The 71899-nt window shown below is 41.0% G+C and overlaps 2 protein-coding genes across 4 annotated transcripts in view; one reads left to right on the top strand and one right to left on the bottom strand.

The window, feature by feature from the left end:
- Positions 1 to 38191, top strand: part of SPATA6 (spermatogenesis associated 6) — a 42545-nt gene extending 4354 nt beyond the window's left edge. The window contains exons 2-13 of one of the 3 annotated variants that reach the window (XM_082766518.1): positions 919 to 1056; positions 2597 to 2645; positions 3567 to 3608; positions 5004 to 5125; positions 10205 to 10285; positions 12448 to 12726; positions 14330 to 14417; positions 15369 to 15409; positions 16348 to 16526; positions 25666 to 25765; positions 28444 to 28532; positions 32211 to 38191. In XM_082766518.1, coding sequence (XP_082622644.1) covers positions 919 to 1056; positions 2597 to 2645; positions 3567 to 3608; positions 5004 to 5125; positions 10205 to 10285; positions 12448 to 12726; positions 14330 to 14417; positions 15369 to 15409; positions 16348 to 16526; positions 25666 to 25765; positions 28444 to 28532; positions 32211 to 32391 — 1389 coding nt within the window. In that variant the 3' untranslated portion in view covers positions 32392 to 38191. Of the gene's footprint in view, positions 1 to 918; positions 1057 to 2596; positions 2646 to 3566; positions 3609 to 5000; positions 5126 to 10204; positions 10286 to 12447; positions 12727 to 14329; positions 14418 to 15368; positions 15410 to 16347; positions 16527 to 25665; positions 25766 to 28443; positions 28533 to 32210 lie in introns of all 3 variants that reach the window. The other 2 variants (XM_082766517.1, XM_082766519.1) reach the window with 2 other exon arrangements.
- Positions 38192 to 44610: 6419 nt separating this feature from the next.
- On the bottom strand, positions 44611 to 65994 carry SLC5A9 (solute carrier family 5 member 9; the record flags this gene model as incomplete). Its single annotated transcript, XM_082766569.1, has 14 exons — positions 44611 to 45584; positions 47231 to 47378; positions 52572 to 52787; positions 53325 to 53493; positions 54697 to 54847; positions 55029 to 55136; positions 56050 to 56185; positions 56988 to 57193; positions 57952 to 58032; positions 58254 to 58359; positions 60674 to 60838; positions 62705 to 62809; positions 65192 to 65263; positions 65866 to 65994. 14 exons carry the CDS (start codon positions 65992 to 65994, stop codon positions 45376 to 45378), a joined length of 2001 nt encoding a protein of 666 aa, XP_082622695.1. The 3' UTR covers positions 44611 to 45375.
- Positions 65995 to 71899: the final 5905 nt, after the last annotated feature.

Genomic DNA, 71899 nt, shown 5'->3' with positions numbered 1-71899 from the left:
AAGAGACAACCTCATTTTTATTATACTGCTATAAAAAGTGAGCAGTAGAACTGAAGTGAAAGGTGACAATTCTTTGGCTGGGTAATAGAATAAAACCATGTGGCTTGGGAAAAATAGCAAATAGTTTTGCAGTGATTTGTGTACATCATTGCAGTAGAAACACAGGTAAGAATGTTTGATGTTCATCAGAGCTTTAAAGGCATACCAACTTCTTACTCAAGGAATAAGAATGGCCCAAAGAAAGTCAAGATATTAGTGGCAATATCTGGTAGCCTAATGACGAGTCTTCCCTGCCTTGAATACACTCCGGGTGGCCAGACTTCGTTTATAAAAATTTGTGTGACTTCCCACAGTAATAGAATAATGTTTGCTTTTTGTCACGTACATATGCAACTGCAAAGTTAATTATAATATTGTGAATAAACTTGTATTTTTTGATGGTTGGTCAGAGCATGGAAATCTAAGCATGTAAATTTACCAGCTTCATTCCCTCAATGGTTAGGCTAAAATTTGATTTTTTTTTTCTCTGCATCATGTAAACTTCATTCTAGATTTCTGTCACTCTTTGTTTAGAATCTGATTTAATCATCAAGGGTCACATCATCGATACTATCATTAAATGCACACACAGACTAACCTGGAATTGGGATACCAGTTTTAGGTTTGGCTGAAGACCAATGGAATGTGTTTACTTACAGTAAGAAGAATTTGGTGGTGGTTATTTTACGATGGTGACAATTTTTCCTTGTCACTCTGTACAAATAGAACTGCTTTAGAAATGTTTCCACTCTAATTCATTGTCACCTGACTCTCAGCAATCAACCATTTCAGCCTTGACCATTGCGTTTTTATCCTGAAAACAGCCATTACTCCTGTAACTAAAGTTCAGTTTTTTTAATGAATGTGTTACTATTACAGATAACTTGCCCTGGAGTGCAGCTGAAAGACAAAGAGGATCTCTATCTCAGCGTCTCTCTGCTTGGGCAGTACAAAAAAACTCAGTGCGTCCCTGCAGCATTTCCACTTTTCTTTCAAGAAAAACTAGTGTTTGAAAAGGTAAGATAGTGTCAACTTCTGATACAAGGCAAATAAAACTCATCCCACACTCACAGAAACTCATTGCAAAACCCCCAAGTGCAAGTAATCACACTGAGGATGGCATAGTATTATAGCTCCTGGTTCTCTTGAGCACAAAGGAGGCATATGCCTCCCTTATCCACACAGTGACTTGAGAAATATGCATACTGAAAATTTATAATATTTTATTTTTAGGTGTTTGCGCATTCTTACACGAACTGGCCTTTTTCAGTGTTTTATTTCCTAGCATGGAAAGAACTAAATTTTGTTTTAAAAACAATGGCAAGGTGTAAAACAAGGGCGGTAAGATATGGGAGAGTCGATTTAATTCAGCAGAAAATAGCATTACAACTCAAGTCTTTTTGGTGACATCTTTCTCCCTTTCAGTTACTTTTTTCATGGTTTGTCACCAGAATTCCCAGGTTAGTACTCTGACCTTATAATTTATAGTTGTTTATCACACATTCTGAGTCCCCACTTGCTTCATTATTAGTACCACAGGGATAATGAAACACAGAATCTTACAGATAGGATCTGGTTTCTTGACTACCTGTGCATAATAATACTTTGCCCTTTCTAGTTCTTTTCTTTTAAGCATCCCCTAGCACTGAAAACCAGACAGAGTAAACATCAGTGATACTCTTGTGATGTAGGTAATATAAAAACAATGATAATTTTGCCAACCACTGAAGAGTAAAAGATAAATAAATAAAAAATAAAAGAACACGATATTTCTTTAAAGGTAAACATCCCACAAACTACTTAAGAGAAATGTAGTGAACACGGTTTTGGCTGTAATTTAAGGGAACTGCGGGACACTAGAACTTAACTGCTTACAGAAGAGCTGAACAAGAAAGCTGAGAATAGTAAGTCTTCTTACAAATAGCTATTGCATAGTTCTAGGTGCTTGTGGGGTAGCAGTACTTCGGTATTTTTGAGTGTTTGGTATGTAGAACGGCAAAGTGATTTACACCACTCCTCACTTAGTGCAGAATTTCAGGGAAGCCTATTACCTGCTTAATATCCTCTGCAACTTTTTTTCAGAAATTCATCTTCTATTCTTTGCCATCTGTTCATATGTGGTTCAGGTTAAAAAAAAAAAAAATAAACTGAACGATACTCTGTACATGAATAGTCACTCCCATGAAAACTAAGCTTAAAGTCATCAGAATTCTAGTGCATCCAGCAATTTACCGTTCTCTCCTGCAATTTTTACAGACAATATTTATCTCTGTTCAACTCTTCATAATGCCTCCTAATTTAAATATGGAGAGGTAACCCTGGAATGGTTAGAAAGCATATGACAAGAACTGCTAGCTTTCAATGAATTTGATTGTGTGCCAAATGATAATTTCAGATTCCTTTCTTTTTCCAACGGGGATAGAACTCTTGGCAACCATCTGAAGCAGGGAAGAATATTGATTTTTATTTTTTTCTTCTTCCCCCAGAGGTCCATCTGGTGATTTTTGACTGTGCTGTTATTTTTATTCATGTATTTATTTATTTATTTATTTTCCAGACATTTGCTGATATAGTTGATCCTGCAGACCTTGTGAAGTTACTGGAATGTAGGTTCTGCTTTTTATGCATATTATGTTGTATGCATTTATGTCATGCTTGTACAGTTTTTAAACATGTTTTGGAGGTTTCAAGTATGTAATAGTTTTATCAAGGATCTGTTCTCTGAAAAGTTAGTGGGTAACCAATGTAGAATATCACATACTAAAAGTATTTAATTTAAAATTTTTTATTACTTTTTTTTTTAAAGCTAGGACACTAGCACTAGTGGTTTTTCAAATTAGATTTGTTGCTAGTGTAGGCATAAGTTCTTGCTGTTTTTTGGATACTACAACTTTACCCAAAATGCTGTTAACTAAGAAAATGCCTCTAGAACATAAAGTATATGCTTTAGAACAGGAGAAGGGGTAAAAGTCCTAATTAGCAGAATGACCAGCTGGTTATTCAGTCAGGTAATGGATTCCTCTGACAACTTACATGATTGTTTTTCAAATAATATAAGCATAAACTTTGATTTTCTTGGTAAAATGATTCTTTTCATATATTCTTTTCAAGAAAATGGTTTGTATCGACAGTAAGCAGTCTTGCCACATGTGGAGTATAATGAGACAGAACTGACCCTGAACTCCAGGAGTATGCTCCCTAATACATGAAGTTATCTGAAAAAGATGTAATAATTGCATCATCTTTAAAAGCTATTTTCAAAGGACAAACGTGGCAGCAGATGGAACTTATCAAGTTCTTAGTCAAATTTAGACTTGTCTTTTGTACTCTGCTAATGCCATTTTGTTCATCTGTAATACTTACACAAGCTGTTCTTAATTTTCTCTTATTGTTGGTGTTGCAGAAATAGCGTGACAGTGTACAGTGCTATTAAGGTTAAATCAGTGAGCATTTCTTTTTTGACAAAAATTATTTCTCATTTTAGTGTGTTTTTTTTAACTAATGAAAAAACTTTTCTTCCTTTCTAGTTGACACAGCAGTACTTGAACTAATACAGCTGGTTCCTCCAGGTATTGTTTCAGTCTCTTCATAAATTATGCAGTTTAATAGGTGAATTTCCATGAGGACATTGCCCATTATAGCACAATCACTTCTTTCAATACACAAACAACATAGAAAGCTCTTCAACAAATAGTCATCTGAATATAAAATGTTAATAGATCAAGAGGATCTCATTCTTGAAGGAGAGTAGTAACTGAATATTGAAATGTACCATATTCAAGCTTAGGAAAGTGATAATATTTTAAAAATGGAAAATAAACTGAAATCACCCAACACATCACGTATTAGCTGCATCACAATTCACTTGTGAAGTGGCTGTCTGTGAAATTTCAGAGTGCATAATCTTGTTCTCAGAATGACACTTTTTTTCCCTTCCATCCTAATGGTGACCACTGGGAAAAATCTTATCCTCACTATAAGTATTACAAGTCTCTTGGGATATGTGATGATAATAAATAGTGATTTGTCACACTTCTGTTATTGGTTTGTGTGATTATAAAAATCTAATTTAATGAAATTCAAGTATTCCCATGAATAATGTAAGTCTGCATTTTATTGGAAATAAAGTCAAGTTTGAAAGAGGACTCATTTGGAAACTGGTATTAAAAACACTCTGTTACTTGTCCTCAGTAGTTTCAAAGAAACAATTGCTTTTCTCAGGTGATGCATGAGTCTATTTATACAAGCAAATGTACTGAATGTGGATTTTTGTGGGAGGGTAAAAGATCTTGTGTAAGTAATTTAATTTCAGGGGTCAGAGGTAGATGTTATACACCCCAACGAAAGCTGGCAGAATGACTGTAATAGCACAACCTAAACTTCTTCATAATATGCAGTCATGGTTTTTCCTTAAATATATATATATTTCCTTAAATATATATATATTTAAGGAGGTTTTTAAAGAAGAAAGTAGCAAACCAGGATACTGAGAGAATCTTGAGGTACTGATTTTAATGTTGCTTGTATTTTCTTCTGACAACAATGCCAGTTTTCAATTTAAGAAGCATCAATATTCTGTAACATGGAAAAAGTTTTTCAGAAGGGATTGGCTACCATTAATAAAACTACTAGTTTCTTCTCTGGCATGGAAGGTAAAGAAGGAAGAAAAATCATTGAAGTAGTTATTGCCATGAGAAAACGTCTGTATCTTAAAGAAGATTGCCTTAACAGCTCTATATTTCTTTAAATAACAGCAAAACATACTTTCAGGCTAAGTTTCTGCACATTTCTGTGCCTGATTTAACTAGATGAGGTTATTTCCTGGAGTTATTTCCTAGCCTTGCTGCTAATTTGTAAAGAACAAAATTTATCTTAGTTTGAATATGTCTTGTGTGTGATGTCTGTACTACTATATTATAGCATTTTCTGTTTCCCAATTAAAGTATATATTTTCTTTTTAGTAGGAGAAATTCTAGCTACTTATGAAGAAAATACAAGAGATTTCCTGTTCCCTGACCCTAAGCTTACCCGTTGGCACCATGGTTTAGATCGTGAGATTTTAATGAAGAGGTCCTCTTCTTTTACAGTGAGTGAATATCTGTGGATTGTATTTATGGTACAGTGTGTTTCACTGGAGAAACCTGTTGAACTTCTTCAAATGAAAAGCGATTTCTTCTGACAGATTTTGCCAGTTCAGGTGTTGAATGTACAAATCCACAGTTGCACTTCAGCGAAGGTATATACATTTTTTTTGAAATGCTTCAAAAAGCGTTTATTGTGGAAAAGTTAGTTTCCAGTTGGCTTGCAGTGTGGTACCGTGACATGTCTCTCTTTCAATTTAATCCATGGTGCAGTTGGTAGATGAAGGGATGCAAGAGAAAAAGAGGGAGACCTTGTACCGACTCCATGGTTCTCGATGGATAAACCACGTAACCCTCGTTTCTTTTTAGCACTTTCAGACCATTTTTTGTACTGTTTAGGACAATGCCAGCCTCTACAAATTTATATAGTGCTATGCCATCTGATCTGTGGGCCTCCCCAACATCTAAAATCACCATTAAAATAGTGAATGAAATTTGGCTTAGTGTTGTATGATTGTTGTTAAGTTCCAGAGCCTGTTCCTCAAGGTCTATCCATAACTTAAATCTACAGTTTTACAAAAGCCTATGATAAATGACAACTAATTGGCAAAATGAGTGCAATGAATTAATGTTATTTTTTTGGAGATATGGGCTCAAGTACATATTAAATGAAATACCCTTTTATAGAGTTTGACTGTTGAACATTAGATATCAGTGGAGTACCTCAGGAAGTCATATCAAGGACGATGGAGGTGATGTAGGAGATGTTCTGGAATTTGTTTCGTGTGTCTTATTTTGGTTAAGTTGTACTAGTGTAGTGGCAGGATGTTTGTATTGGGACTCAGTTCCCTTGTCTGTTGTGATTGGATTAAAAACAAGTTGTGGGGGTGGGAGGAAGGCTGATTAAAGGTCATTGGTATCGTTTAACTGGTATAATCTTTCCCCTGCAACGGCAACCTGGAAATTGCCCTGTCACTTGCAATTAGAAGTGCTAATTTGGTGTGCAATGCTCTGCTGCATTTGAATGAATTCAGGCTATGATTTTATGATATAAAACGTGAGGTTTTACAGCAAGCTTAAGCTGTCCCTGTAAAAAAAAAAAAAAAAAAAAAAAAAAAGCCATTGTTTTTAAGTCATAGTGTCTTTTGTTATTGGTGGCTCAAGGGAGAGAGTGAGACCACAACAGCCTCCATTTAGATGGGTTTTAAGTTACCACAGCTCAGAACCTAGCCTTCAGTACTTCATCCTTGTATCCTGCTGTTTATTTGTTTCTTTTCCATTATTTCATCATTCTTCTCTGGGTGTAACCACACTATTCAACAGTTCAGGGAAGTAAGTGTTAAAAAATATTTATGTCAGTAAAACCACACAAAAAGGATGGCCTTAAATACAAGCTGTTTTCAGTACAGTTCTCTAGATGGCCACAAAAACAGTTGTTCTGGTATTGTGAGCGAGGAGAAATACCTTAAGAAGTTCTTGGTGTTGCAGCTTTATTCTCTTAAACTGAAAGCCTGTTCTGCAGAGCTGCTGCAACAATCATACAGTAAATTTGGATGAATTTTAAGTAAGTCTTCACTGAAGGCGTGCTGGAGTTGTCTGTTATTTTTTCACTGTTATTTTAAAATGGCCTTTTGCTATACGCAGGTCTTGGACAAGAATGTTGACATTTGCTATGTTAGTTACATAAGTGCTTTACATGATTCCTCTATTTTTGAATGGCATCTATATTATAAAAAGTTAGTGAGACATCCAAGATTCCTGTTTTGTCGTATTGTTGCTTATAGAATGGTTTCTTCCTGGTTTTGAAAAAGAAAACAGATAACTTGGTAATAAAATAAAGTGGAATTGCCAAAATGGTTTTAGATATTTTGAAGATTCAGAATAATGAATCTCTAGAAGCAGAGCCATTAGAGCAGTTAGTGTTTTGTTTTTATTGTGTTTTTCTTTTTGTTGGATTAAGTTCTTTAATACAAAATATGTATTTTCTAATAAAAAGGTGTCATCTTTTTATCAGCTGTGAGAAGATGTGGTCAGAATCATTCAGATGTGCAGCTGAATTATAACACTGTAGTAGCTTTCAGATGTTGACTGATGAAAGACAGAAATGTCCTTCTATGTCCTCAGGAGTAGTGTAAATGAAATCCATCTCTGCCCTGAAATGAGGACTGCAGAGAAGCATCAGTTACTCTGTTCCATCTCCATCAAAGAAAATCAGAACAGTTTAAGAAAGGATTTTCACATACTGACCCCATTTTCAGGAATAATAAAGAAGCTGTGTTTGATGGAAGTGGAGGGAGGCTCTCAAAAGTACTTGTGGCTCCTCTCCTTGGTTGTCAAATGGGATAGCAGTAAGGATTTTTACCTCCAGAAGAAGTGCAGTCTCAAATGTCTCCATCTTCTAGTGTTCCCGGAGCTTTACTGGCAAGTACCTCCTGGCAGCACCGTAGCACTGAATGTAAATGCTAAACAAAAGGCAAAGTGTTAAACAAGATCCTGAAAACCAAAATTGCTCATGTTATTTCTATGCTGGTCAAGTTGTGTTCTTCCTGCATTAAAAACTTATTTATGGCTAGCTGAGATGTTGAGTATTTTTGACTGACAGCTGTGCTTCAGAGGCACTTTGCTTCCCAATAAATTTGTCTTTTATTTAAAAAAAAAAAAAAAAAAAAGAGGTAGCAACAGCAAGGTTACGGTTGTGGAGTTCAGATAGCAGTGTTAATCAGACACTGCTTGTCACTGCCTAATCTGCCAGTTGGAAGGAATCCCAAGTTGAGAGGATCAGAACTCCTCCAGAAATCTGGCACTTGGCTGATAATGTCTCTGGCTAAATGTCTTATGAGGCTTACAAACACAATACGCGTACAAGACATGCCTCGAGTTATCTCTCCTGGTCCAGTGCTGCCCAGCTGAGGCTTTTGCTGGCTCTTCTGTATTTCTCTGCAACCCTTGCCTTTCAGAATATGTTTATGCCTCAACTGGTGGTGACTTCTTACAGACATTCTTATCTCCATTCCCCACCTTCATGCAGTATTTGCTATGTAACTTAAAACATTTTCTTTTCAGTTCCTCTATCTTTCACTAGCATAACAATATAAGACCTTCTACTATGTACATATATACTTTTTAAGCTATGGACTTGTCTTTGTGCTCCTTACAGTTAAAAGCACTTAACCAAGTTGCAAAGCAGACTTAATCTCCTAAATATAAACTGCTTTTACAGTTTTCCTATGACCAAGTTAATAGTATATCCATGTCACATTTGTTTAATGACTGGTGCAGAAGGACTGATAAGTCTGCTGAGGGCTGCAAGCACCACTAAGCCGGTGGCAGAGGAACACATGCCCAAAACTTTCTAGCTGGACTTTCATTTACAGACATGTTTGGGGCTATGGAACAGCCTTTGCGTATAATATCTTTCAGCAATTCCCAGTTTGGGAGTTGTAGAAAACCTTTTGTTTTTTGTTAGCTACATTACCTAGTTAGCATAAGTTACCTATCCACTCCTGTATGTGAGAGTGCTATTTTGTATTTCTTCTTCACAAACCATTTCTTTGAAGAAACCACAGTTTTATGTGATTTTTTAATTAGAAGCATGTAACAAGTCTCTATTCATTCTCATTCTCTGTAAGAGACAAGCAGTAGGTGCTCTGTTGCTTTTTATAGAAGACTTACTAATTCTGATGTGTCCTTTTTTTAAACTGTTGATAACACTTGACAATTCATTAGTAGTAAAAATGAGTTGATTAAAGACGATCAGCTTTAAAATCTCTTTTAAATGCCGTAACTTGACTTGATTGAATCCTGGACTCTGCTAATTGATGTGACTGAGCTTTCTTGGCATTTTTGTCATTTTATTTCCATAATCTAACCTGAAACTTAGATCATATTCTCTTATGGGAAATCAGTGTGTGTTTAGACAGGTGGTAGGGAATAGTTTGGTTTAGTAGTAGCCTTCAAACATGAAGTTCCTGCTAATTCTCAAGTGTGGGATAGGGTCGCTAAAGGACTGTCCCCTTTCTTTGTTTCTCTGTAATTTTGTGAGTTCAGATGAAAAAATGCCCCTGTGCACAGGTGCATGGGGACGTGCAGCAAGTTCTCATTGTGTTGAATGAAGAGCGGGGTGGGAAGTTCTAGGGAGACTTAAATTCCCCTTTGTTTCTACAGAGCTGTGCAAGAGGTGCATAGATGATTCTTGCTTCTTTCTAGAATGCATGGCCTTTAGTTCTTATCTGTGCTTCTCAGTGTTGCTGCTTTGGGACGTAACACTTGTGTGTCAAAATCTCTGCTATTTTTGCCTAATAAATTTTGTATGCATTAGCCAATTCTAGGCAAATTTAGCAGGAAGTAGGGCTCTCAAAGGTATTACATACCTTTATATGGCTGCAGTAAAAGATGAGTTCAACAGACTATTAGCCATAAAAAGGCACGGGGACCTGCTGGCCCATTAGTACATATGTGCCAGTTGACCAGGAGGTTGGATCCCACAGAATCTAAACTGTTCAAACTAGGGCTGTCTCTTGTCAGCCATGAGTTTAAGAAAGGATTAAAAAGAAGTAGAACATGGGAGAAAATCCAGAGAAATCAGACTTTGCCCTGAAGGTTACAGAAAAAAGGAGATTCTTAATGGTACTTTTACAAATGATTAATTATTTTTTAACTAATTTTCAAAATCTTTTTACAAAAAAAAATGCACAGTTGAGGCTATTTATAAATAACTTTCCAAAGTTAGCAATAACGAAACTTCTAGAGCGTGACTGGAATTTTTATTGATGCTATATAGCATGGCATGAAAAATTTTTAAAAGTGCTTTTGACAAAGAAATGTATTGAAATAAAAGTCAGACCTTAATTGTTGTACAAAAGCAATATAATCATCTGTAATTGAATTGTCAGAAATGCAAATGTTAGCATCTTGACATTTACCATTGCTGTTCTGTCTTTTCTAATTATCTTTATTAAAGGCTGAAATTAACAAAGGAAATGGCTGAAAATTAGGAATGGTTTGTTACATTAGGTGACATTTACTACTTTGATACCCTTTATCTCGAGTTGGAGCTTGATGTTCAATTATTGTCTCTTTTCTAGGGAATTGCACCAAAATTGAGATTTTCTACGAGCTCCCTTATTACAGAAAGTCTGTTAAGCTCAGGAAGGAGTCACATACAGGTTAGCATAATTTAATTGTTTGCAATTTAATTTCTAGATTTAATATTGATAGCCTTAGTTCCAATTTTTGCATGTGCTGTTCACTTCGAACTTTTCTCATTCTTTTGTTGTGGTTAAAGCAGTTGTCATGGGTGCTTGACAACTTGATTAAATTTTTAATCAAGTATGAGTAAAGAGTGGGTTTGGTGCATGACAGTAAATGTTGAGAGTTCCCTGAATCTGAAACAATTATCAGCTGCTATGTTCTATGATCAGCTGAAGTGTCAATCCCTGGTGCATTTGTAGGTGGGAAGATGCCTCCTTACCATTTCTCACTGACACTTAAAATTAAGATGGGACAATGAAAGCTAGGTGAAGTCAGAGAAGGTACGTTATCAAAAACAAACCAATTGATTTAATTGTTTTTCATAACAATATCAGTAACAGCAATGGAAATGAAGATTTCTATTGAAAAGGCTTCACCAATATTAATCAGGAAATGCTTCTTCTGCAATGGGTGAAGTTAAAGGCAAAGTAGCTGAAGAGACTGGGGAAAAGAAAACACTCTGCATTTGTTCATTTGGTAGCGCTGTTTTCTGGTCTCACTGGTTTGTGTTTTTGTTGGGTTTCCTGGGACAGGCTGTCACACAAAGTCACTGTCACTAGATTATTGAGAAATTGTGCAGTATCGTGAAAGTGGAATGGTTGTTAGGAAGGTATATGTGCAAAAAGCACTAGGTGACTTTGACCTGTTTGTGGCATTGCTAATTACTAAGAAGTTTATTCCAATTTTATCAAAAGAAATATATTGAGACACTTAAAGGATTGAAAAAATCAGTGAAAATTGGCACTGACAGAAAACTAACCTTGTTGAAGGTAAAGGGCAGCTTGATTGAAAACTAAAAAGTGTCCTTAAAAGTATTTAATGTTACAAGGGGCACATCAAATTTGCATGTATTGCAGTGAAGTTATAGAGAATAAGCCAGAAAAAGCACAGTTTACTTCTGTTGAAATTAATCTCTGAGAACTAGGTCCATTTTTGTTTGGACTGGTTTCATACTCTGGCTCACTACTAGCTGCAGAAGTGTTGGTACAGGCATGAGAAAGACAGTGGAGTGAACTGCCACTGTGATGCCAGATTTAAACTATGTTGATCAAAAAAAAAAAACCACACAACTTCATCATTAGATGAGAAGGAAAGACACAAAGGCAATGTTTGGACATGGACACTTTGCTCCTGGGTTATTCTGAACTGAGGCAGTACAAGCAGCATTCAAATTTAAGAGTAGTGTCAGTTTCCTCAAGCTTGAAAAGGAATTTCTAACCAAAAACAAAACAAAAGAAAAAACTCTCTTGCTGTTCTCTTATTTTTGAGCTTTTATAACATGGGATTTGGGGCAAACTCTCACCAAAAAGCCTAATTACCCGTATTGTGGTATGTTAAAACATGCTGCTACGAAGTAGTCTACTAAGAGTTGCATAGTCTAGAGTTCCTTGACCTATAAAGCTTCTAGAGTAATTGCAAGTTCATTTAATTACAAGAATTAAAAAGGAATGATGATGTATTTCAAGCAAAACTTCAATATTTGACTGAGTTTCCCAGAATTTGTTCTCCAGCTTTCCCTTATTCTGCTGTATGTGGGTATTTGAAAAACAGTACCAACTCAGAGATAAACTTTTAAGGCAATATTTGATAATGGTGTGATTTTATAAATCTTGGTTTAAAAGAAAAAATGCATATTTTGGATGTAAACTGCCATCCTGAGCAATAAACAGCTATTTTGCCACCCCTTTTGCAAAAGTATTCACGTCATTTAAGACAGTCTTTTAAGCAGGTAAAGTTGGTTTTAAATGAACTTGCTACCAAATTCGGTTGTTTTTGTTTTTGTTTTTTACAGTCTCTATATACTAACCCTGTGAGCAAGTTAATTGAGTAATTATTAGACACTTCAACATTGCTACATGTTGGAATTTAAGGTTGTTTGAAACTTTTTTGATTTTAGACGAAATGGTAAATACAGTGTTGCTTTTTTATATTGCTGTTTGATTATAGTTTTCTGAGAGGAACTTCAGCTGACATAGCATCTATTTCTGTTAAAATTATTAGTTCCCTGTTTCTGTTATTGTCAGAGGTCTTTGTTCTGCATGCTGTCAAACCAGGTAATTTCTCTTTTTCCCTTTAGGATGATTTGAATTGGGTGCATCACTCAACCCCAAATGGAAAATTGCAAACAAAGTTGCCAAAGAAAATCACACTTTCACCTGAGAAAAGCAGGCACAGCATAGTGACAAAGAACTACGAGCAGCCTACAATAGCTTCTAAGTCACGTTCTCCATCTCCATACACAAAAAGACGAATGTGTGAGCTATCAGAAGAAGCCAGGCAACGATTGGCCCATTTAAACCTTGGTCCTTATGAATTCAGAAGAGAAACTGATAAACCTCCATTTGTAGTTAGACGGGTTTGTATTTTCTACAAAGTGCTTCTAGCTTAAGCTGTGATCAAATATTGTTCTTTCACTAAATACTGCTCCAAAAATTCATTCATCTCTCAGTTTAGATAAATAGTTTTTCCTCTCTTTACTAGTCTGTCATATGGTGATTTAAATATAAAATTAACTAAAATAAAATTTCTTTTATCTGTGTTAGTAACAGACAAAGATCAAATTCTTTCATGAATATCTTGGTTAAATTCTCTGAGGCCCCATTTCTTTTTCTTCCAGTGCACTAGACAGGATAATAGCTGTATAAATTCAACTTGGAAGTAATTGATATTAGTATTAAAAAATCCTGAATAAGATTTTAAAGAAAGAGTGTCTAGTCACATTATGAACATTTACACTACCTCTCTTTATACTTTGTTGGCATCCTATGATCTTTGAAACACTTCCTTTGCTCAAAGCTAAATCTCTAGTACTTTGCTTACAGCTGATAACCACCTGCATTTAGCACCTGCATGAGAAATTTTTACTAAATGTATGTAGAAAAATCATTCTGAAATTAAGTAGTTATTTACATAAACTGAGTAAAGCACTTTAAAAACTAGGGGTCCTGATTGCTCAGACTCTTGGATGATCATTTTCTCCAATAAATTGTTTTTATCTTATTTTTTGTTACAATTGCAACAATTCTCTATTTCTTAGAATACCTCTTAGAATGTGTAGGGGCAGAGATGGAGTTGTTCTGACTCTGTGCTGTGACATTATGATTTGTCTACAATTTTGGACACTTGTCACAGCCGTTGAGTATTTAATTCAATTTGGTCCTCACATTATTTCATTTTTCTAGTTCATGTGCAGATAGTAACGGCTTGTCAAATTCTAGAATTCGTCCTCGAGTTTTCTTCTACTTGTAGGTACCTTTTTAGAAATTCAGATTAACCTTAATAAGCCATTAATTATTCATCAACCTACTGTTTCTCTCTCAGATATTTTTCTTTTAACTCCTGTTAATCAATTCTTCTGGTTTTTGATCTATAGGTGAAGTTCACAGTTTAATTACAGCACCTGTAAACACTCATTATTGATTTTGGTTGCTCTGTTATGTCTGTACAAAAAGGAAAAAACTTGTCTCTTAATGTACCATATCCTGACTGTTGTAGCATTCTCAATCTAGAAAGGCCACTTTTAGGGCATCTCAACTGCTCAGATCTCTTTTGACTTGGAGATCTTGCGTTGCATGAAGATTAAAATTAAATTATGTTAAAGTGTAACTTTTCTAATTAGGAAGAGTAGCACTTTGAGATCTGAACTGTTTGGAATAAATATGTGATATCAAGTACTATTTAAAACATTATAGACCTTTATAGATGAAGGAAAAACTGCATTTTTTCCTTTTGAACAACATGACATTGAGCGTTCTGGACCTTTCTAGCACTGTTTGTGTATGTGAGATAATGCTTATTGTATAACATGAACAAAATGTTATGAAAATATTTTAAAATAGTATTTGATTAAGAATACATGGCTTCAGAAAGCATGTGCTCTTTTAAATGTAAATAATGCAAAATACATGTATAGATCAAAATGTCTGATACTGTACATTTTAACAGTAGTTTTGCTCCAGGTAGAACGACAAAGTCCTGGTATTGATCTTCATGCCTGTTGTACCCTGAGAGAAAGTACAGTGGGAGCCTGGTCCACGGTAACGCATGGTCAGTATTTAGTACTATATCTCTAATTAAAGCTTTTCCTTTCTCCAGTAGATTAGTAGGTTTTTGATTTTGTTTTTTTTTAGTCTTTTACATTTTGTAATGGGGAAAAAACTGTTCCTTCTTCTTAGGAATAGTAAGAATAGTGAATAATCCTACTGCTGCAAAAGCAGGTTTTACATATTCCTTTACCTTGTGAAACTTGGAACATAGTTCTACATGATTAAAAAAAAAAAAAAAAGCAGGAGCAGAAAATACCGAAGTCCAGGCAGATGCTCTGTTCCACTTCACCTGTTTTGATTAGTTGCACAGAGAGGAGCAAATCTGCACCTCAGTCAGTGGGTGTGTTGGTCAGGCTTGGAGTATTGATTGTTTTGAAGTTCATGGGCTTACGTTACTCCAAAAATGAATAATGTTTCTATTGGCAATATTTGTGAGTAGTGGATCAGCGACATGCAATTATTAGTGATCATCCAGGATACACTTGTGTATAGGCTTTGACACTCATTGATAGCAGTAACTGAGGGTTTTATTAAGGGTACAGGACAAGAAAAGGAAGTATGCTAACGTTTGATTTTACTGCACGTGTATAGCAGTATGGAGATTTTAATGAGTCTCATCAGTATTTATTTGCTTTGTCTCATTTTTATTGTGCCTCCTATAATTATGAATAGTTGTGTAGCAAATCGTTTTGAACTTATTTTACATTTGATCTCTGCAGTAGCACTGGGTGTAGGATTTTAAAGGCTTCACATTCCCTTTGGGGTTATACCTATCAATCTGTATCAGCTAGATAATGTAACAGACCTATTATCATCTGGTACCATTATGTACTCACAAAATGAGTTGGTGGTCTTTGGCTAGTGGTTAGGAGGATGAAGTCTACCTCACTGCTAGTATCTGGATAGTTGAATGATCACCTTCTTCTGGGATACATCTTTTTTCTTTCTCCAGATCCTTCTCTTCTCGGCAGCTACAAACCCAAGAGAGCCAAAGTGAGTATTCTGAGATGCTATTGTTTACAAACTGTTTTTCTGGGGAAGCCCTGAGTGAGAAGAATTGTCCTATATGTAGGTATTTTTGAAACTTTATCTACTGTACTATCAAACACAAGACAAAGGACATTTAAAATCTGGCATAACTCAGTTTAGCTCTGCTGATGGATTATTTACAAATACAAATGTGAAACTTTAATGCTCTAAGATATCCATGCCTATAGGTACCAGACTTACTTTTCCTTGCTATTAAGGCTTGTGACAAGACTGTAGAAGAGGCTTTAAAGGCAGCTTACAATTCCCTTCATGGTCATTCTGAGAGGAAACTTTTTCAGAGGAGTATACAAAAGTAGCACTAGTATAAATGGCAAGCCACTGTTCTGTCATTCCACCTTTGTTTTTAAGGTACTAGCTGCTTTGTGTGTTAAGTGAATCTGAAGATAATGTCAGAGTACTTTTGTATTTGTTGTAAAATAAGGTAACCTATGGAGACTTTTCAGGTTAAGAGGAGTTATGAAAAGAGTACCTAGTATAGTGAAGAGTGAGTAGAAGATTAATAGGTAGGCCTGAGTTTTCCGTGGAGGAAAAAGCAGTTGTGAGAAAAATATTTCTAAGAACAAGGGGTCGCAGACTGGGGAGAGGTCTGAGATTTGTGTGGTTTAAACTCCCAGGCATCGCTGACTCTGGTCCTGGGAGAGGTGGGCCTTCAAACTGTGCAGTCAGAAAAAGGTGATAAAAGGCCTGTTACGCTGACTTGGCCATAATATGGTTTGTGAAATGGGTATCTGTGCTATTCCCCAGCAGGTAGATATTCTTGCATATATGGGAAGTGTGTAACGCTTTGGTTTTAAATACAAAATTGTACCTCTTGATACTCAAATAAATTTTAGCAAGGCTTGTTGGTGTCTTTTCATATTTTTCCCTTGTTGTTTTAACAGGCAAAATCTACTCATGGAAAAGACTGTGACAGCTCGTCTGATGTTTGTAATGAGGATGTGATCTTGGGTCCACCTAACAGACAGTCCCTTTCTGCTGGTTCATTAGTGCATTCAGCACCTTCAGCATTTCAGAAGCATTCTCCAAGTTCGGTGCTAAATCGATCTTCTCTAAGGGAAAGGTAATGACTTGTTTTTGCTTGTGAAATTCTGGAATCATTAACCAGAGCAGATGATAACAGTATTGCATGACTATAGGTTTTATGTTTGGAGGATACAGGCTGAAGAGACAGAAAATCTTTCCCCATCAACTATCTTGTTGTTTGACTTTTCCTCAGTAGCTGTGTCTGCCATCACTTCTCTGCTTCATGAATACAAAATGAATAATATGGCAATGAGAAGGATCTTTGACATCTGTTGCTAACATTCTCTGAAACAATGAAGCCCCAGGTTTTGTGCCCCCCTATGTCCATCACATCTAAAACAGAATATTTAAATAAATAATTACCGTTTAAGTGGGAGTTAGACTATCAGGAATATAAATATAGATGTTCATCAAGCAGGATGTTTTGGAGGCATTTGGAAACCTTTTTCCCTTCTGTCTTGCTTACCCTACTGTTTGTAAGTATATATTTGTGGCTGTTCTGTAGTCAGATGTGTGATCCATTTTAGTAACATGCTTGGACTAGCTTTAATATAGGCAGTGTATTATTTTCTAATCTTGCTGTTCTATTGACATCCTAGTATTTTTGTTTCTTTTAAGCTGAAGCATGGGCCTCTGTAGCAATTCTATGTATATTAATTTCTATATATTTATTTTCCCCTTTTTAGTCCTCCACTGACAGCTTCTAATATCCCATAGTTTGCTGGATTCCAATCCTGAGGTTAATATTTTGGGCAAGTATAGCTGTTACAGTGTCTCATGAGGGTGGCACAGAAGAAATGTGAACAAGCAACAGCTTTTTCATGCTTAAGTCCTCTAATCCTTCAAGGAGAGTACTCCCTACTTCCCACTGAGTAGAATGTGACCTTGGTGCATGATGTTCTACTGTACATTCAGCTTAATAAGTTACTGGTTGGCTTTCTGATAGCAGTAAAGTTGTATACAAAGCTGGGCCTGAATAACAAAGTACATAAAATAACTTGAAGAATCTGAGAATTGAACTGATGTGCTGTCCTAAATTCTGAAGTGTTTCTCTGAGGAGAAACTACTTGGAGACTTACTTTGGCAGCTAGTTCACACTTGTTCCAGGCTCTTTCCTCCTTGTTGCTATTGGTACCTCACTTAGTGAATGCTCAAAGGGTGCATTTTGTAGCCTACACACGACCTAATGCTTTTTTTTTTTCCAAAATGGAGAAACTGTCTGTTTTCTCTTTAAAAAGAAAAATGACAGATGGCAGGGGGCATTGAATTTTTAATACCCATAAAGATTAAGTTGGTGTTTTAACATCATCTGCTTGAAAACTGGCTTGTTTGTTGTTCTGTGTAATAGTGTTTCTAGTGAACTGTTATGTAGAGATTAGGATGTCTGGAATTTTGAGGAGGGTTTTTCTTGTCATGTTGTCTACCTTCCCTCTGTCATTGTGCATTAGTTGTCCATGTCTGGGAAAGAGGTTGTAATGGTGATTTTTTTCTTTAATGTGGTATGAATCATTTTTTTTAATTTAAATTCACTATCTTTAAAGCTGACAGAGTCCTTTGTATTGATAGCAAAAAGTATTGTGTGCCATGAGCTGCTGTTACATGCATAGTAACTTAGTCATCTGCCAAATAATCGTAATGTCTGAACGTTCTTGCTTTTTCTCATTACCAGCCCCTCTCCAGAAGAAATTTGTGATCTTGTGAAGTTGTTTTTTCTTATTAGAACAAATGCTCTCAGCTCTCCAAGGATGTAACATCTTTTTATGTGAGCATTTACTTTTGTCATCAAAAAAAAAAAATCAAAATAAGGAAGTAAAGGGCATAGTCTAAAAAATTTGATCTTTGTGTCCATGCTCCTGAGATAACGATGGATTTAGCTGACTGTATACAGAGACTTGTATCTGGAATGACAAGCAAGGATCAGAGGTCAGTGTTTGGAAATGCATGCAAATATTGCTGTTCAGATCATAGAAATACAGAGAAAATCAGTACTACTGAAACTATAGCAGTGTTAGTATATTTGTGAGAATAGTCTTATGTCAAAGTGATTTGGAGTTTATTTCCTCAATTTTATTTTGAATTACAAAGACAAAAAGCTTAGCATACACAAGCTATTTTTTAACACTGATCAATCCATAGTATAAAACTTAACTCCACACCCCGACCTTTATTTCCTTTTTTTTCTCCTCTGTTTTTAAAAGGAAGTGATATGGAGTTGGTGTCTGCCATCTTGGGAGTGCTTCCCCAGAACACTGCTGAATAGTCGCTAAGTCATTACAATACCTTTCAGTGATACAGAAATTGGGATCTTGCATAAGGTCTTGTGAACGCTTCTGAATCATTTGTAGCAGTTTCCATTCCCTTTCTGTGAGCCTGCTAGAGAGATCGCAAGCCAATCCTCTTGCCTCTTCCATTGGATTTGAACGAGAAGTAAAACTAAAACAGTTCTATTGTTGGCCAAGGCAGCAAGGTTTTGAATATTTATTTTTCATATTTTATTTTTACATTTTTTATGCATGTCACCTAAGGAAATCATTTAGTGTTGCAAACTGACTGTAGACAGAGTGATGCAGCTGTGCAATTACATTTCCTATTTGATTCTACCTCCTCTGCAGAGCAATGATGCATGTGTGCTCTTTAGTTCCTGTCCATGACGTCTGCCAGCTTCAGTCAATGCAGTTAATGTTGCTTGCCCCCATAGACTGCTTGGTTGTGCATAAATAAGTATCCTATATGCTTTGTGGAAGAGCATTAGGGCTGTGTTCTCTCAATGCTGTTGTAGGAAAGGAAAAATCAACTTCAGTCCTTGTTTTCATAGTGCATGTATATCCTTATGCACCCCTAGAAGAGATGGTGTTTTTCTTAGGGACTTCCCTGCAGCAATGAAATCTGCAGTAAAATACAAAGCTGAAGTCATCTTCCTGTAAAGAAAGGAAACAGTGAAGTGGATTCTGTAAGCTAATGGCAGAAGTCCTCTAATGGAGCATCTCTGCTGGCACAAGAGAAATCCTATTCACAAGAGACTACTCCAGTCAGAGCAGTATTTGACCATTTCTGTTATGTTGAGACGCAAAGCTACTTGTGTGTTTGGGATCAGTGGGTTCTTTTTCCTACCCTGGACATGGCAGGCTTTTGATTTTAGTTTTTATTACTGATTTGAAGAGTGAATACGCTCCTAGAGTGAAGTCCATCCCAATGTCTTTTTAATGTTCTCCTGGTTGTACTGCTGAAATGTGATCTTACCTCCTATAAAATTTAACAAAAATCTAAGTTCTGTTTCAAGTAAGACAGGGTAACTGTGAATCAGGTACCCTTCTGTAATATCCTTGTTGTTTTAATACCATCTTTTTGTATTATCTTTTTCCAAGTACTAGGGAAATATCAGCATGAAGTTAGATATTACTATTGAAAGACTAAATTCTACAGAAAGTCCTTGAAAATTCCAGTTATCAGAAGCTTTGGCTTCAAAGATCTTGAGATGTCACTCGAGGATCTTGGCTACTGCTACTAGTTCTGTTGCATAGCAAAATCCAGACCACAGGTAGTTCACCTAATATTTTAGAAAGTGGAATGCATCCAAAGACAGGGTTAACATTTGTGAGAATGCACGTTTAAGTTCTGAGAACTTCCAGCAATAAAGTGGAACATAAAAAAAAAAAAAAAAAAATCAGCCTTTTCAGAAAAAGGCTTGCTCTAGGGAGAAACTGCAACTAGGTTTCCTATCCTGTTTTAGCTATTTAAATCTAATTATTTTGGAAATTTTGGAATTTCATGTGGTCGTAAGATGATTTTTTGAATCTTCTGTCTTTATCGTTCTCACCTCTTGAGGAAGTTTACTTTTTTGCCTTCTCTAAGCTGATCTCTGGAAGCAGCACTTGAAGATCAGTTACTTCGTGTCATGTTCTGCAGTAGTGCGTAAGCCTCATTTTGTATTTTTGACCAGCTTCTCTACTATTTGTCATCTTCATTGGTTGATTTTGCAGCAGCAGTAGGTAAATTTGAAAGTGATTGCTGTCAAAGCCTTTTTGTGTATAAATGAATAAATTTAGAGAAGATAGCATAATCTGAAAGCTTCCAAAGAGTACAAGAAAGTGCTGACCAGTTCTGACATGCCAAATGTTTAGTACAAGAATGACTTGAACATCTGTTGAGGAACTACTCAGATATTGGGCCTTCCTTGAAATCTCAGAAGCTTTCTACCCCTTGGGATTCATGATATATGTGAGGATGATTTATTCTGCCTTAGTTTTAAGGGCTAGGTATAAAATTTAGGGGGAGAAAAGAAAGCATTTGTGAATTTTGAAACTCTTCGCTGCAAATGTCCGTAGTGCTTTAAGGCCTACCAGTAAACAGGGCTTTTGAATATAAGAGAAACTATTTAAAAAGGATGAGATATCCTTACTTTTTTTTAAGTTTCTTACTGAAGATGAAGAGTAAATAGGCACAGCCAGACTGTCAGCTACTGCTTCCACATTTTTAAGCTGTTGTTCTTTGATTTGAGGCCTTGGCTGTACGTAACTGTTTCTGCTTCATAGTAAGTATCCTGGCATTGTGGAAGCAGCATGCTTGCTCACTTATTGTGAGCATGTAAGGATTTTCATGTTGTTACACTTTCATTACAATTCACAGAACAGTATGTACCAATATAGTTTATACAACACTTTGTCAGCATAGTTGCGTTTACACTGGGGTTTACAGCCATCAGAAATTTTCAGAGAAGGCAAAACGAAAGTGCAACCTCTGTCAAGTAGACCAGTAAAACTCATTAAGCGTAGCTCAGCCTTTCTATTGTGCTTCTGTTCCAGACCACTGTATACTGGGAACCATGTTCATTTTACAGATTACTACTTCATGTCCTTTTAAGTGAAATAAATTCTTTACTTACTCTACATGCTGTATAAACACCTACTTGGATATAAAATCTATGACTTTTTTTTCCATTTCAGAGTTAATTACGTTAGAGTTTCCTGAAAATTTCTCTTGTTCTATGCATAAGTTCTTGTAGGTTGTTTTATTTTGTAGTTGTTGGCTTTTTTGTTGGCTTAAGAGTTATTTCTTTCTCTCCCTTCCCCTTGCCCCCAATTACAGTGGCGTCCTCTCCAATTGTGAAGCTGGTACTACAGTACTTCATTGATTTCTGTCCTCTGCTAGTTTGTCCTTGTATGTGGTTTTGCTCAGCGTGAAGTCTGTGTCTTTGAAGCTGATGAATTCTTCATGGAGGCCACATGCACAGAGTTGTTCACAAGGCTAGGAGGTGTGATGGTGGGGGAAGGGGTCACAATAGGCATTGCAAATATTCTGCAGCAGGCTTTTGCATTAATTCTACTGATATGAAATGTATTAGTATCTCCTGCTGAAATGTGATATTAACATTTTCACTATGGGCAAGTGAATGATTGGATTGTCTGACATTTGAAAATTCCTATTTATTACTGCTCTCAAGTATGCAAGCTGCTGTTTAACTAGAGTATATGGTTGGATATATCCTGTTTGTATTCGTAATGGAGTATTTCATCCTAATGGATAAAATTATATGCAAAAATAGCTTTGATCTTTAGCACAAGATTTAGACTCTGTGCTCGGCTGCTTTTTTTTTTTTTTCTATCAAGGTAGATGTTGTCTGCATGACCTTAAAAAAAAAAAAAAAAAAAATCCTTATCTCATAAAGAAAATAAATTCTTTTAGTCACATTACAAGGGAAAATGGTTCTGTTTCCTTGATCGTACTCGACACAACATCTTTGAAATTAATCTTGAGAAGTTCTCTGATTGATCTGGCTTTTTCTAGGTCACTGAGCTATATTTCCAAAGTGTTTATACAATCTATTGGAATCAATAAACAATTTAAACTGATGTAACTGCAGAATGTTTGCAAGTCCCAGGGAAAATTGAAAGTATGACAAAGAATACAGCTGTAGAAGTTTATTTCGTTTATCAGGACAAACAGTCATTGAAATGAAATGACTTGCCTTTCAACATTGCAATACAATACTGACACCTTAATCACATAAATAAATAGCTAGTCATTTTAAAAACACATTATTGGTCATTTTAGGCAAATGGAATCCCTTTATTTATAGTTTAGGAAGCTGTGCTTTAAAGCCTCTCTTATAAAACGTTTCCAATGGGGGAGTTAGCATATCATAAAAGGTTTCACTTCAGATTATGGGTGTTGCATTTCAAGGCAGGATTTTATGTTAGTGTGCAGTTTGGTGGATGTAAATATTAACATTATGACTTTAAATGTGACGAAGACTTAATAGTTATGACTAAAATTAGACAATGACAATACTAGCAAAACTAATTAAAAATAAGCTGATACTGTTTTTAATCATACTTAAGGTCTAGTTTTTTTTGTAAATTAAATTTGGGATGTGTGTGAGTGGCTAACATTTCTTATACCACAGCGCACACTAGTGGATTGATCAATAAAATCACCTGGAGAAAGAAATCTAATAGTTCTTGATTTAAGTACTTAAATTTCCTTCTTGCAGACATGGTCAGATATTGTCTAAATTAATACAATCGCAAGCTTGGGCTTTCGTTATTTCAAAAGTAAATACATGTGTCTCCAAGGATATTTGTAAATTTAAGATTAATATCAATGATCTGAAATCTTACATAAGAATTTCATAAAATTTATTTCCCCACGGCAATCTATTCCAACTTCTCAGCTCCAGCAACTTGAATGTTGGAAGAACAGCAGCTGCTGTATAAATAAGAGGGAAATGCTATAACTTCTGGAGTTATAGAGTCTAGCTTTTATTTGTTAAATGGGAAATGAGTTCCTATTACTGCACCTAGAATGCAGATTTTTAAACATGCATTTCAGAATTTCCTTCGTGTTAGTGTTTGTAAGGGCCCATAGGACATCTTAAGATGTTTTTTGGAGTTTCTTGATTCCTGCCTGATACGATTTATTTAAGTAGTGTGTTTTAGCAGGCATGCAGGGTTTGGTTTTCTTTTATCTTTCAAAAACTGCCAGTGATACAGCACTTGCCTTGTAATGGTGTACATCAAACTGTGTTTGACTGTGTTAAGGAAATATATATTCCTGCCTGTTAAGTGGTTTAGGCCTCTATTTCTTTAAAGACAGTGCTTTTCTCTCAACAGAAATTTACAAACCGCTTTCCTTTCTTTTCGGAAAAATTATGAGATCTTTTAATGCAACAGATCGTTACATTCTAGTATGCAAAAGAATTGAACAATATGGATTTGCCATACGTGCTGTTGGGTTTTAAATTAATTGTAAATGTTCAGGATTCTAATATGAATGTTCATCTGTGGGTCATTACAGGCAAGGATTTTCACAAAGCTGGTTATAACAGCAATGTTAAATGTCATCAGAAGTATGGAAAATACATCCCCCTATAGATTGTATGATTCATTCTTCCAATATTCTGCCATTTATTGGCATCCTTTATTGGAGAAAAACAGAAGCATTCAGAAATGGATGATTTGATTTAAGGAAACTCATAAATGGGCTGAAAATATTGGGGTTGTTTAGAGAGATTTTGGAAAGGTAAGCAATAATAAATGTGTGTAAGTTAACTAGGTACAAGAAAATAGAAGAAGCTTATGTGAAAGGAGAGAATTAGTCACTTTCGGGGCACATTTTTAATCTCTGATAACAGAATCATCCAAAAGGTTTTAAGGTGTTCCCAGCCCTGTCTGCATTACTCAAGTCAGCCTGGCACTTCCCATTTTCAAGATCCTGTTTCCATTACTTTTCATGTTGCCAAGTAACATGTTTTGGACTAAGACTTTCAATGTATATTTGGTTTGTCCTTTTTGGAAGGAACTGTACTGTTTCTTAGTAGTAATGAGATTTTCTGGAAGTTAGATAAGGTAAACCAAGCTTGATATGACCAGGCTGAGATCTTCAGAGGGAAGAGGGTCAGGGAGTGTGATAAACTTGGAGAGTAAAGATCAAAAGGCATTTCCAGTCCCACAAACCCCTCCAGAGCCCCATGTAGAATCAAGGTCCAGAGTCATGATGTTTCTCTGCTGCACTGAATTTGTGAAGCCAACTGTTAAAGACTGTCCACGTTTCTTGTGCTCGTAATCCACCCAGAGTATGGCCACCAGTCTTGCTGCTGGGTGTTTTTCCATTGGATCAAATTACAGAATCTGGGGCTGATCTACAGCTGGCTGCTTGGCTAGTGACCCATATATATCTTAGCATGAGTTTTAATAAAAAACATATCATGACTTTTTATTTTCTTCATGCAAATCAAGTTCTTGGATGTTAGGAAACATTGAAGTGAAGATGCACATTCTTGATTTAGTGCCTTGTTTCTGTTCACTCGGATGAAAAGTTTACTTACGCAATCTCACGCTCCCTTTTCTCCAGTGAATCTATTCTAGATGTTGATCTCATCTGTGTATTTGTTGGTTGGTTTGTTTTGATAATACATGTTTGAGTGTACTAAAGTCTGGAGATTGGCGTGTAAATTATCCTATTCTTAAAATCTTGTGTGCCTCCCTTATCAGTAGTTATTCTCAGACTATTAGGTAATTTCTGCCAGCTTCTGAACTTGCTGAGAAGATTGAAGGCTTTTTTGTATAAACTGGGGGGGGAAGTGCTGCAAAACATAAAAGAATAAAGAATAAAATCTCAGAGTATTGGATTTTAAATCACCCATATCAAGGAAACTACCTGTTTTTTAATGTAAACTTCACAACTTTCCATCATGTGGAATAAAGATTGTGAATTTGCTGTTTTTGAACTCCATAGGCTTTCCTGTTTGCACACATTGGGGTTATCTTCCTGTTGATTTATTTCAGTGAAAAGAATTTCATGTGTGTAATACTTCCTTTAAAAAGAGAAAAATGAAGCCTGATCACTGGGAATAGAATAACTGTATAGCTTTTCTGTTCTGTAGGGACAATACAGGCATTACAGAAATATTACTCAAGTTACAAAATCATCAACGTTTTCTGTGCTTTGTATCTTATACTGGAATTGTGGATGCATGTTGTTTATGCAGTACTTCAAAATGTTTCTTTACTTGTACCCCAGAGGACAAAAAGAATCAAATCCAGACATTGTATATGTTCCAAATAGACAGAAGTAATGCATGCTTCATAATTTAAAAAAAAAAAAAAAATCAGAGTGAAAAGCAAGTTGGAGCTTTTCAACAACGAAATATTTCTTTGTTTTTCCTCTTCCTCTTGCAGATTTAACTCTCATTGTCCTCCACCAGCAAATGGAGATGAGATCCATAAAAGAGTGAAAAATATCTTAAGGACACACAGTGCTAGACAGCGCCTAGTATTTGTAAGTTTGACTCAAACTAAATACTTTCTTTTCTCCAAGATGGTTGAGGAAGACAATTGTGCTTACAGTCTTGGATCTGTTATGATGTCTTTTCAGGCAAACTTCATTGTAGAAATGGGAATTCAGTACATAAGCTGAACTTTTTCATGCTGGTTTCAGTGGCCTCCTCATGTGGACCCTTTAGAGACAGGTGGCCTCCTCATAGGGTATAGAGGACAATTAAATTTTCTTTTTATCTGGTTCCCCTGCTTTCAGTTTAACCAAAAAATATGTTGGAGCTCTATTAAAGTACATGAAGGGCTTAACATGTTGTGCAGCTGCACATCAACAGCTGCTTGTGTCCAGCTGTTTGTAGAGCTAATATTATGCTTCAAATGCGTGCTTTTTTTCCCTCCTAATTATGTGGCTTTCGATGAAATCTAATGAGGCCATGCCTGGGACCAGAATATTTTTGTCCTTGAGGCTGATGGAATTTTGAAGTGTAATTTTAGTCAGATAGCAGTTCTTGCTACTGTGATTTTGAGAAACTCAGTTGTGGCACAGTATCTCCCTGAGCAAAGCGTTGTACAAATTGAATGACAGGATTGTCCATCTGCAGAGAACGTAGGGTCTTAAGTGTGAGAGGGGGTAAAGGAAAGGTAAGGTAAAAGGATATAAGGATGTGAGTAGGTAAGATTAAGATAAGGAGCTCTGATGAAATTATTTTTGTCTGACAATCTACCACACCGATGTTATTGATCGGTTCAAAGAGAGATGAGTTACTCAAAGTGGGGAAAGATCTTTTGCTTCAGTTTCTCCTTGTAGAAAAAGGAATGTTGACAGAAATCTGCCTTCAAAGGTTGCTGCAGTTTTAAGTCAGTATCGTCCCCAGCTGTCCATCTTACCCCTCTGCCAGAGTTTACTACATCAGTGGGAAGTGTGATGAAGAGTGTGAGAGCCTTGCCCACCTCAAAGTTCAATGCAGAAAAAGTAGATGTAACACTAATTTGATGTTTGAACTGTACTGGCTGGGAGGCAATGACTTCAGAGACTACAGTAAACTCCTGGCAGATGTCTGGGGCAGTAAAAGAAGGTTGTTTTCTTAGTCTGTTGAAGCATGATATACCAAAGAACCTTGGCTCTGAATTCCCTGTTTAGTTAGTTTAATATCAGGTCTACTTCCATTGAGGCCCAAAATCCAGGCTGCATTGTTACGCAGTGGATGGATGAGGTAAATGGGTCATCTTGAAAGTGAGGGAGTAGCAAAGGAAGTGCACACAATGGGGTGAGTAGATTTTTGGCTCCGGTTTGGATCCTCTTCCAAACTTTGGGAGTTTACAAAGTATCTCTTACTCTTTTCTATTCCAAAGAACATAATGCTAAACAACCATTCCCAGAAGCATCCATCTGTGTTTTCCAAAATTTAGTTTCCATAGTGCTCTGTAAAAATAGTGTGACTGGAGCTCTGCTGCAGATTCCTTAGGGTGTCCACTGTAGCTTTCCACTGTGACATTCTGACAGTATCATAATGTTTCCATCGTTCTTTGCTTTCCAGAACATAATTTGCCTCAGGCAAATTCTGCTGTTTTATTTACCACTGTACCCCATTTCCTCTACGCGGTGCTTTATAGTCTGTGACTGTTGAAGGAAGAGTTTTCCTGTTTACAAACACACACATTACCTTTGTATTTCACCACAATAAATTGTTAGCTTTTTTCACACCCATGCTCCTGCTATGCAGCTTATTCTGCATCTGATTGCCATCTACCACTGTCTTTACTGTCTTTTCTTCAAGTTTTGTGTTACCAACAAGTTTAATTATTTTAATTGCATGCTCTTTTTCCAATTATTTGTGATGTAGTGTGAAAGATGATTTTGTTTACTGATCTTTGCAGCTATTAGCTTCTGCTAAAAGCATCACTTAATACCATCTCTTAAGTAGTGTCTTCTCCATCCACATTAGCTTGAGTGTGGTTGAGTGTGGATGGAATTTCTACCATCCTGTCTCAGGTGGGCAACTGGCTTGCTTTAAATGAATTGTTTCGTTTCATGCTTACTTAAGAGGCCAAATATGGGTTTATTAATATCTAGATAGTATTTCGAAGGTCAGATTGCTTCTTAGCAACTGTTAAGAATGCCGCTGAAGGATCCTTTGGTATATTTTTAAAACTTATTTTTAATGTTGGGTAAGCATGTTCTTAGCCCTGTGTATGGCATGGATGTATTTGGATAGATAGAAACGCTTCTACTTGGTAAAATCCATGATACGGATAACAGTAGCTCATTACAAAAGTTGTTAATTGATTAGGGTTCTTTTTTGGTTCTCTTTTCCCCCTCTTCTGTTGCTCACTGCTTTCCTTTTGTTTCTTGTAGGTTTCATAGTATTTAACCCACGTGTTTGGGGGGATTATTGAAGCTTATGCTGTCTGCATGGTTCTTTAGATCTACAATGTCTAGAAATTCTTTCCAGTTTATTACCTGAAAAATATTATCTGAGTTGTGCTGAACTTAATTAAAAGTGTTCATAAATGGCATTTGGCTCATTACACTTTGTCCCTTTCTCCCCCATGAAATGTAAGCACTTTAATAGTTTTCTAAGTGGAAAGAATGTATTTTTGAAATGAGATCATTGTAATCAGAAACCAAGGTAATGAGAATTTGATTTTCTGGTGTGCTTTTTTTTTTTTTTTTTTTTTTAGAATGAAAGTAACTCATCAAAAGGAGACATGACTAAGACAAGAGACTCTTCTCATAAAGCACACTTATCCATGAGTGAACTGCAGAGCAGGTATGGAGTTTCTCTCTGACCAGGAGAGAACAGTCATACTCACGATATTGCCCTTTAAATTTAGCTAAAAATTTCTCTTCCTATTTTGAGCTGTTATATTGCACTGGGAAAAGGCTTCCGTAGGAGTTAGTCCTAGCAAGCTTTTTCACCTAAAAGCAAAATACAGTTAATTATCATCATACCTTTCATGGTGTTTGGAACTGTCAGTATAGTCTTCATAAAATTCTGATTTTAGCACTGGGCTTGGTCATAAAAATGATCCATGGGCGGTAGTTGTTGGATTTTATAAGCCAGAGAGTACACGTAACTTTAAAAATATCTATTTGGTGATCTTTCATTAAAATTATGGGAATGCAAAAATAAATTGAAACTTACTTAGTAATAAGGCTTTTGGGTGTATTTTTTTCCAAAACACATGCTGTAAAAGAGAAGCATCTTAAAAAAAAAAAAAAAAATGCAAATACATAAATGGTCTAGTGATTCGGTGTTTTGTATTTCAGAAGACATTTTGAAAACCTTGTTTATATGGGTTAATTATAGTGTGTGCTCCTCACATATCTAGGTTTTTATTTGAATATTTACTTAAGACACAGAATGTTTTGGTATTTGACTTCTGTAGTAGAAGTTATCAGTCCTGATGTTCTCTATGTATGTGCACAGTATTTTGTAGAACATTTGGGATACTTGTTCGAAGAAAGATACGAAGCAATGCAAAGCATTTAGGGTTGTATGGATTCTCCATTTTTCTTTATATTAAGACAAAATCCTAGAAATGTGGTGCTAAATTAGAGATTGTTTGACATTTTTAAAAAAAAAATTATTTTAATAATTAAAGTGATACAGTATTTTATAACATAGGCTTCCCAAATCACCACTGTATACCAACAAAAAGAGGGTTAGTTCATTATGCATAGCATAGTAAACTTCTGCTTGAGATTAGTAAACTCCAAAGAGTTCATCTATTTATTGTTTTTTTTAATTCCTGTAAGTTGTGGTCACTGCTGTTCAAGGGATCTAGGAAGTCTTAGATTTTTAAAGAAAGTGAAGTTGTTAGTTTTTCTGTTCCTGTGCTTGGTCCTGTATTCTGCATGTAGCCTTTTTGCTACCTTATCCTTTGTCCTGACAGCTGCTGCAATTAAATTGTGTAGGAGATGTTTCTGAGAGAGAAAGTGCAAGTTTTTGTTTTGAGGCAGCTTTGGGAGTTTGAGATTGATGCTGAGACTGCAGACTATGAAAAAAGAAGAAACAAATCCTAATACTAGAGAATCAAGAAGTGATGGGGATATAAAATGTGGCACTCAGCTTGGGAAAGGACCGGTCCTTGGGTTTAGAGGCCAGCAGCACTAATCCCATTCACTGAAGGGTGAGAAATAAAAAGACTCGAGGACAGTCCGATTGCCAAGTGTTTGCCACAGTGCTCATAAACAGGATACAAGGACAGAGAAAGAGTTCATAGAAGGACATGGTACTGTCGACCAAATGTTGGCAGTAAAGCAGATGATTGAAAACCACTGGGAGCAAGGAAAAGGTCCATGTTTTGTGAAATATTTAGTATATGATTCACTCAGAAAAGAACTTCTGGGACTCTTAAAGGAGATGTATGACGGAACAAAAGCATATGACAGGTATTTCAGAGCAGGGAGTTGCGTGCAGAAATCCTGCTGTTAATATGATTTGTGAGTGTAATTCCCAGATTGCTTAGCTCAGGTTGTCAGTTGGTTTCCAGCTGAGATAGGAGAGGGACTCTTCTCTAGGTTGGTTGTATCTATGTCCACACTAGTGCTAAACATCTCATGTGCAAGGTCATGCTAATGGGAAATGCATGCACACACACACTTAATTCTTTTTTCAGAAACAGCATTAGGAATTTGTGAAAGTTGCTATTGTTCTTTGAGACTTTTTTACTGTAGTCCTAAATGGTTGGGTTTTGAGTGTCTCTATGTAGATTCTGCCTTTAGTAGGAAATGAAAGTACAAGGCTCAATACAGGAAATGGATTCTAAGAAGAATGATGCAAAGCTGCTTATTGTGTAGTTGCAAGTGCTGCTCCCAGTGCCAGGCTTATTTGTCAGACTGAAAATTCTTAGTCAGAACTGAGGTAACACAAACTGCCAAAAGGAGGAGGTAAAAGTTCAACTGTTGATGGGTCTCCAGAGTATTGACTTGTCTACATTTAACACAGGCCTATATAACTTTTCTATTGATTTTGCTGTTTGGTAGGTTGGTTTCATTGTGTCCAAGCTGTAGAGCACAGATCACCCTCTCCAGGATGATAAGCAGGTTTAAATTTTCCTTGTGCTGTTGACTGACTTAAAATGTCGGGGCTTTATTTTTATTTTTTTGAAAAGCATGAAGGTGACCTTTCTTCCTCTTTAATATTGGAGTCACTTAGAGATTTTGTTGTTTTATGGGGTATAGATTGATACCACCATAATACTACTTTTGTTTTCTATAGGAGAGAGAGAATCTTGGAAATGTGAGTTTAAAAAAACGATGATGCTGATTTTCCTTTTCTTACCTCACCATTTTCCCTTCTTAAAATGAAAACCTTATGTTTTAATGGAGCTAGCTGCAAGTATATTTGTGTGTCCTTTGACACAAGCATTCCTTCTTGTCATGCATGTTTATTGATATGAACTTGAGGACAAAGTTTTGAGGATTGGTTTGACCATAGTAGGTTAATAAATGATAAGTTTTACATTTTGTTATATACATCTCTGTGAAATGTATTTCATTTCCTAAGGGAAGATGGTCACCACAAGCTTCATATTTTTGGTTTCTTTTTGTAGACTGAGAGCCTTTGTGAAAGGCTGAAGATAACTCAGTTCTAATCTTTAAGTGTCATAGGTGCCTAAATCTCCAAGCAGATGTGAAAAATGTCACTTTAGTAGTCATTTTCTGCTGATGATTTTTCATCTGTTTCATACTTTATTACAGTAAAATAACTCCTTTCGTTATATAACACAATCTCTTTCTTTGAAAGTCTCAAGAGAAGCAAACAATCATGAAGTTTAGCTATACACACTTCAGATTTGGCAGTGTTTTGCAATGATTTTCAGAGAATAAATTTCACTTTATAGATAAAGGAAATAATATCTCAAAGCAACTAAACTATGAGACTATGTTTGGTATTAAAACAGTGACACATAAGATGGGGTGGGGAAGGAACACCCGATTGCCATTATATCATAATGTGTTTCGTAGAATACTTAATCCAAGATGCTTCCGATAGGCCACTTTACAGCTGCAACCACAGTAATTTAATATACCTCTGATAGATTGTCTTCATACTGAAATAGCTGCTTGTGGTTACATTTTGACCTTCAAAGGACACAGCAATCCTACTGTGTTGCTCTTGCATAGGCTCAGTGCCTAGTCACACTGCCTGTCAAAATACAGCAAAATGACTGCATGCTCTTTTAGAAGTAATTCTCTTTTTATTTGGGAGGTATTGCCAAGTCCACAAGGATAGGTGGGGGAGAATTTGTGTGAATGAATAATGTAGGGTGGGTTTCCATTTCTTAGATGTAGCTGCAGTGCAGTTTTTATTTCTGTCTTTGAAAGGTAATCTGTGGTTAGCAGCTTTACATTTGGGTTTCTGCTTCTGCATTTGGATTTGTACGTCTGTTTCCTCTTATCTTGATTTGATCATTATTTTATATCTTCTTTGTGTTGACAGTTCACCAGTGCAGCGGAACACCACTGTTCCATTGGATAATGGTGAATACTGGTCCAGTCGTGCAGCTGTATACAAAGGGAAGTCTCACAGAGCAATCTTTGAAGACAGTCTCGAGAAAATATACAGAAACATGTACCGAAAAGCTTCTGGCATTGTTTCAGACCAAAAACCACACTCCTGATAGCAATCTAGCTGGAAATGCACAGTACACAATGTTGATATTTCTTATGAAAACAATTTTTATGTGACAAATATTTGTACTCTATTTTTAAGGTATAATTATGTCTGGGCAGGCTTTTGGAGAAATGGGGTTTTGGCCTGGGTTGCCACTTGAATGCTATTAGCAGAACCATATGCACCCCACTACCCCCTGCATCATTATCAGGAGCAACACCTCCTCCCTAATAAAAAAAAAAAGTACAAAGCCAAAAAAAAAAAGTACAAAGCCCCTCCACAGTTAATTAAGATGGTGTTGCTCCTTTGAGACTATCAGAAAATAGTCATTTGAAGACAAATAAGTCTGTTGGACATTCCTGCCTGACATAAGTCAGGTTTCAGCTGCAGTCAATTATTATTTAAATAATTAAATCTGTTCAGTAACATAAATAGAATTGGTTGAAGAAGCAATATGTCCTAGTGTTCAGAGAGGGTGTCTGAGGGGGAGGCAAATGCAAGTGTTGATATAAAAGCGTCTGCTCTGGGAAAGAGGGAATTGGAATGGTTTTCTAGAAAATTGGGTTTGGATTGTTTATTTTTGAGAAAAGCGGAAAAAAAAAACTCTGATACTGACCTACAGATATGCTTTCAAAGTAGTTTCAAGCACCTTTAATCACAAATTTTCAAATAATGTCAAATTTTAAAAGAAACCCACACAGATCTTTGTATCAGAAGAAAAGTTGTCTTCACATACCCTATGTGTTTGAAAGTTTCTAGGTTTTCTTGAGTGCAGTCATGACATTTACCATTATACTTGTGATTTTTAAAAATACAGATAGGAAATGAGTGGGGAGGGGGAAAGACTGGAGCTAGCCAGCAAGCTTGTATACCCAGTACGGGCTTTCTGAAGTTCCTGCATCACAATCCCACCTAATTTGGAGCCTGTCCTTCCCAGCCTGCTGGGATCCTGTTGGCAAAAATCGCATCCTTTTTGCTAAAGGCCACCAAATGTTCATCAGCAGTTCAATGCTTTCCCCAGGGATGGAACCTTTTCAGCCTTGCATTGAACAGATCCCACATTAGCAGACCAGGGCAAATTGCCCATCTATTGAAAAGCAGAATGTTTTAAAAGGGCAAGAGTGTCCATCTCCTGCTTCCTTTTAGAATGGGGGGGGGGGAAACAAATGCCTATTCTGGCTCCTTCCCTGACTGAGCGAACAGATTCAGTTACACCAATGCCATATTACCTGTTAGGATTGGATAAAGGATAAAGCTTGCAGTACAGATGGCAGAACATCTGACTGTAACCTGCCAGCATGCAAAGATAAACAAAAAGTTGGTCTACTCTGCCTTCTATCCTTTAATGCTGAGACAACATAATTGATTTGAGAAAGCAGTTGGTGAGCAATTATGCTAGTGGGAAAGCACATTGAAAGGCTGTGTGCTTCTGTTTCAGGAAAGGGGACTCTCAGAGGAAGTGTCTTCCATATAGACATTTCTATTCCTTGTAGCAGTTAAACCAGTTGAAGTGGATTAACACTGATAACTTCCTGTCCCTGATGCCATTTAGCACATTACTGCTTTCAAAGGGCATTAGCTGCACAGTCTTATGGATAAGTGTTGAGGCATGCTATGAAGTAGTATACTTTTTTTGCAGTTTTGCAAAATAAAACTTACCCAAGCCATGCCACTGAAGGCATGATGGCTGTATTGTGCTACCCCAGTACCTGGTATGCATTCATTAGTATGTTACTACTCTTTAGTAGTCCATAAAGGAAGAGTTTTTCTTGCTGCATATGAAAATAAATATATCCAAATGGTTCCTAAATAGGCACAGAATATTCTGAGAGAGGATTTTCCAACCTTTTAGCTTAAAATTAAAATCTGAAATCTGAAAGTTGCTGCAGTTTCCTGTATGTGTTTGAGCCTTAAAGATTTGCTGTTCTTCTCATGATGACCCAGTTTTCATTCAATATTATCTGTGTTTGCCCTTGCTGGTGTCACAGCTTAATGAAAGTTACTGTCTTCTGAAGGATGGTTCTCCCCTTTGGCCTCATCTCATTCTATGATAGGGAAGTACTGTTTGTTTTTTCCCTCCTTGGCAATCCAGCATTGCAAACTTTAATCCAATTAGCTCAACGTGTAGGAGGCTGAATGCTGAGGCTTTGTTTTTTTGTGTGTGTGAATGAGTAAGGATGCAAGTTGCCTTGAATTCAAGACATGAGGGAGGTTGGAGGCCAAAGTAGAAAACCAAGGTAAGATTTCTGAGGGGTCCAGAAGCAGGGGGGTATATTGTTTAATTCCCCTAACTAAAGAAGCAAAGCATACAGTAATATGGCAACCTTTCTTCTTCCATCAAAGGCTAAAACTAGATAGGAGAAAAAGAAGAAAGTGTCATATATTGAATTCTGACCAGCATGAATATTGTCACTGAAGCCTTTGAAGGCAGTGTAGCAACAAATGAAGCAGATAGATCATGAGTGTTGGCCCTGCTCCAGCTGCAGAGGGAGATGGTGTGTACGTCTTTTTGAGTCAGCTGCTGCAGGATATGTGTTTCCCTCTTGGGTCAGAGTCATTCCACAGCTTATATGCTGTGATATGGCACAGTGCTTTTCCAAGCAATGTGCTGGAAATCCCGTTAGTTAATGGAAATTTTTTCTATGAAACGTGACTTAAGTCTTGAAGTACACTATCTGTCCATAAAATCTTCAGGCCACTTGGTTGTTTAAAGCTTTTGGCCCCTTCCCTGTTTCCTTAGCTACCTCTTCTATTAATACGCATATAGCTCAAGTGCACTGAGCACTGCTGCTCCTTTGCTACTGCAGTGTGTGATAAGTATAGGTTCAGGCAGCAAAGCAGTGTAGTAATAAACTGTAATTGTTTAGTGCACCTTGCCTTCTAATACAATTTAAATCACTTCTATCAAATGCACATTTCTAGGCTCCTGAGTGGAGTTTTAAATAGCATTTTTTTATGCTCATTCCCACTTTTTTCCTTCCCCAAAGTGGTCTGTTAGTGACAGTGGGATGGTGTAACTCCACACTCATCGTTTTACCTTCTGAAGGAAAGCTACCTACTTGAGTCTAGTAATAATGGGCTAGATTAAGAGAGAATTAGTGCACTTTCTATCAAGTCTCTCTCTTTCTCTTGTCCTCCCCAAGCTATTACAACCCATGAGTATTTTCACCAAATGTTTTGCAGAATCCAGTGTTGCTTGCAGTATGCAATCAGTGTAATATTTTAATGACTCGATTTAATAAATCAGAGTTTGCTTCCAACTTGCTCCCTCTCCTCTCTCCTATAGATCACTTTATATAGCTTAGGACCTTGGGATGGCTCAGTAGGCAGGTAGTTTGTCTACTCATTCAGTAGGATGCCAAATCCTTTGCTGAGTAATAGTTGCTTTGGAAATCACTCAGTCATTGACCTGTTGCGGATTAAAGGCAAAAATGTCAAACTCTTTAATGACTTGCCTTATCAAAGTTTTCAACAAGAAGAAAGGAAGCTTAAATTGGTCCGCTGGGGACAAGAGGCATAGGGATGGATAGAGTAAGGAACAGCTTTGTGAGATAGATGGACAAGAGTGTTCATAGCCCAGATCTGAGAGGCTTAGATGATGAGTGCTGTTCTTTAGACTGTGCATCATGTCTGAATTTTACTATTGCTTAGGGGGTTGCCAAAATGGTGAGTGGAGAAAGAAATTACCTATAGAGGTTGGGAACCTGTTTTGGGGGTAAAATAACAGAACTTCTACCTCTGCTCAGTGTTAAATTAATAGTCTGTGCTAAAATCCTTCTCATTGTTACCTCAGCTGTAAAATGGGGAGTTTGTGCTCCACTGAAGCTTAATTAAATGACTGTAAAGTGCTTTGGGATCCTGAAGTGAATGTTACAGAAATTATTTTGTGGAAGCCTGGCTGAAAAGTCCCATCTCATCTCCAGGTTACTAAAAAGACCTTATTTTAATTTTCCCACTTTTATTATTTTTTAATTAGACAATTATTAAGCAAGTCTTAATCTTATCAAGATAGAAACCTGATAAATTTAAGAAACTATTGAAAAAGACAATGAACTACTTTACTACATGTGCTTTCAGGAGTTTGACTTTACCATGGATATCCTAATCAGCTTATGTCTCTTGTATGATATGGGTTCATTAAACTCATACTAATTGATCTTTGTTTGTTTGTAATCTTAATGTTTTAGCACTTTCTTCTAAGAAGGCTAACCAGCACTATTAACATCTGTCATGTTTTGTTCTCATCCTCTTCCTAGGAAGTAAGGGGTACAAAGGTGTGTGCAACTTGACAGTGGAAGCATTTCTGTGGTGTGTTGTAGGTTTGTCAGAGAAAGTAAGTTGGAAGGAGTCTCTGCCTTTTCAGTCTGTTTGCAAGGTATTACATTATGTAGTTCTGATCTTTCTCATTTTTAGTATTGTTTTCTGGAACACTGAACTATGCAAGAATCTTGTAAATCTTATAATATGTAATGTCTTGGTCATAGGAAAGCCAACCATGATGTTAATTACTTCACTGTTACAGAGTGATCATTAGCAGGATGCTGACTTCTCAAGAGATTTAAGAGGCAAGAAATTTGGGGAAACTTTTAAATGAGTGAAAAATTAGCTTCTTCACTGCTTATTTGTAGTGAAAACGACTGAATCTAAGAGAGAACAGCATTTCTGTGGATGATCTTAATGAGCTACCTCAGTAACAAAAATTATATCTGGTGTAGGTGAGGGTCTCTGGTAGCAGCAGAGAGCCAGTCTTTGCCCAGTTCCTTTGAGTTTCAACAAATAAACTAGTGTTGTGGGAAGTGATGAAGAGCATCTAATATCCTTGTTTCTGTTATATAGTGAACAATTAAACACAAACCCCAATGCTTTTGTTAGTTTCTACTGCTTTGTCCATGGAATTCAAAACATTGTCAACCAAACCCCTTAGAAGTTGAGGCTGTAGCTCTGTTAGCAGTGTTGGCTTGTCAAAGACATTCAGTTTATTCCTTGTTTGTCTTCAGTGAGAAACTCTGAAGTGCAGTGATAATTTGTTTGAACGACATGGAGGAACAGTAATCCTTCTCCTTGCTTTATCAGCGTGGAGATTCTTTTCATATTTCTGTTCAGTTCTGGGTGATTGTTTCTGACAGAGAACTCTGCATGAGATGCCATCTTCTCACCTCTACCTCTTCAGCGGAGGGAGCCTGCTGTTGCTAAGCAAGGTCTCTTTTGGTTCACAAAGATTTACAGAACCTGAGGATACAGCACAAAAACTTTGTTCTACTATCAAACACTGATGCCACTGAATGGAGAGGACCACACGGGGTGGGTGTAGGAGGTTGAAAGTCAGGGTGAATCTGGGGAGATGTTTGGTGAATGGCTTTCCATGGGTTATGGATAATTCATGGTAAACAAATCAGCGTACCCCACAACCTGTGGAACTTATAAATATGTGTTGAAGTAACCAAAGCACCACTTATGTTGCTGAATGGTGGTAAATTATAATGCTTATATTTGTATTGTCACACCGACTTCAATTTTGGGATGTTGAGTTAATTGTGTTGCTACTAAGGCTGTGTGCATGAACTGCTTCATTCAGTACTCCAGTAGTAAACATTTGCTAAGAGGTTGCTTTCCCTGCTTGCCTTGTTTTCACCACAGTCATCTAGTGTTTACATACATTTTAGCCTCTGTGCCATTTTTGAAGGCTTTATTTGTCTCATTTACGTTTTTGGTTTGGATAATACTTAAATATGAAATCCATCTGTGAAACATATTGTATATTCACGTTGAGGGGTAAAACCAGTTTTTAATTAAAATTTTATACAGCGCTTGTATTTCACTTTGTCCTGTTTTATTATGAAACACTTCAATCTTCCTCCTAAAACACATATGTCTTGTGCGTTTCAAGATGTTCCTTGTTGCTCATGCAGAACCAGTTTCTGAGCTCTGTCAGCAGAGTGCCATATGTTCTGGGGTTCATTTAGCTTCTCTGGCGTTTGTGTAGGCAGCATATTGGATGTAATGCAGCTAAGCTCTGCTCCATTCTTTTCTTTGTAAACTTGTCAAGAGATGAAAAAACCAGGGAGAAGAAAACACTGAATAATACTTGAGTGATTTGAATTATCAATAAGTTGTGGTAACTTGGCCAATCAAAACTGAGGTTTCTTGTGTACTTGAGGATTTTCCTTAAGTGTGGCTTATGCATAGCCTACGAAGTGATGCATCCCTCAGTGCTACCTGGTATTACACCCAAAACTAGTGCTGGAGATTGAGATATAACCCAAGCCATTTGGAAATGACAGGCATTATAAGCTCTCTTAATTGTGCACTGATCTGTTAGTTTTAAATAAAAAAAAAAAAAAAAAAAGAGTAATAGTAGATGGGCATGTGAAGGGATTGTGCCTCTTTTTGTCTTCTGGCTTTGTGGAAAATAACTCTGCCCTGTTTCAATGCCTGGTACTGGAAAGGCAAATCCTGCCTGAGACTGTTGGTGCCCTCATGGTAGTGTGGTGTTTTTTCTTTTTTAATAATTTTTCTTACCGATCTATTTTTTCCTTCCATGTCCCCCATAAACGAGTTGGTACCATCAGTCTTTAATATACCGCTGGTATGCAGGAACACAGCCCTGACTGTTTATTGATAGTAGTCATACATTGTCAGATACTGATCTTATCCGCCAGATGCTTTTCAGGACTGCTGTGGTGACTGTGACAGAGGACCAAAGTATTCCTGTGATACTGTAACTAGAGCTTAAAAAAAAATAAAAATAAAGGAAAAAGAAGAATAAACTTGCTAGCAGAAGTAATGCATATTAAACTGTTTCCCCTTTAGTGAGGTGTGAGGCCAAAGGGGAAGGATTTGAGTGGCTGCTTGATACGAGTGCTTGGAGGAGCGGGGAGGGAAACTTCTGCAGTCCTGCCCTAAGGTCAGTCAGAAATAACCAGCTGGAGTGACATGAGTGTAAACCTGTTTGAAGTGACAGGCAGCTCAGCTCCTGGGACTCTATTTACATATGTTTAAAACAAACAGAAAAGCTGCCTTTGTTCCCCAGGAAAATTATTTACTTGGCATTCAGCTCATGTATAAACTGGAACTTCTTTCATGGAAGACGTAGAAACAAAGCAACTGACGTTTCTGCTTTGATGTGAGGCTGAAGCGAAGATTTGATTTTGAAATATGAAAGTAAACTGAAACTACCTCCAATTTAAAGGTGTTTTTTTTAATGACCTTAAAAGTTTTGTGAAGTTTTTTTTTTTTTTTCCGCTTCCCTTAGGGATAAGAAGAAATTATAACAGTAATCTTACTTATAGCTGTAAGTCTACAGAGACAGTGGCTGTAGGTTAATGAAAAATTGACACTGCTACTTGCCTGCGCTTCCAGCAGAATTTTTTTCGTCAAACTGATGTGAACTATTGCACTGCGTGAGTTGGTTATGAGTCTCACATATTAAATTGAATGCTGCTTTTGTGGAAGCCACAGGAGCGAGTCACAGCTGAATGTTTCAAACAGCATTCCTGTTTTTGAATGAATGCAACAGAAATTAAGGGTTTCTTAAAATGGTTGCCCTGGCCCCTCCCTCCACACCCAAAAATAAAACCTGCCTGCTTAGGCTAAACCAGAAAGTGTTCAGAGGAATTGACCCCCGATGATCTCCATCTCCATACTGCATCCTGAGTGCTGTTAACCCAGTCTGACAGTACTCTGGTGGAGGGACCACACTGCAGAGTGCACTGAGTGCTGGGTGTGCAGGTGCTCTCAGGTTTTGCCTACACAAAAGTCCTGTGAGGTACTCAGCTCAATCCCTCCTGCGTGGTACTGGGGCTCCCAGGGGGACATCTTGTGGCTCACAGAGCGTTGTTCAAGTGCCCTCTCCAGGAGCATTTCTGCAGTGTATTTGAGGACAGCTTGCTTCGTTCACGGGAATAGTGTGCGTAAATGGCATGAACTTAGCAGCTCAGGCTGACTTGGTTCGTACTCTGACATCTTAATATGCTTGTTGTCCTTGGCACGGTGGTGCCATCTGGTCTTGCTTGGACAGCTTATCTGTAATACTGCGCAGCATCATATGTTAGCTTTTGCTTATGAAATCTTGGGCTGTGCTTGAATGGCACACTGAGACTTCGGTGCCAGCCTTTGACCAGATGGCAACTGCTGATACAACATCACCCCGTCTACTGTGATGGAGGTGGATACGCAGATGTGCTGGAAACTTCATTTTAGACAAGGGTGGGGAAAGCATGAAGACTCCTTCAGGCATTATGGGGCATTTTTGGTCAGGAATCGGAGATGCCCATAGACTTCCTTGTTCCACTTGAAGGACTCTGAACCTATAACTGATTCTGGAAGTGCCCAGTACTTGGGTCATGGCTGTTTCAGGGCAGAAGCATTTTCCAGCTTTCCTATATGAGTTTCAAGATTCACTGGGTCAGGGAAAGGTGCAGAAAATACATGACTTTGAGGGTTAGGGTACACTTGGGGAAAGGCAGAGAAAAGGCTTTTCTTATTTGCTAAAAATTTGTTACAGACCTACACGCTATTGATGACTTTTTAAATTAAAAGGAATCAAGAAGACTTTGTTAAGTAGTGATAAAATGTTTGGTTAAACGCCAACCAGTTTAACAAGTGTGGTTTTTGTGGCTCCCCAGAGATACACAAATGAACACTTGGAAATCCTCTTGCCAATACATCAGCATTTTGAAACTGTTAAAGCTTGAGGTTTTAGCAGGGTTATGCTCTTTTGTCTGGGGTTTAAACCATTGCTCCTACCCTAGTATCTGGGTAAGATAAAATGAATCCACTGAAGGTAAGAAAGTTGGCTTTGTTGGAGTGTTGGAGAAGCACTTCTTGACTACATAGTTCAAAATTGTTTTAAGCAATCTATGCTTTAAGCACAATGCTTCCAGGCAGAGGGCTGTGGAGGGGAGTGGTGGGATTCCCCTTGCCTGAGATGGCCAGAGCTGGGAACGTGGGGCACAGCAGTGGAGGGAAGTTGAAATTCATGGGTATGATCAAAGTACTTCAAAAGCCATTTTGTTGTTTGTTTTTGTTTGTTTGTTTTGCATTACTATTTGCAGTAAAACTAGGAGGGAAATTCTGATGTGTTCCTTGGTGTGTATTTATTTTTTAAGTATTTTACTCAAGGGAGGGGAATAACCCAACACAAAAGAATAAAAGAAACCAGCCTATGTAAGCTCAGTAGGTGCGTTTCTTTTCCTAGCAGTGACCAGAAGGGTGCTGGGACACCGTCAGCCAGGCCTCCCCAATAAACCCACACCTCCCCTCCTCTCCCTCAGATCTCTCCGAGTTTTACTCTGATGTTTGACTACATGGAGGGCAGTGGTCCCTGCAGGGATGAGAGGTGGTGTTCCTGGGTAGGATGCCCTTTAACCCAGCAAGCAGTGACTTCCAGCTGCACTTCCCCTGAGCAGGTGAGGTCTGTGCACGCTGCTCCCTCTCTGTCCCAGAAAATGAGTGCAAGGAACGAGAGAAAGCATGGAGCTAACTTGCTCTTCATCCGGCTAAAATGTGTAGAGTTTCATTTCTTTCCTTTAAAATAAACTGTGCCTACCATAGCGTATATTCTTTTAAATAACATTTTAAAATATTTTCCGGTAAATTAAAGTGATGACATGTTTGTAGGGTTCATTGTTAATTTCATTTCCTTTGGCTCAGCCAGCCAGATAAAATGCAATGTTATTAATCTTTGTATAAAAGAAGATCCTTTGCCGAACAGTAATAAATGATCTTGATAGATTTGTCAGGAAAATGAATGATAATCATTTGCAGATAGACACAAGCCTAGTATGGAAGATTAATAAGAAAATATGTATTGGCATCATTAATAACATCTGCTGCCAATGGACTTGTATATTGGTTACAGCTCCGAAAGTGATGCATTCTTGTTAGGATATTGCCATCCATCACGGGCGGTGAGGAGCGAGGCTGGGCTGTGTCCCTGCAGCGCTGACAGGCGGCTCCCGGGAAGGGCTCTGAGGAGCGCAGCCGCAGCCGCCTTCCCAGGGGGCTGTCAGCACTGCAGCCCTACGCTGCCGGGCTCTGCCTCTCCCAGTGCCAGTGCTAAAGCCTCTTCTAGGCCCTGTGACGGTGCTTCTTCCTTGCTCTGGGGCTGTAGATGGTTGGATTCGTGGATGATCCTGATTCCCTCAGGGGCTGTGCCCAGAAGGTGCTCCAGCCCGGAGTGCTGCCTGCAGCAGCCGCAGCTCATCCCACCTCATGTATCTCTAAAAATGTTTCTCCAACCCTGCCACAGGTGTTTAAGCATTTGTGTGTCTTCAACTGACATGACTTTGAGACAGACCCTCTCCTTTTGTGGATGCATAACATGTTAGGAGGTGAAGCTCTTCACAGTTACTGTGTTGGAGTGTCACGGGCCTTGTGTTTTGGCCTTGCTAATCCCTCTTAGGAAATGAACATTTTATTTTGGGCATATAATCACTGCACCTGCAGAGCCTCAGGTGTGATCTCGCTCCTTTGCAAACTCCAGCATGCTCCTGAGATGCTGCCCAGAGCTGCAGTGCTCCCCGACATAGCATCACCTGCAATGCCGGGGATCGAGACCCGTCCTGTCATGCCCTGTCCTCATCCCTGTGCCTCGATGACATTCAGGGTGAGTCTGAGGGAGAGCAGAGGGGCCAGCAAGGCCCCACTTGGTGCAAGGAGGAGAGCAGGAGCTGGAGGCACCATGTTCCTATGTGACCTGTGGGGAGACGCACATTGACCAGAAATTACCAAGGCTGGGAGATGCAGAGGGGAGCTAGGATGTTGGCAGACAAAAAGAAAGGAGCAGAGGGACTAAAATGAGGAATAGTATGGAGAGGAAACCCTTCTCAGCTCCAATCTTACAGGGAGGGAAAAACTTTTTTATTTTTGATGTTTTTTGGATAAGTATTGTTCTTTCTTGGAAAACACACAGCAAGATGTTTTGAGACAACTGGTTTATTTTCAATAAAACATTTCAGTCTCCCCTCTCCCTGATGTTTCTTTTTCTTTTGTTTTGCTTTCATGGTTCAAAGCACAGTAGTACGGCACGTAAATTTACCAATGAAATGAATTTCTCCTGCGGGGTGCAGAGCTGGCTGCATCTGGCAGTGCGGATGTCACCACTCTTCTGTGGCCACACTCAGGGATGCGGCCACATCTCTCAAAGTATATTAGTTCATTTAACTGACATAGGCATCGACATTTTAGAGGTACCATTATTTGGGATCCACAGGGTGAGATGAGGAGCAGGAGAGTCAGGGCCGTATGTCCATAGATGAAACTATTTGTGTCATTAAAAAAAAAAAAAAAAGCTTATTAAATTCCACTTCTATTCTTTGCAAAACTAAATTTTGAGGGGAGAAAAGAGTAATCTCAAATGTTAAAAAAAAAAAAAAAAAATCTGCTGTGGTATTCCTCATCCTGCTCTGTGCTGCTTTTCCCATGGCTTTAGAGGATGTGTGGTCCAAAAAGCCAATAAAGCCATTGAGCTAAGTGCTGCTGAGGGGCTGTGTGGCTCAGGAGCACTCAGCGCTTCGCTGCTCCAGGCGAGGAGGCGCGAGCCTTAGTATTTCTAAATGCATTAGAAATGTGTCCATTATTATTAGGCATTTACCAGCTATTAATCACAGCTGGTAACTTGATTTCCTCTAAATGTTTTGAGGCACCCTCTGATCTGGGTACCACCTGCTCAAAATTGAATACTGGAAAGGCAAGGCAAGCTCTGCAGCGTGTACCTCCTCCCATGGGTACAGATGGGCCACTGACAGGGCTGAGAGTTCCCTTATTTAAAGAAAATGTACTTTTTCATCTTAAAAAAAGTGTTTGTATTGATCTGTACACACACACAGAGACTCTGTCTTGCACAGCTGATTCATTCTCCTCTACCCTAATAGAGGACAAGTGGGGAAACCACGACCTGTATTGGGTAGGCACAGGGTCTCGTGTCTCCTCTCTTTGCAGGATCATCATTCACCGTCTTCATCTTCATGGCTTTGTGCTTAACCTGATGCCCTCACTCCCTGCACAGTCCATGCCCGGTAGCTCAGCCGTGCCCCTCCAATGCCAGAGCACAGAGGGTCACATCCCCATGGGTGTTTGTAACCTTCTTCAGGTGCATGTCCTAACCACCACATCATGATATTAGTGTGGGCACTGCCACCTCTTCCTACGGAGGTGATTTAAAATGTGACAGCAATGCCACATTTCAGTAGGGTACCAAGGGGGGATCAGAGAGGCCCAGATAGAGGTGACCTGGCACAAGGTGTATTCATTTTCCCCACCACAGCCCGGACACCGTGGTCCCAAGGAGACCTTTGTGCATCAGTGCAAGGATATATAACCACAATAACCCAGAGTCGAAATTGGCTTTGTTACTGAGGCACTTTTATTGCTGTAATGCTGTTAAAGGGCAGGATTGGTGCGGTGAGTAAACAGGCTCATGCTGTGAGCGGGAAGGCCGGGGGGCTGGTGGGAGACCCCGTCCCTGCTGCCAGTGCCAGCTGGGGGGGTCCAGCACAGGTCCTGGGGGGCTGCAGGAGCATGGGTTGTTGCTGCTGAGCTAAGCCAGTGCTCTACGCTAACCCTGTTTCAATTCGGCCATACAGAAACCTGCAGTAGTGCTTCACACCAGTGTAAACCAGGAGTCCTTCTCCTGCTAGCAAAGTCAGGTCGCAGGAGGGCAGCGAGCACCACAGCCAGGTTTTTCCAGAGCCCTTGCCCTCTGCCAGGCTCGGCTCTGCACCTTTTAAAGCTGCCCCCAGGCCTCTTGGCTTGACCCACACATCCTGGATGCGACCGGTTGTGAGTCTCGGTCGCACCTTGTCTTAGTCATGGACCAACCGAGCCCCGCAGGCATTTCCAGCAAGCAGGGCCTCCGGGGACAGCCGCCCCAGGCATGCCAGCACCACGGGAACCATCACCAGAACCTCTTTCACCTGACGCCTACAGCTTGGACATGAAGTTGAAAAGCCCTGAGAGAAACCAAAGCCATGTGCTGCCGCCTCACCCCACCTCAGCCGAAATATCCCCACAGAAAGACATTAATGGTCAGCAGGAGAACAGCGTTAACGTTGCAAACAGTCCTCCACAGGGGCTTTTCCTCGATGCTGGTGAGTCTCCGCTCCAGGGCGGCCTTCTCCTCCTGGGACAGAGTGCGTGCGGGGCCAGGGGACAGGCCGCAGAACCACAGGTAGAGCATTTTCCAGCAGGGAGGCCTGGGTGCTGTGAGAGATGGACAAAATGTTACTGCCGGGCTGGGACACGGCCCTCCCTCATCTGTGTGTCAGCCAGCCTGCGGGGCCTGGGGGCACTTCAGGTGGGACAGAAGATGGAGATGGGAAGGGGAAGCAGTGAGCTCTGCCATGTACAGCACAGCCTGATTACTGCAGGTTGATTGCAACACCAGTTGTTAATTAATGGAGCTGTTCCCCTTCCTCCCCAACCCAGCTTCCTTCCACTTTCACATATTCCTGACAGCATGATGGTCCATTTAGAGATCTCCTGGCTTGTTTATTACACGTGACAGGCCAGGTGAAGTATGTGCTTTAATTGTCAGTCCTGTGCTGTGTATATTGCTCTGGCTGTTCTTTCCAAATATAACCTTTTTTTTTTTTTTTTTTTTGAAAGGTAGAAGGCCTTGAAAACAAGGTGTTACCCAAGGAAAAAAATCTCATTAAACTGTCAGATCCTTTGTTCTGTATTTCCTTTCCCATCATTACTATTCACCAAATTACCAAGACATTTGTTTATAAAAATATGAGCCAGTTAAGTGAACTAGGAATTGATAAAAAATAATAAATAATGATGAACAGCTGCATTCAACTGAAACCCAAACTTACTCTAATGGGGAAAAAAATGAGATTTCTTTTATTTGTTCTCTTTTGTTTAGCTTGGCTGTAATTGGTACCAGTGTCCTTTGGCCTGACCAACAAAAGGAGGGAGTAGCAAAATCTTGTGTATGTGCCTTTCTTCTGAGTTCTGCTCTGTAACCTTGGAAGGTTAAGCTCAAAACCAGAAAGCTGGATTATTATTTTTTTTCACTCTGAACAGAACTTGCACATGTAGCATTTCCTGCTACTCTTCGGACCATAATGCCATTTTGATGCAGGATATTACAGCAACGCTGAGTGAGTTTGGCCAGCACAGACCACACAGGGGCAAGGAGAAGGCATCTCGAGCACATGGACAAGGGCTTTATCTCCTGGCAGTGATGGGGACAGGAAGGGACACCATCTGTACGTGCTGATTACAGAGCCTGCCATGAGAGTGCTACTACTAGCTGCTGCTTTGGTTATGCTTGCAGGATCAATACAGATCTCCTCAAAGGCATCTTGGTGAGACAGAGAAATAGCTGCAGTGTCATGGCACAGAGCCCCAGTGCCAATGGGCCAGGGAGCAGGGTCCCAGCAGCACAGACCTCCACCCCCAGGGGGGCTGTTGTAGGTGGCTGTTGACCCCCATCTGAGGAGTCCATCCTGCCATCAGGTGTCCAGGCCTGAAGTGCCAAAATAACACTGCAGCCTGGGCAGGACTGCACCAGGGTAGTTCACATGGATAAATGACTTCATTGGGAAGAGGAGGAGAAACATTGTACTTAGTGGTGGGTTTTCTTGCTTTTCAAGAACAGTAGCTCCTTTGAGCCATTCATATGATTGTGATGTGGAAGTAAATGCTAGCAGATACGTTGGGAAGACCAACAGCCACACTTCCATTCATCACATCTCTATAACTGGTATCCCCATAAGTACAAGTCATGGACTCCAGTGACTACAACAGGTGACCTCTCATGAGTTTTGGAGGGCACGTGTGAGATCCTGGCTATGCATTCACATGCACATGAATGTGCTTGTCCACAGTCAGGCACCTACCTTCCTCCTCCTTATTGCCCAAATCTGCGCTTTCAAGCATGTCGCCCTCTCCATTGGCTGAGTTCATCTGTGCTGATTCGCTCTTGTAATTTCTCAGGTCAATGTCAGGTGATTTCTTGTGCCTTGTCCACCATGTCAGGCAAGCGAGCTGCAGAGAGAGATGGAGAACACACAGGTTATGGCCTGCCCGTCCCAAACTGGCATGTAAGTCATGGCCCTCTTTGGGGAGACAGGTCCAACATGGTACTGGCAGAGAAGTTCTAAAGTGACATTTTTTCCCCTGCTTTTCCCTCATCTACCTTTTGTGCAGATACCCACACACTGGGGAAATTAAAAAAAAATAAAATAAAAAAATTAAAAAGCTGGTATCATCCAGTTGGAGCTGGAAAGCTGAAAAAATGAGTTAATCTAGTTTCGATCCATCTGTTTTTTGTTGTTGTTTTCTTTTGTTTTGTTGTTGTCATACTGCTTAATCAGTTCCATCCCTGTCTCTACCAGAAACCTTTTAGCAGACACTGCGGAAGCAGACTCCTTTTTGCTCAGCTTACTGACATGAAATAATGATGAAGATCTGTGTCCAGAACAGCAGCCTTCCAACAGGGAAAGGGCAACAAAGTCAATTAAAAGGGGGAAAAGAAAGAGAGAGAAGGAATAAAAAATTAAGTTAAGATAACCCTCTCTGTTTATGGCCAGCTACAGACAGCAATTGTACCCTCATCACAGGAAGATCAGCTGGGTGTTAGCATGCACCTATATGGCCATGGGGACACTGATATCTAAATGGCTCTGTGGGACATGGGGAGAGACTGGAGGATCTTGTGTCCCATCTCAGTTGCAGTTTAATAGGAGGAGAAAATCCAACATGAACATTAAACTCCACAGTTGAGACAATCTCACATCAAAGCAGAAACCTGCCCTTCCAAAGGAGCTTACCTCAGGGCTAGATTGGGTGGGACGAGCAGCAGTATTGTGTCTCTGCCCTGTGACTGCAACAGCACAGAGGGACAGAGCCATGGTGGAGATAAACAGGTCACAGTTTGCAGCGAGGGCAATACCATGCATCAGACCAACAGGTGTAGTCGCAAGAAGAAAGGAATGGGCACACGCTGTAAGACTTGTCTGTACAAACGTCTCTTCCCTCTCTCTTTTTTTTTTTCTTCATTTGTTGTGTTGGTGTTTTTATTTACGTTTAACTCCAGTTTTCTCTATTGGTCTAATACAAGACATTACCGTGCTCTGCATTGTCCTTTCAATGACAAGCCATGAAGGATGATCTGTTCTGGAAAGGCTTTTGTGGCTGCAATCTCCTCTGCCTTACAAAACTAGGATGTCTGAAACTCATGTCCTGGGGTAGGTCTGAACATCTTCTCCTCACTTAGCCACAGGAAGCACCCAGGTAGGGGTTCATCCTGCAAACCCCACAGCAGTCCTTTTGCCAGCTGTGGGTTAACCATCCCAGGGGGTGCAGGGCTTTAAATTCAAGCTGCAGCTGCTGCTTGTTTGGCCGACCATGCACGCTGAGCAGCTTGGTGGCACTTCCTAACTTCTGCATGCTGTGACCGTGGCAAACAGCAAGGACTGCACTCATCAAACCCACACAAGGTTCACGGCCTGCCCTCCCACGGGATGGGACCAGGGCAGCGGGGCTGTGCTGCTGCTGACAGGCCAGGCAAAGTCGTGCGTTTGCCCGATGAGCGACTGCCTCCCTGCTCTGCCCCTATGGAGATGAATGTCTTGAACGGGTCACTTACAAAATAACGTGAGTTTAATTTTTGAATTTTACACACACAAATGTAGGCAGCAGTTTCCAGCTGACATAAAATGTTGCATAATTTCCAGAAGATTTATAGCTTTATTTAAATCATTTTCAACCAAGATGAGCATTGGGCAGGGCTAATCTTTCTTGTCACGATGTGCTAAATTGCTTTGATTTGATGATCCTCATCTTTCTCAAGGATTCTTTTCTCTTTTTTTTTTTTTTTTTTTTTTTTTTAATCACTTAGAAAATGTCACTGGAACATAGCAAAGTTTCAGGGTACTAAAGCGTCTGAGAAACTTTTTTTCCTTTCACTTCTCTTCCCATGTGTCACCGAGTGACTGTCACTTCACATCTCAGTGAAGCCTGCAGGGGCTGGAGTTTCCCTGGGGCTCAGACTCTGCCAGGTGGGAGCAATTCTCAGTTGAAAGCAGCATGGACACACAGGTAACCTCCTCACATCTCACCACCGAGCCACACAGAGCTGCTGCTTTGCCTGTGGCCAACCTTTTCAACAAGGCAAGCCACCACCCTAGAGGTGAAGCCTCGTGTTGTCTACAGCTCCTCAGCAGAGGTTACAAAACGTTTTGCTCTCAGTGGCACCATGGGGTGCAGGGGGAGCACCAGCCTGCCCAGCTGCAGCACCTCTGCAGTGCACGGTGTGGGGCCAGGCCAGCCACAGCTGGTTCAGTTCTCCTGAGCTCTGCACCTGAAGGAGACGCTGAATTCAGACCTCAGCACACTGGGAAAACATCCCCAGCTCTGGAGCACATTAGCTGGAACTGCCTATCCATCAGCCTGTCAGCACGAACCCTGACCCCTGGGGACGTTACCTGCCTGCGTAGCTCTCTTTTTGTGGGCTGTTTCTTTCCCTTTTCACCCCCACATTCTCCTTGGACAAGGGAGTTTGCAATAACTCAGCAAAGTTTTTCTTTTGTTGTTTGTAAACTAGAATAAATCCTTCTGTTCCGAAATGCCATCTGGCACCTGACAGTTGTGTTTCAGCTTCACAGTCTCAAATTTAATTGTAAGCTCTTTTGCAGGGTTTTCAAGGACGGCGTGACACAATATGGACTACCTACAATGAAGACATATGAACTCTGGAGCATACCAAACAAATTCCTTGCATACTTGTTTTCCAGCACAGCATCAATCACCACAGGGATGGGAGAGTGTCCAAAACAGCCGGAGAAAATGCTACAGCTTGCAGTTCTTGGATTGTAATTCATTTAAAGCCAGGCACATTAGCTGTACCGCTCTAACATCAGATACAAATCTCTTTTCTCCTTTTGCTCATTTGCTATCTGAAAAGAATTGGGATTCAATATTTAAAGTTGTCCAGTGTAGATCTTCAGCTGATGTAAAGTGGCATAACTGTGCTCAGCAGCTGTTCCTGGTCTTTGAAGGCGATGAAGCTATGCTGATTTACATCTGCTGAAATCTGATCTATCACTATATTTCCTTGGCTTTTCTTTTGGTGGCTTGTTTTTTCTTTTCCTTTCACGTGACAAAATAAATGGTGTAATTTCTTGCCCTTATAAGGTGTCTTTCATCATTACTTCTCGAAGTGCTGCACAGATAAGGGCTGCCAGAACTAGCCCCACACAATGTTTATGGGTGGCTATCTGAGGCTCTCAAAGCAAGTTGTCCAGCACCTGGGACTGGGAAGGGCCAGAGCTTCAGGCAGCTCTGGCTAGGATGCCTGCTGCCCCTCAGCCACCATCACGGCGACATAAAATATCTTCACTACAAGTTTGCTCACTTGCATGGCAAAACCCAGCAACTCGAGGTTGCTAATGGCCACACAAAATTCAGGTGCTAGCTTGGGTCCAGGGGGGCTGACACATCCATCCCAATTTCTACCTCCTGCTCTTCCTTCTCTCAGCCTTTCTGTCCTTGAACCATCTCAGAGTGGCCACAGAGCATCTCATATCTCAGCATTCCCATAGCACCTCGACAGGACACCAAGGGAAAGCACACCACTATGGGTCACCGTCCAACCCTGTTGATGTGCTCAGGTCCAGGGAAAAAGTTGGGCTAGTCTGACCAAGGAAAAATGAAAGGTGCTGGTTTTAACACTGCCCACTCAGAGTCATGCCAGACACGCAGCAACCCAGCAATATTGGCACCTACTTCAGCTTCCCAAGGGTAGCTAATCACATCCTGTATGGTATTAAATATGGTTCATAAAATCCAGCTAGCTATGATATACAAAGCTTCTTTTGTCTAGCAAGTTAGGTTAGGCAGGCAAGTCCTTCTTAGGACTTGGTTCAAGTCTTGATAAATATGTTACATTTTTTTTCTAGGTTTTCATGCATCTACAAGACTTTTCTTCTCCCTCCTCCCCCAATACATGCACTCCTTAGAGCGTGTTTTAACTGTTTTTATACCTCAGAGGTCAGAGTAAAAGCCTTCTGGTGCTGCGGCCAGTTTTTTCACTTTCTGAACTGTTGGTATGATGTTTGCTATTTGCCAGTTCTGTGTTAATGCATCTTATCTTGCTATTGCTGTGGGCAGGGAGCACTGAACACGTTTAGTTATCACAGGTCAGATGATGAGTGGAAACTCATTAAACCACAGTAATTAATTGCTGGCAACCATCTGGCCACCCCTGAGCAGTAGTGAACAACGTAAGCTGCAGAACTAATGGTGTCTTCTTGCCAGTATTTCTCTCTCCCATGTGGATCCTCTGATAGCTAATAAAAGATGAGACTTTATCTCAAAGCAGACACAAAGGCAGTCTCTCTCTCTCTGCCTCTCCTCTATCTGAGCACCTGCTTTCATGTAATCTTTAGGAGCTGGGTATCTTTGACACCACTAACATTCAATCAAACATTGATGGTGCTGGTTAATGCTTTACAAGTTATGAGGAAGCAACAGATAGAAAATGCTGTGACAGCATCACCCTCATTTCCTCATGCAGTTAGACAGGGGAAAAAAAAAAAAAAAAAGTCTTTTAAATCTATCCAGCAACCTTTGTTTGGAGGTAGATGGCAGTTTTGTTATATTGACAGCTGCTTTAAAACTTGGGACCGGGAAGAGTTGCTTTAAGGTTTTATTATATAAAGCCTCCCAACTCTGCACCATGTGAATGTGTTAAGTAAAAGAAAGTTGTGCCTGACTCAAAGTTATTAAATGTAATTGAGATCACATTGGAACAAAATGTTATTTTCCTAAATGCCCATGTTGCAAAAGATATTAATCTTGTTTGCCTGCAAGATTGATGCTGGCTCTGCTGAAACAGGGTATATGCTACAATTAGATATATTTAATTCCTCCTCAGCAGTGCTCCATAATATGATTTCCTCTCCTTCCCCCCTTCTTCTTTTCTTTCTATTCCAGCAATGATGGGCTGTGGTGTCTGCCCAGCTCTAGGCACAGCATGGAAACTCGCACTCAATTTCAAGCACTCAGTGCCTCGGGAAGCATTAACACTATGAGACCTGGGGAACAGAAAGCTGAGGAGCAAGTGCTTCTTTGCAGCGTATGCTTTACACTCCACTTCTCAGCCATGGAAGGAAAAGAAAAGGACAGATTTCAGAGATTTTTGGAAACCAAACGGGGCTTCTGAGAAAAGTCACTTACCTTTTCTTCAGGGATTGGGGGGGTGCAGAGACTAACAAGGACAATGACAATGGCAGTGAGGACGCAGAGGATGAGTGCAAAGTAGAGGTAGTGCAAGTCCTTTAGCACAGCTGGTCTTCTGTCCTCCTCACCGCAAGACGGTGTGCTATAAATAAACTCGATGATCATCCGAACGAGTCCAATAGCCAGCCCAACCACAAGGCCCCAGAAAGCACCCTGAGAAAAGGCAGACATAAAGAAGAGGTCACTGCATGTTACCCTTGGTTGAAGTTCCCTTTCTCTGCCTTTTTTTTTTTTTTAAATTCAGCTCTTTGATAGACCTGATGGCATCTCACACTGACATTCATTAAAGGAGGATGTTTTCAGTTTAAAATCCTCATTTTTCTCTTTCTACTCTTGAACATGGAATAGATAGAGCACAGACAATGCAAGAGTCTCCTCCTAGCAACAAGCCTCCAACTAGACTTTGAGGCATCCTCCCTAAAGTGTAGAACAACCTTGGCTTTTGTGATTTCAGAGGAGACTGCCAAGAAGCACCACTTGCAGTGGCTTCTTGGAAGCAAACACACATGCACTAGAGACTGGGCTAAACTCCACTAATGCATGCCAGGAAAATTCTTTCTAATTGTCACACTTTAGCTGGACTGGCTCTGAATCTAAGGAATCTCCTAAGCTAGGTAGTGAAGGGAAAATTATTTATTTATTTTATCAAATTAAATATGTGCCTCAATTGGTGTTTTACATCCCACTTACCGGCTCATTAATTCTCTTGCAGAAGATTGCCAAGATAAAGAGAGCTGTGATCGGTGGAGCCAGGTAGCTGGTTATAGACTGAATGTAGTCAAAGAGCTGGCCACTGTTGGCTGACTGAATGATGGGGATCCAGAGAATACTGATGACTACCAGGATGAGGATAAAGACTCTGGAAGATGAGTATGAAATTGTATTAGCTCTATAGTTGGAGGAGTCTACCTGAAAATGAAATTTTGCAGCAAAATAAACTTACAATTGCTTTCAGAATTTCCTAAGAATAAAACCAGAGATCACTGTCAAGAGCAACATGGACACAAGTAAAGACAAAATCATTCTCCTTTAGAAGGTCAATTCAGTCAAATCCCGGGGTTGATTTCATGGATTTCAGAGTGAGCTGCGCTGGGACTTGCAGTCAACATGCACAAGAGATCCACAAAGGCCTGGTGACTCTCACCACGAGCTCGGTCAGTGCAAGCCCCTCATCTCCATGTGTCTTAGAGAGTGACATGATCTTCAGAGGATCTCCTCTTGGATGCAACAGAGGAAGATGGAAGCTGTGATCATTAGGAATTTTTCTGCCACCTCTCCAAGCAGATAACACGCTCAGTCTGGTGTCTTTGCCAAATTCCAACACATTCTCTGGTTATTAAAACTGCTTCTGGGATCTCAGGTGCATACTACAATCCTCCTTCATCTTGCATTGCATGTTGTAGATGGTTGCCCATATTGCTGAACAGGAGGTATTTTCCCTCTCACTACTTCACAGCAGTGGAGCAAGCTATTGCCTGCATCCCTCACCTGTCCCAAAATGAAGTTTTGAAACTTCTTGCTAGCTTGTGACTGGAGAGGGAAACACAGTACAAACATACAGAAAGCAGCTTAAATTCTGCTATCAAGAGGAGAACTTTATATGCCCCTGATATAATGCAGTGCTAAAGCTTGCTCGTAAAGGGCACTATAACTTATCACAAAGATAGAGAGCTGGGAGGCCCAGCTCATCAAGGCTGCTCTTTTTCATGAAAAAAGAGCAACTGCAATGTATTGCTCCTGTCTGGTGCAAAAATAACGTGTTTTTAAAGACCTCTGGTGATGGTGACTCTAGAGTACCTTTGGTTTTTCTAAAATACAGATTTAAGGCAGTACTTATGCTAAGTTAAGAGAAGAGAGGGACACTGATCTACTTAGCACAGTGTTTCTCTCTGACTACATCTATCTGAGGTGAAGCTGGACAAGGTAATGCTCTTTCCCATGCTGTGTTCCTCTTCTATGTTTTTGGCACCAGTTTTTTTCTTAGTGGGTCCAGACTGAAGAATGTAAGTGCTGCAGTCAAAACAGATGATGACAGCAACAAGACACAAAGAAATGTAAGGACCTGCCCACAATCATCAGCTCCTGCTCTGAAGCCTTTTTGCGGATCCGCTGCCAGATGTCTATAACAAAGAGAGTGCTGCTGCTGTTGAAAATGGAGGTGAGGGAACTCATCAAGGCTGCCATCATCACGGCAATCATTAAACCCCGGAGCCCTGGCGGAGAAAAACATGGAAAAAAATCAGGACTAGACCCTTTGGATTCCCAGCGCTCTTTTATCTTCCGGCTGGCTGGTAACTGCAGGAAGATTTCCTTATCTTTAGGATGGATAAGGGCAGTTTGATTCTACATACAGCCTGGCTCAAGCCCACCTCCACGAATGTAAAGTTTTCTCACCATCAGGCATGAGCTCAATCACAAGTTTGGGGTAGGCAATGTTGGAACAACCCACTGCTGCTCCACAGACCCTTCTACAGATGTCTGGGTCCACGCAGCCCACTTCATCTGTAGGATACAGGAAAATAACAAGAAGTCATGTAAACGCTGTTGAACCATAGGACACATAACTCAAGGGAACAAATCTTGATGCCCTGCGTAGGTAAATATAAAATCAGAGGTGAAGTTGGAATGCAGCTAGAGCAAGTAGAGCTGAAGAATTTTTTTTTATGTCCTAAAATAAAGGTGAAACTTTGAGATGACATATTGCAGTTCTGTTCAGGGTACTGACATAAGTCTCCTGGATGCTACGTAATTGTAGTCCTTGATGATTTGTTATTTGGGGGAACTGCAGAGCTTACATGAGCCTGTCAGCTGGGTTGCCAATGATGCTGCAGGCTGACTTACTCCTATTTCATGAAGTCTGGAAGCACGTGAGGCACTTTCTTCCAGGAGCAGTGTTTCTAACCAGGACATTCTCCCTAGGAAGTGGCATGCTCTGGAGGAATGAGCAATGACATTTCCTTGGGAGAAAACACGAGGGGAACTCTTGTTCTTCCACAAAGGAGGGCTGTTTCACATAATCCACCGGGAACTGCATGAATCTGTGTGGGAGATTGCCAAGACTCTCACCAAATAAACAATGGAAGTAATCCACAGGACCTAAAGGGCAACCTCAGTGCTTCATATATTTCTTGTCATCGACTCCGTCTGGATAGATATACATAATGCCCACAGCATGGAGCTCTTTGTTCTCAGTGGTACAATCTGCCCCATTAGGATACCCCCACTAATTTCTTCTGCTGTGGGAGCACTGGAGGTGGAAGAAGGGCATGGGAACATCTGTGCACAACAGGAATATATACAAGTATGCCTGCAAGACAGCGGAGTTTCTGAGGTGTAAAAGTGCTGAAGGACCTGTGTGGGATTAGTGCTCATAAAAATTGTAAAGCCCTATGGTGAAGAATATGGGAAGGCTCACCTGGATAAAGAGCTCTGCTGATCATCCCTGGCATGACGATGAAAAACATAGGGAAGATTTTCAAATATCCTCCCAGCACCGATCCACCTTTGGCATGGGAGAGGTTCTTGGCAGAGAGCGACCTCTGGACTATCACCTGCAATTGGTCAGAAAGGGAGCAGGGAGTAAAGCTGGAGCACTGCAGAGAGAGCAGGATCCATCTCTCCTCTTGTTCTCATAGATGACTTTCATGCGACAGGATCCCAGAGTGTTTTGCATGCCAATGGCAACTTTCCCATCTCGGTTGACTGCAGCCTGCTGCCACTGCTCAGAGCTCAGTGTACAGGCTATGGCAGAGGGCAGCATGGAAATTTCCTTTAGAGGAATCATTTCGCCCTTGACTGAAGTGAAGCCACCTTGAGGACTGGGGACAGCAGTTACAAAGCAGCAAGAGACAAGGAATGAAGCAGACAAGGATGTTTTGGTAAAAGTTCAGTGGTGGGTTTTGTTGATTATCCCACCTTGAACAACGAAAGCAGTTTCTTAAGAAACAAATACAGTTCTCCCTGTTGTAACTTGGATAGGGATAAGAAACGTGAGACCTGCTGGAATATGAGCAGCTTGTCTGGAGGTCTGCACAAGGTCACTGCAGAACCAGCTCCAGCTCCCCGTTTTTGTAACCTCATTGCACAAACTGCATGCAGACCCCCAGTACTCACCAGCCCACAGCAGGATAAAGACATGAAAATAATCTGCTCACCCACCCTAAAAAGCGCACAAAAGTAGCAGCTTGCTGAGAAGGTGGAAGGAGAGAACTATTCAGGTCTAGTCCAGTAACAGAGGCAGTAACTCCTGCACAGCAAGACACAGTCATGTTTCAGCTCACAGATCTACAAAGTGAGGAGTGGGTTGGAAAGAACATTGCAGTGGGGTGCCTGAGAGGGAAAGGTTTTCTTTACCTGATCAGTGCACCAGCACCAAAGAGCTAGCACGGAGAGGCCAAATATAAGTCCAGGCCAAGGAATGTCACCTGTGACTGGGTCCCTGAACAAATGGAAGGCATCCGCACGTGGGAGGTGACAGGTCGTGTTTGGGACTATCACCTTTGGAATCGCTGTGCTGTATTTCTCCTTCAGGCCTTCATACCAGCCAACTTTTTCAAATCCTGAAAAGAAAATACCAATGATTTAATGTTATTTCCTTATCTGAGTCTGATGATTGCTTTTCTTTTCACCTATCTTCCTCTCATCTCCTTTCTTTTCATTCCACCCTCACTTTTGGAAGTCAAAGTGTGTACAGGAGTAAGCTGGATTTTGCCCAGAGTCCTTGTGGTTTGAACAGCACATCCTGGAAGAGGATCAATGCAGGAAAAACTGTCACCCGAATCCTCACAGTGTGCTCAGCATCTAGCCTTTGCCAATACACCTTCCGAGAACTGGAGCAGGAAGGTATGCAATTAAACAGGATATATCCGTATTTCTGTTTGCCAAGGAGGCTTAAAGCAAAGACCAATGATGGTCAGTTCCTTGTTATTTTTTTATAATTCTCAGTTACGCCCAGGTGAATCCACAGTAATCCACAAAGTCAACAAGGAAAGTCAGCAGAGTTACTCTGAATTTACATGAGCATAGTGAGAGCTGAATTTGTCCCTGGGGATGCAGTTTTGCAAGCTTGTTGGCAGCTCCAGATAAGCTCCAACTGGCAAGATGAACTTATCCAGGACATCACCACCATACAGTTAGTGCAAAGGACAAAGCAAGTCTGGTTTGTTGGTGAATGAGAGTTGTACCAGCACCACTTCTGTGAATGACTGAAACTCATTTCTGCACTATACCTGAAAGGGTGAGGTGAGGTACCCCAATAAGGTCTAACGACCTTGGGATCATTAAATTAGTGTATGATGTCCCTGCAAATTCCCCTTACCTATGAACATGAGGACCAAAGCTCCCAGTATCATGATCAGGGTCTGCAGCGCATCTGTGTATATCACAGCTGTTAAACCACCTGTTAGGAAAAACAGTGAGAAAACAGTGTCCCCGCGTACATAGAAACGGGTATTCCACCTGGAAAAAGGCTTTCCTTGGCCCCAGCTCTGTGATTTCAGAACAGATCCACTGGGAAAAGCTGGTACTGGGCTGGACCCCAGGACACAAGCCCTCCCAGGAAGAACATGGTAAGGGGCTTGCCCATAGCTTATAGTGTTTATTTTAAAATTTGTTATTTACCAGCTATGGTGTAGACGGCAGTCACCGCTAGCAAGACTACAGTGGACAAGTAGAGGTTCCAGCCCAAAGAGATTTGGATGAACAATGCTCCAGAAAAAATGTCTGTCTGGAAAATAAATTCATAATAATAATAATTATAATAAAAGTCTGATGTTAGCTCTGCTTTGTGCAAGTGCAATCTCATAGAGCAGCCTGCAGCCCTCTGCAGATGAAAGCGTTGACAAGCTTCACTGACAGTGAAGCCACCCATGGTGAGCAGCATCCCATGTCATGGGGACATCAAACCTGTGCCCATGTATCCACAGAAGGAAAGGTGGAAATAGCACAGACCATGTTCTGCCCATCACCATGTCCTGGTGGCCAGGAGTCACTCTCAGCTTGGAAGACCTCTGTAAAGTGTCACTGCTATCTTGTACCATGTTTTATTTATCTGAAAAGGTCATCAACCTGCTTTTCTACTTACACTGTTCAGCATTAAAATGACTCCAGTAAAACAGGTTATACCTGCTGAGGACCTCCTTAGAAATATAGCAACCCCTACCACCTCTGTTTTGTTTGGACCTTCTGCCTGGGAGAGTGAAAACAGAAACTGAGTGAAACCCAGAATTATACAGATAGCATCGTTCAGATGTGGAAGGTGATACGGGAGATGTGTATGTGTTGGGAAATCAATCTGAAGAACACTTGTACACCTGGTATGGGGTGAGGTACAGGCAAAGACATTTGTAAAACAAGACAGAAGGGATGGGACAAGATTTCTCTTTGCTGTGCCCCAAATAAGCAAGTATCCAGTGTTGTTCCTGATCTCTGTGACCCCGAGATGGGACAACCACTACCAGGGCACTACAGGAGCCAGCAAGTCTTCTGGTCTTTGACTTCCCAGCAGGAAATGCAACCAGCTCTGTAGCTACACAGGTTGAGTCCTTTGACAGCACTGTTTATTGAGATCTCTGCTTTTCTTTGCAAACAGGGAGGACTCTGCAATGACCTAGCTGCTAACTTACACCTGGGCAAAATGCACAGGAAGAAAAATCCTTCTTGTAACCAACTGCCGGCTGTCCAGCCAGCCGCTAAATGAGCTCTCTACAAACAAAGGCACTGCTTAATAGAAAGCACCTGTCATGCCCATAAACTGCGCCAGCCACATCCGTCAGCCACGTGTGAATTAGCTGCACGGAGGAGAAACCACTGAGATGAAACAGCAATGACTGGGGCCAGGGTCCTGCCCTGAAAGGCATTGGCAAATTCTGCTCTGCTGAAGGTCATTTTGAAATATTGGTCTTTTTCCACATTGTGCATTGAGTGTGTAGCTGTGCACACTGTTGTGCTATTGCAGGAGAGACTTTCCATTTGTCCAGTTTTGCTCCAGACATCTCTTTCCTAGACGTCATCCTGAGAAATGCTCCAACTGCAGAGAGCAAAGCTCCTGGGGGCAGTGGTGGCAGCAAGGGGCAAGCAACATGACCAACAATTGGCCATTAGAGGATGAAATCTATCCCATGCACCCAGCCCTAAGCCATCTTCCAGTGCACCCCCCAGGAACTGAGAAGTAATAAGCCTGGGGGAAGGACACTGAGGCCGGCTGCAAAAGGCACATGGGTGCCTCATCTTCATTCAAAATCTTCTAAGGCAATTTGACGTCTAAATACTTCAATGGAGTCTAGTCAAAACTGGCCAAAACAAAAATTTTCAGTCCCTGTAATGGGCTTTGAAATACAGTCCTGTCCCTCCAAGGGCACAGGTAGTTCTTATCAAATCTCTGAACATATGTTCTACCTCTTTATTAATGGCATTTAAATGAAATGAAATACCCAACAGCTTACCTTGCATTTTAACTACCAACAGGGTACAACACTGCAAGCAATCCAGAAAGGATAATGAGTTTTGTCTTAAGCTAGAACCTACCCCTTTTGCTATACCCTCCTTATACAACACAAGTGACAGAGAGAGAGAGGAATAACATCCCTAATGCTGAAAACTCAACAAGAACAATAGCAAACTAATCACTAGGACTATGCAGATTTATGATCATTTAAGAGGATTTCATATCTACAGGATGTAACCAGCCAGATGCTCAGATGGCGTAATGCTGCAGTTCCCCTGTCTAAATTACCAAAGGTTTGACTTGATGGAAGGGAAAAGGCAGGTTGTGGTACTTACACCATCTAGTAATTAGCTGCTATATCCCTGTAAAGTTCTCCCTGTGCATTGCTCCTTAATGAGTACTCTCTCTCTCAAGGTAAATCTCCATGATCAATGCAGAGGCAGGTATTTACTTAAGCAAAGAAGCACAAAATACACTGATATTGTTTCTGGTAGCTGAGCTGGTCCTTCGAAGGACATCTGAGCTATCTCTGCATTGTGCCAGGATGCCCTACCCCTGCCCTAGCCACAAAGGTTGTGTTCAATTGGATACATACGGATATCTTGGTGAATATATAGAGAATGAGGGACAGTACAGACATGTAGATTTGTATCCTCTGCCCTCCAAATCTCTTCTGCAGGTACTCAGGCATGGTGACCACTCCAGCTGCGATGTAAACAGGCACAAAGATCCAGCCAAGAGCCAGGAGTGCCCAGGTAGCCTGATAAAGAGACAGAGAAAATAAAGGCACGTGATTCAACACAAGAACACAATTCTCATCTTCCCTTTCAGTGGACAACTTAAGAAAGGAGTGTGTGGTGCCATGCAATGTATTTGGGAAGTACTTGGATTTTTTGTCCCTACTCAGAAGATGAAAAGACAAATGAAAGCATTATCACAATATATTTAAAAGTTTCTGAGGTTTTCCTCTTACACCCCATGCTTCTTTGTCACAGGTGGCATATCCATTCCTTATCTGAATCTTTTGGGCAAGATGGTGTATTCTGTTGCTCTGGGTCTCTAAAGATGATGTTGTATTTGGTGGCCTTTGAAATCACTGACTCTGTGGCAGTGAATAGTTAAGTGATTCAGAGAAGGATTGAAGCATCTGTTTGTTGCTTGATTAGCAAGTGATGAGGCTGAGGCAGCAGCCTCCCTGCAGAGCATAAAAATAAGCAACAGCAAGACTCTGCTGGGATGTTCTCCTTTCAGGCTGAAGCAGATCTGCTTCTGTTGCGGGTAGATAAAGGGGCAGTTCAGTTGTTTTGCCACAGGTGAAGAGTCTTAAAGGCATCGTGTATTTCCTTTCTGAAACCCAGCAAAAGCCCAGAACGGAGACCCAGAACATAAATAAAAGCCACTGGGTTACCAGACCTCACTTCCTGAATGTTCTGGACATTACCTTTCTTCCAAGTACCCTCCATTAGTCCAGATTTTACTTTGATTGGTTATTTAAGTTATCAGAAATGAAACTGAGCCCTGGGGACAGAGGTTGAGCGTGATTGAAGAGAACAGCCGTGGTTCCTGCAGTGGCAGAGATTGGCTTAGGTAAAAGATGCCCATATGATCCCCGCAGCTGAGTGATGTCCCTTGCCGAAGGGAGAGAATAATGGCATATCCTAAGGTCCCTTTCCAATCTGAAAGAAATGAATCTAAACTCATGAAGCTAGATTTGTCCTGACATACAATCTTGTCTTCATGGGCTTCTAAAATTACTTGAATAGATTTACTTAAAATACAGTGATATGTCTTACATGCACCAGCCTGAAAGCAGGCTCAGGTTTCTTCACAAAGGACTTGAAGGTGATCTTAAGGGTTTAAAAAAAAATAAATAGCTGCAGTGAATAGATATCCCAGGAAAGAGCCTTTGGTGGGCTGGGCCCTGCCAGTGCTTGGCAAGTATCCGGCACTATTAGCAGGCTCTGCTGATACAGACAAGAGATTTAGAGTTAGGTGAGTGATGTTTATTGTGAGGCTGGCACTAATCTCACTCCTCATCACTGCAGCTGAGAAATTTCATTAGCATCACACACAAAGGGCCTGGTTTTCATGCTCTGTGTGGTGTCAGTGGCAATTTTCCAGGGCATTTCAATAGGGCAGAATGAGACTTGCCTTCGCACCCAGATGTTCACCCCAGAGACGTCACATTTTGGCAGCTGACAGGTGAATGCAGTGTTGCCAATTCTCATGGTTTTGCATTGAATTTAGGAGTACATGCTGTGTTTTTTTTTTTTGTTTTGGTTTGGTTTGTTTGTTTGTTTGTTTTTTTCAAAGTTCCTGTTCCCGGAATCCTGTGATTATCCAACTACATTTTCAGCATCTATTATCTTTTAATCTTGATGAGTGGTGACTAAAGCTTAAAAATATAGCCATATGCTTCCAGGAAGGTCAAAGAGCATCTAAGTGGATTCCACTTAAAACTAAAATAAAGACTTCATGTTTCTTAGGCTGTCTCAATTTCTGGAGGCTTCCCTTCTGAGGTTTGAGAACCTGGAGTTGCTGATACCAGTAGCATCAGGTTTTGGAGATGAACCCACAGTCCTTTGTAAACAGTGATGTTTTAGTTGACAAAATAACAGGCTCTTACATTCCACTCAAAGCCCCCAACAGCAAGGCCCCCAGCTGCTCCAGTGCCCGCCAGGCCAATGAGTAAGCCACTGCCCACATTGCTGGACATCAGAGATGCTCCGATCTGAAACACACAGCACAGGCACACAACACAGAAAGTCATCCCAAGGAATTTCTCTATTAGCCCAAGCACTTTCCCCAGGTGCTCCCTTTCCCCAGGATGTCATCTCCTTGCAGGTAGGTGGCTAGGTGTTACTGGAGAGTTGGGTTTTCCTCCCCGAGAATCAGGGTTTGCTTTGGCAAGGGTTCTCCTGAGATAAATGTCTGCTCTGGGGGAAACAGATGGGTGAGGGAAGCCTGGTGGCAGCCACAGATACCTCAGTGTCTATGAAATGTGATGGATTTCTCAATTCCCTTGGTACACAGCCAGCAATGTGGAACCTTGTTGACCCTTTAGGCTTTACCTCTTCACAGCTTGCAGACATCCCAGCCTCTTTTAAGTCCTGCACTGAACAAGCATGTGGTGGTTTACAAGGCCACGGCGACATGACCACCCTCTTGAAGCTCCTCCTAACACAAGATGTTCCTGAACAGTAGCAGGGACAATGTTGGCAACATGTAGTCCTTTGTGTTTGTTGTGTACACATAGGTTCAAAGATATTCAGCCCTGCAGTAGGCTGGAAAATACTAATTCTTCAGGTTAACTTCGATGCTGTCCCTACCATGGCTCATTGACACCCTAATTGGAAGAATGCAAGCTCCAAGGCAATTTAAACTGGGCAAAGACTATATGACTTAATTAATACTTTAATTTGGCACAAAGCCTCACCTCCCTTCTGTATGCCAATGCCAAATCCCTCTCAGGGTCAAACGAGATGTTACCTAAAGTACAAGTCGAGCCCTTTTCTCTCCAGAGGAACTTTGCTTTCAGCTACGTCTCCTGTGAGGAATTTTTCTCTTAGCACTGCTAAACTTGAAACAAAGACTGATGGAATTTGATCCGCTTCTCACCTCTGAGCAAGGTAAAACATTAATATGGCATGAACACCCACACTGAATCCTGCCAACAGCTCTGCCTTCGTGTCTGTCAAAGAAAACTCCTGATTAGAGAGCTGGCTGCTGCAACATGAGTTTGCAACTTAGGTAGGGAGTGGTGTTCTCAAGAACTGTAATCTGTTTTCCTGATATCTATATCAGACACAAAAATACAGAAGATGATATATTGTACAGGAGCAGCAATGTAACATCAGGGTTTATCTGAGGCTAACACAAAAGAGACCTGTCACCCCTGTAAAAAGAAATAGTACATATAAGCCAGTCGTGTACTCAAGGTGAAGGCCACGAGGAACTGAGCCTGCAAGAAGTGCTGCAGAGTTGGCTCTCTACCTGGACAAACAACATAAAAAGTGAACAGTATTAGAGGTTGCTATGGACCTAGGACTGTAAATCAAAAGAGCCAAGAGCCAACCTGTACCCAGAGGATTCTGTGGCCACCTGTGGTTGGAGCAAAAAGAAATAAGAATTAAAAAAAAAAAAAAAAAAAAGAAGAAGAATATTGTTGGGTGAAAAATACTCCATTTTACTGTTTTTTAATTATTCCCCTCCTAATTAGAAAAAAGCATCAAGTTGTGCATTTTCTTTAAATGTCACTTGGCTGAGCAAAAGTGTAAAGAATGTTTAAGAAATAACATATTTGAGAGACAGATGTATCTCTGATGGAAAAGGCTGAAAATTTAGCCTAGTGAATTTATGGGCAACACACATGCAAAGAAAAAAAAAAAAAAAAAGGGAAAAAAAACAACAGTGTTTTGGTTGAGAAGTGCATTCTGCTACTCATGACTCACTAGAAAGATATATAGTGCTGGAGTTTGGCATTGGCTGAGAAGGATATTTATTCCTGTGGCATTTTTATTCCTTTCAAACTTTAAATTATCTTTATATGTACCTTTCACTCCCAAGAAAAGATGCCTTCAATAGATTTTTTTTCTTCATAGTGAAGATTTATACTTTGGTGGTTTGAAGTTTATATCCTTTACATCGTTTGTCAATAATCTCGACTTTACTCTAAATAGTAAGGGCTCAGAAAGTCTTGGGCTTTGGGATTATTTTTTCTTCAGTCTCTAAATGCTTTTTTCACTGGAAAGCACATTCCTAGATTACCTAATGCTGTCTTGGCTTTGGGGACAATGGAATCTTTGGTGAGTTGGGGCCAAACACAACTAGGCAGTCAGAGCTCTTCCACATCTACCAGCATGGACATTTTTATTGCTTACTTTAGCAGAGAAATTTAAAGATGAGAAACAACTGAAGATGCTGAACTATCTTTTTGGTCTGGTAGCACTATATTGCAGCTCCCTGGCAAAGTTGCCTGGGATGATTTCTGGTGGATTCTCTTTGTCACAGGGGCACAGAAAGTGTATGGATGGGATCCCCACACAAGGCCTGCCCTCCTTAAATAGAGAATTACTTTCAAACCATGAAAAACAGAGGGATGCATTTCACTTACAGGCCACCAGGTCATGGATCGTCCAGCAAGGAAATAACCTCCAATAGTTCCCCGGCTTGCCCGTATTGACGACTGGAAACACAGGAGAAAGAAAAAGCTTTTTCTCCATTCACCCACCCTCAGGTCAGACCCAACGCTCATCCCAGCAGCCTTGAAACACTCTGTCATTCCTTTCCAGCAGCCCTTTGCTTGTGTGCTTCTGCCTCTCTTCCTGCAGGCTTCTGGTAATATAGGTTTGGAAAGAAGCCACTAGTACTTATTTAATGTCTTCTCCTTGAATGTACACATTGGGAAGGAGAAAAACACTGTAGATCTCTATAAAAGAGGCCTACACAAAGCAACATGAACTTATAATTGATAACAACTTTTCCAAAGCTTTTATCATCCTGTTTCAGTCTTCCCACCCCCATCCCCAGCTTTCCCCTTGCCCTGGTCTCCCGCCCATGACTACTTTGCAGCACAGGAGGCAGGCACCTTCCTCAGGACAAGCACCAAAGCTGTCCACATGTGGGGATGGAGACTCACAGATATCGCCTCCCCGACCTGCTCAGCAGGGCCTGGGATAACGGTGTGTGCAGGGGATGCCTTTTGCAGGCAGACACCTTTGTACCCAGCAGGGGAGTGGGGAGGGTCAAATGCTTGCAGACCTAACCCCTGTAACTTCAGGGACTCACCCATATCCCAACAGCGAGGACAAAGACGAAGTAAAAGACCACCACGATGATGTCTGCCACCCCAAAGACTGCCTTCGTCTCCCCTGGCAGCGCAGGCGGCTCCGTGGTGGCTGGGGTGGGCTGGCTCATGGCTGCGAGAGAACTGCTGATTTTCTCTTTCACACTGGACTTTGGCGCACGTTCGTCTTCATCGCTTCCCTTGTAATAATTAACAAGGTGGAGAAGGTGTGAGTGGGGAGCCCCGTGTTGCGGAGAGGCCCGACGGGCGGTCAGCAGGCAGGGAGGACACATTAAGCTGTGCATTCACTGCACAGATAGCAACAGGGGGAAAGACAGGAGAGGAGACAGCTGAGCCTTCTCGGCAGGCTCCTTGGCAGCAGCAAAGGAGTTAAGCTGCTTGCGTGACAAGCAGAGTAGCTGCCAGGTCCCCTGCGTGACACCAGGAAAGCTGCAACAGCAGCAGGAGCAGCAGCTGTCTTGGGCCACAGACAGGTAGGAGGGGGCCATGCCCCATGCAGTGACAAGCTGTGAGCCACCAGACCCTCCTCCCTGTCCTGGCACAGCAGGGCCATTCCCCAGCTCCGTGGGATGTCTCGCTCTTCACCCTGTGACACTCAGGGTGGGTAGAACCTGTGCCTCCACCTCCCTCTGCTCTGGGACCCTGCTTAGAAGCACTGGGGGGAGGCCACGAAGGTCCCTGTGGGTGCTCGAGTTGATGGTCAAAACACAAGTGCTGGGGACAGGCAGATGGACGCAGCCCTGCAGGAGCAATCCCCCGAGCCTGGAAGACTGTGGGGTGGGGAAACTGTTTTTTCCCCCATCTCATCTCTGCCATGCTCAGATGTGGCTGCAAAGGTTCCTCCTGCCCCTGCCTGCAGCTGTCTAGCACCGCCAGCCCTCCGAGTCAGGGAGCGTGTCAAGCCACCCCCCTACTCCCTTGGGACAGCTCTGGGGGGGCTGCCCAAGGCTCCTTCTAGGGCCGCAAAGCTGCTGTGGAGCTGAAGCTGGCACAAGCCTTCTCCTGGCAGTCCCCAAACCTCAAAGCAGAACCATCTCTCACCACCCCGCCATGTTCTCTGCTGTCCATTGCTGCCTCCTCCCCACGAAATATCAAGTGGGACATTTTAAAGTTATGCAAGCTTCATTTGCGCTTGATTGCGAGAGAAGCATCAAACCCACTCTCTCATTTTGTTCTATCCCCATCTCTCCCAGTGTTTCCTTGCAAATGCTGGCTACCTACTTGCTAATTAATTGCACTGCTAACGGACGGCCCCTGTCCTCCCCCGCTCCTGAGTCTGAAGCTCTCTGGGAGCGGTGCCTCCCCATAGTCTCATTATCCACAAGAGGCTTTTCAAGACTGAAATGTTTCAACAAGCTGAAGGAAAGTTACCAGAAATTAAATATCTGGAAGCCTAAATCCCCTGGTGCAAACAGGCAGCTCTCTGCGCACAGTGCTGATTTACACTCACCCACACACTTCCCTCTTAACATCACAGCACCCAAAAGCAAAAAAAGACAGTCTCTTAATCTTGAAATTCATCAAATTCCTGCCCATGAATCAAACAAAACCAGTATCTCCTGTCTTCCCAAAGCAGAAATCCTACTCTCTGTGGGGGTACCCAACCCAACCCCTTTCACCCCACCATCCCAAGGCCCTGAACCAGCACCAATTAACACAGGCAAGCACTTGAAAGCTTGCGCCCTGAAAAGTAAGTACACCTTGCAAGCCATTCCCGGCAGCTCCAAGGTACCACAAGCCATCTGAACCAACAAGCATGACACTGACTTCTGCCTGAAGGACCCTGCCAAGTGTTATTTCGCTGAATGCACCGTCCCAGGCTGTAAGGGCTGACCCCTTGCTAGTGCAGCAGGGTAGGACTGCACCGCCTGCATCTCCATTGAGGATCATACCTTGAGCCTGTCTGCAGCTGTGCTCTTCTCCTCTTCAGGGCAGTCCTGTGACCCTCCTGTTGCTGGTCCTGCTCATGCACTGCTCCGTGGGGCTGGCCGTGGAGGTGTGCCCCTCCACACCCCCAGGGACACCCATCCCTGTCCCTGCCCCAGCCGAGGGGATGACACATCCCAGTGACGTTTGTGTGGCTCCTGGCCCCGCTGCAGGAACCCCGGGTGAGGAGCGGGTGCATGGTGCGAGGTGCATGGCTCTGGCAGCCCCAGCAGCAGGGCAGCGCTTATCTCCTGCTCACCACGCTCTTAAGTCAACATTGGCAGGCATTCACCCCTGGGAGATGTGGCACTCCTTGCCCTGGGAATGGATGGGGCGGAGGAGGAATTCAGGTGCCCAGGAAACAATAAATATTCAACACAGTGATGAACAAACAAGAAGGCATTGGAGTGAAAGCTATTACAGCAGCAGAAGCCCGGCGGGTGCCAGCAGGCAGGTCTCTATTGATTCTGGGGGGGGCAAATTCGTTTGCTCCCACTTATCCGCAGGGGACATGGCAATGCACCTTGAGCACTCTGGTTAACTGCGGAGCGCCCTCCCCAGCAGGCAGAGCAGCTCAGAGCCTCTCAGTCATGTCGGCAAAGCCTAATTTTGCTTCCCCAGAGCCAAGGGACAGGATGACTTATTTCATCTTTGTTGGTAGTGGCTGCAGAAGAGCTGGGCGTGGAGGGCAGGGGTGGGCTGGTGAGCATGGGGGACCCATGGCATGACCAGGATCTGGTGGAGATGTAACGGGCACATAGGGCTGAGCAGAGGTGGGAGATAGAGACCTCCACCTGCATCTCCTCCTCCTCCTGAAACACCTTTCCTTCTCCCTACGGAACTTGCTCCTTTTTCAGCCTCTCACATGGGAGCATAGCTTGCAGCTGGGGGGCAGGAGGCAGCCCCTGCAGCTCAGGTGGTGGGGTTAGGGATACCTCATGTGCCCCATCTCCTTGGCCAGAGCTGGTTCCATTACCACTGAGCCCTGCAGCCACAGCCTCCCCCAGCACCACAGTAACATTCAGCAGAGGAGCAGGACAGACCGCAGAGGAGCAGCAATCCCCCAAACCCCGCTGTTTAAGCAGTATCTCAGAGCTGCAGCCCACCTGCCGGAGCCCTCCTGGAGCACAGCAATGCGGCTTCATTAATGTGCTCTGCTCTCCTTGCAGTAAAAGTGACAGGACGTTTAGTGTCCTCTTGTGGAGTCTGTTCTCTGACTCATGTCACAGCAGCTGAGAATGAGCCCTTCAGGGACTGGAAATTATAAGCGACGTTTCAAAGAGTGCAGCTCAAAAAAAAAAAAAAAAAAAAAAAAAAAAAAAAAAAAAGTGCTGAAGAGCAAGTGCTTCTGGAGCAAAGGATGTTCGGTTAAGTGACAGGCAATTATTTTCGCAAATGTTAACGAATAAATGGACTTCCTCTTCATTATGAAGCTACTTCACAGTCGTCAGCAAATAGCTCCAATGACAATTAGTGAATTTCTAAATAGATTGAGGAATTAGCCTGTATACAGATAACAATGCAATGAGGCAAGACAATAGCCAAGCCTCTCTTCTCACCTTACCTCCTGGGGGTATTTTTTTCTGCAGGCTGGATGGGAGAGGCATTCAGCTAACCTGTATTTTCTTCTCAGCCCTTTCTCAGAGGGAATGACTCTCAAATAAAATCCCACAGTTTAATTTCGGTTTGATACGAATGAGCTTTAATGTATTTAATGTTTAAAGGCAAGCAACTCTGCCTGCTCCCGAGGAGCAGCCTGGTGGGGAGCAGGCAGAGGCAGCGGGAAGAGGAGCAGACCCCCGGGAAGCCGCGGCGGTGCTACCACAGCTCTTTTCTTCCCTCTGCAGGCCACACTCCGATTTTCACTCCTGGACTGTCCCATAAGCCTGGAGCAAGTCCATCAACTCTCCTTGCGTTCTATTATTATTATTATTATTATTATTATTATTATTATTATTATTATTATTATTATTATTATTATTATTATTATTATTATTTTCCCCTGGGGTGAGTCAGGGATAATTGCGATGAAGTCAGAGGTATAAACACCATGCAGAAGAGCCAGGAAAGGTGCTGGTTTCAGTACCTTGGTAGGTTTCTCTACATGCCCATCTCACCAGGAGGGATCCATGCATCGGAGGTAACACCTGCCTGCCCTTACTGTCACTTACCTGCTCCTCACTCTCTCCTGACCATCACCTGCAGCTCCTGCCTGAACGCTGTGGACCACTGACCCTATCATCTGTGTATACATGTAGATTAAGGAGATCCTTGGCATACAGGGCAGTTTCAAGCTAGCACACGAGCTGAGATGCCCTGCGCCATGTGTGGTGCTACCAGACATTTTAGTCTAGGTTGAAATGAACATTTCTGTGAGTGGAGCCTCATCCCACCTGCTTTTTACTCCAACTCCATCACCTGCCAACCTGAAGAAGGGTTTGTGCCTCCATGTTCAGCTGAGCTGGGAATCTGGGAATCTTCTGTGACCGCTGGGAAATCCAGCTGAGATGCCACAGGTGGAGTTTCAAGTTGCACTTGCCCAGAAAAATAATTCTAGGACCGAGTAGACTTAGGCTGGATAAAATATGTCATATTTACAGAGTGACTTTTCTGACTGAGAGCCAGACTTTGAAAGATATTAGCAAGGGTAAAACATTAAGTGACAGAACAAGGACACTTCAGATGAAGGATGTTGTTCTCCCTTTAATTTACTTCCCTGTACAGCCTTGCAAAGATCTCAGCAGAGTAAGTGTCCTTATTGATGGATACGCTATCCTTGTTAAGATGGGACAATATACTTATTTACAGCTTTCATCATTGTCACGACGGCACAAAGCAAACAGATATAACTAATGAAGATTTAGCTATTACGTAATGTCTTTGTCAAATCCATGCAGAAGTCTGGGTAAAAGCCCTGGGAATAAATCTTTTTTCTAAGAGCATTTTCAGCGAATTTAAGACATGAAGGGATCTGTGTGTAGTTTATGTTAGGACTCTGGGTATTGCTTTTCTGAAAAGATGGTTCAGGTTTGGAGTGAAAATGAAGAGATGGTCTGAGAAACACCAAAGAAGAAGTGAAAGCCATGCAGACCCTGCAATGTGGGCTGTGAATTACTGTGTTCATGGTGATGCTGCACGATGAGGCCATTGTGAGCTGTGGCCACTAGCTACCACAGTAAAATGAAGATTAAAAAATAATGAATAAACCAGTAGAAGAAGTGGAGGAGCTGCAATAAGAACACATCCACCTCATTTCTTCGTCTCCGAGTGCCTCTGAAGACCACAGCCAGCCAAGAGGGAGGGCAGGAGAAGGTGAATCTTGCTGCCAGAGTCTGTGATGCTCCACAGCAAAGCAGGTAAGCTAATGGTTCACAGCCCCTGCAAAGGGTATGTGCATTATGTATTTCAGGTACAACCGGTTTCCCTTGATGTTGTCCTCCAACCTCTTGTCTGAGAACCATGAGGAACTTAAACCGATACTGTAAAAAGCTGGAGGTGGTGCACGATGACCTGGAAAGCTCCTCCAGGACAGGTGAAGGGATGGGCTCATACCCATCCCTCTTCCCCGGTATGATCTTGCACAACCCTCTTCCAAATCACACAGCAGGGAACAAAACAGTCATTGCTGAATGATTTTGATAAGTGTTCTGCAAAAAAAGCACTCCCTGTGCACAACTAAAAAGCGATGCAATGCATTTAAATTTTCACTGGGTGGCCCATTTCAAAAGAAAAGGCTCCACAACAAACCCACAAATGTCAACAGCCAGAGTGTTTTGGAACTCCAGATTCAGACAGGTATCGGCAGCTTTGATCTATCTCTGCTTGGTGACTGTTTAGAAAATCCTTCTTCATGTCAGGGAAAAAATGGCAAAGAAGAATTATATCCTTAATCTTAGAGTTAGGAGTTGGAATAAGGACATTCTTCCTTCTGACAGATCAGTCAATGGGCTTGGAGGTGGTTTTCACTGGGAGGCAAAGTGTGGTATGAACCTGCTTGTTTAGAAAGACTGAAGTCCAGCAGAAGGAATCACAAGTTTCTTCCCAGCTGGCACTTTGTCCCAAAGTTCTGCAGGCCTTTTATTAAAATTA

This window comes from Aythya marila, assembly GCF_965140915.1.
Source record: "Aythya marila genome assembly, chromosome: 8".
Lineage (NCBI taxonomy): Eukaryota > Metazoa > Chordata > Aves > Anseriformes > Anatidae > Aythya > Aythya marila.
Note: the sequence above shows the minus strand (reverse complement) of the source record. Positions and strands in the feature narration are given on the sequence as shown.